Source organism: Emys orbicularis, chromosome 4 (genome assembly GCF_028017835.1).
Source record: "Emys orbicularis isolate rEmyOrb1 chromosome 4, rEmyOrb1.hap1, whole genome shotgun sequence".
Lineage (NCBI taxonomy): Eukaryota > Metazoa > Chordata > Testudines > Emydidae > Emys > Emys orbicularis.
Genome location: NC_088686.1, coordinates 132275363 through 132344815, shown reverse-complemented (window position 1 = coordinate 132344815; position 69453 = coordinate 132275363). Strand labels below are relative to the sequence as shown.

Sequence of the window (69453 nt, the reverse complement as noted above, 5' to 3'; positions counted from 1 at the left end):
TCCTGGCACCGAGTCCCCACCTATGTCCCTGCTGCTCCGGTGGGAGATGCGTGGCCGGATAGACACAATACACTGAGCCCCACGTGCCGCTGCGGGAGATGGAATCCAACCCTAGGAGGTTTCATTCGTCAGTTCCTGATCAGTGGACTTCCCAGCAGCTTGGGCCTGGGTGTGGGAACTCCAGGGCCTGCTCCTAATTTTTTATACCAGTTTATACCCTGACTCCTGGGTCCATGCACCGTAAATCCCATACTTTGCTTCTCCCCGAAACAGAGCTCAGAGGTTGTGGCTCCAACACACTCCGGCCAAGCCCCCAAGGCAATGAGATCCATGTGGCCTCTGAACGGCCTTCCCGAGGGAAGGGGTGGGAGCCCATAACTGGGGCTATGTTAAACCAGACACCGCCAAGCACTAGGAAACTCCCCTGCCCTGGGGAGTGGCCAGGCTGGGAACTTACAGGCACTTTCCACCACTAACCCCTCTGGAAAATACCAAAGCATTGACCAGTCCTGGTTCAGAGCACAGAGCCATTGGCACTCTTACTGTGCAATGCTCTAGGATTTTTAATCAGGGCAATTCCTGTGGCAGTCCCCTGGAAGGAGATTCCCTTCGGGTGCACTGAGGCCCCTCTCCTGCCCATGGCATTCTGGGATACCGGCTGGCTTTTATGTTACGTTCTTATGTTACAGTGAGCAAATCAGCAGGGAGGTTGCGTTTCCTTCTGCTAATGCAGGATCCATTAGCTATTTATGTGCCGGCTGCAGTGCTCTCTGGGAAATCTCCCACTGCTACCAGCACTGGTTTGACCCTACCTGTGGTCTCAGCAATAGTGCAGACAGGGCTCAGGAGGTGGCTGGATTTGTTACTGGACCACTCTCCATGCCTGCTGTGAAACTGAAGCCTTTTGGTCCAGGGGCTGTTAGCACGGCAAACCACCTCCCATCCTCGAGGCGTGCTCCCTGGGCACTGCAGAGGCAGGGTGCTTAGCCCCTGGTAAGGAAGGAGCAAACCTATGGCTGTGATGTCCACCTCTGCAGCTTCCATGTCCCTGTCTGGGTCTCCTGTAGTGTACCCAGTGCTTAATTTGTAATGAAAGAGGTGCTGGGGCTCAAGCCATTTTTTTTTATATTCATAACTGATGCAGCAAGCCCAGAGGTGCCTGGGCTCTGACCTGCCAGGCCCAGAGGTGCCGGAGCTCTGACCTGCCAGGCCCAGAGGTGCCGGAGCTCTGACCTGCCAGGCCCAGAGGTGCCGGAGCTCGGCCCTGGCACAAATCAAGCACTGCCTGTACCACAAAGATCCCATGAAGCAGCTCAAGTTTAGGACAGCGTGCATCCAGCTGCAGAGAAAGTGGGGAGTCGGCACCCCCCAGTGGCCATAGCGTTGTGGCGGTGGGGAGTGCATGCAGCCCCGCGACAGGCTGGCGGGAGCTGCAGCGAAACCACACGGCTCCTTTGATCTGTGAACCAAAGCGCTGGCAACTCCCATCCCAAGGCCAGTGACGCAGTACCTGCAGAGAGAGGTTCCGTGTGACTGACACGCAGCTCAGGAACAAATTACAGTGCAGACCCAGCACCCCCCGTCCCGAGGCCCTGGGGTGGGACTGGGAGAATGGGCCAGGCTGAGCAAGGGGCTGGGCAAGATCTGTCTGGTTCCAGCCTTTCACGACCCAACCTTCCCTGGGGGATGGTCCAACAAGCTGTTACTCCTGCTTTTAAAGAGCCCTCCCCAGAGCGGGTGAGGATCGTATGTCACCCACTCCCCACTTTCTCTCTCGACGGGTGCCATCTGGCCTGGCGCTCACAGCCTCAACCCGTGGCCGGAAACACCTTTTTCCTGTCCGCTGGGCTGCAGCGCAGGGCTGGAGCAGGAAAAACTTTGTATCTCAGCAGGTTATTTATAACCCATCTCCCAGCGATTGGGGCCTGATCCTCTGACACTGCCAGGCCAGAATTAGACACGCTGACCCAGCGAAACGCTGCTTTTGTCCCAGGCCAGGCCCCTCTAGCCAGGCGCAGCCGCTCCCTGACACAGCACTGAGACCGGCTGGGGCCAGGAATCACCTGTGTGTGCAGCGTCAGGGTAACAGAAGCCGTCTAACGCGCAGTCATATGCCCGTGGGCCCCATTCACCCCGGGAACGCCGGGGATTTCAGCAGGGTCACACCAGGGACACGTCGATCGCTGTGCTTGGGCTCCTCCTCCTCCTCTATTTCCAGGTATTCCTTCTGCTCTGGTCCCCCTGCGCTCCCTCTGCCCCCTTCTTCGATTTCCCCACCCCTTCTCTGCTCCGATCCCCTGGCCCCTCTCTGCTCTGATCCCCAGTTCCTCTGCACCCTATCCCCTTCCACCCTGTCCCGATCCTGCCTCCCCTCCTGCTCTGGTGCCCTCTGCCCTGGCCTGGCAGGTGCAGCTAGCGGCAGCGCCTTGGGGGCTAGGCCCACACAGAGATGCTGTTTGCCCCGCAGGGGCCTGCCTGGCTCATGGGAACCCCGTTTCCCCTCCAGGACAGGCTGAATGCCACGTCCCCCTTCCTGTTCCCAGGCCAGTGGAAACATCACTAACACCGCGGCTCCCACGCCCCTGCTTTGGCTGGATTGTGTCTTCTGAGGCTGCTGTTGAGCTCCTGGGCCTATCTCTAGGCTCAAGCTCTCAAGGCTTTAAGCTCCAGTGGTCCCAGGTTCGATCCCTGAGATGACTCAGCCAGGCACCCTTGTAGCTTTGCTACAGCCCTAGGCTGGGCCTGGCCTGGCAGCCACCACAACGGAGCAGACCCCGCACTACCTGCAGCCTTGAACCCCAAAGGCGGATCTCCTCACCCCCATACAGCCCCCCCCCACCTTTGCAAGTTCCTGCGTTGCCAGACCAACCCCCAGCAGCCCACGTGAGATCCCGCCACATCTTGCTTTTTGTTTCTGCCCATGTTGCCTCTGGCACGTCCTTTTCCAATCCTCCTCTGCACCCCCATCCCTACCCGATACCCTCCCCCACCTTCACACCCTGTCTTCCAGGTGCCTGAGCAATTCTGGCCATTTCTACACAGCACTGAACACCTGGGGCTGTTCAGGAGCAGAGGCGGCTCCCAGATGACCACATGATCAGTGCCTCTGTCCTCGTCCTGCCCCATCGCCTCCCACACCTCCTGTCGTTCTCGTGGCCTGTAAGCTCTCTGGGGCAGGGACTCCACGGGGCCGTGCACCTCTGCAGCACTACGTAGGGAGCAATAGCGGCGCTGTCTCCTATAGGGGCATCTGCTGCCCAATTTATGCAAGGAAATATTTATTTTATGCGGTGCATAACTGGCCTGAGGAACTCACTGCCACTGGATACCACTGAGGCCAAGAGCCCTGGAGGAGTCAAACAGGGATTGATAATGAGAACAGACCCAGCTACATTATGGGTTAAAAGATAGGGCTATAACCCTCCTGCTTCAGGGCCTGAGCCACCCTCTAACTGACGGGGTCAGGAAGAAACTCCTCTCTGAGCAGGTTGTTCCTTAATTGTCCATGGCGGGGCGAGTCCTTGCACCTTCCTTTGAAGCAGCTGGTGCCGGGCACTGTCAGAGCCAGGATACTGGCTTAGATGGCCTCTGGTCTGATCTGGGCTGGCCAGGCCTGAGTTCTGGGTCTGGTCTGCTCTGCTAGTAAAGTTTGCAGAGAACCAGGCCTGAAAATAAAGGCCTAGACCAACCAAGGAAAGTCTCCAGCTCAGACAGGACGTGTGGCACCAGAACATGGCCCACTGCATTCCGGGGCATCAGCCAGGAACAGAACCCACCCTTGTCCTGCCACCAGGCCGGGCATTAGCCACACGCCCAGCCTTCCTGCCCCCCAACACACTGTTCTGCTCCCACTCATGAGTAGCCCCGCTGTGGTGAGACGCAGCTGGAATGCACCGCAGGCCCCAGCCAGACGGGGCGGGAGGAGCCAAGCAGCTGGCTCAGCCCAGAGCTCTTCTGGCCGAGTCCTGAGCGGACTGGAGGCCTCCGAGGGCTTAGAGTGAGCTCTGCAGGAAGCTCAGACCCTCGTCTTCCGGGCGCCTTGGCACCTGCGTGGCAGTGCTGATCCCGGCAGCTGAGAGGCCTGCTCCTTCACCCAGCAATCAGGGTAAGGGTCTGTCCCCCTGGCCCTGCTCAGCTGGGCCTCTGGGGATGGGGGAGGGGGGAATTGAGGCACCTTGTAGCTTGGGTGTTCCCTTCCTTTGTCATGACTTGGTGCCCGGCCTCCTGCCCCTGCGCCCCACCCCGTCTGCTCCTGCTGCCCAGTGTGTCTGCCAGGCGGGCGGCAACACATCAGCAGCACAGCTGGAAGGGGAGCCCAGGTCTCTGCCTCCCTGGCTCGAGCCACTGGGCCAGGGCGCTGCACAGGTGGAAGCTGATCTCTCAAGATCTTGCAAAACACACAACCACCCCATGGTGCTGCTGCAGATCCAGGGCCTGGGCCTGACTCCGGGGGGCTGGGGGATCTCAGTGCAGGAGGAGGGGGCCAACAAGCTCTCCACTCCTTGAGAGGCTCTGTGGTCAGCTGGCTCTGGTGTCATCCCCTATAGTGTATCCAGTTACTCAGCATTCTGGTAAATGACTCAGCCCAGCAGAGCGCTGTAACCTGAGAGAGCCATTCCCAGCGTCCGCCCCAAAACAGCAGCTCCCCACCAGTCAGCGTCCCTGAGATCACCCAGAGTGACACACCGAGAGCAGCCGGGATTCCATGTGGGGGGGAAATGATTTCTTGCCTCAGTTTCCCCAGATGTAAGACGGGGTGATAATTTGGGCCGCACCCCAGCACGGGGGGAGAGGGGTGTATGGGCGAACATGGGTGGCAGTGAGGTGGCATTAAGAGTGCCCTTCTGGTGTGGAGGATGTCCTGTTAACCTAGGCATCAGCCAGCAGCAGGAGGGAGGATGGGCTTGTGGGCGAGGCACTAGGCAGGTATGGCTGAGCCCGTGTTATGGGGATGGAGCCGTGCAAAGACCTGGGTGGAGAGTATCAGTGCAGAGGCATTACAGGACAGGAAATGACATTGCTGGGGTTGGATGGGTGATGTGGTTCGGGTGTTTGGTCTCCGGGTATTGTCTAGCTCTGTCCCAGACAGTGCAAGAGAGGTGCAATCCCCACTGACATCCTCACCGCAACTCGTCTGGGGTCGGTGGCACGCCGGGACCTCCCTTGGTTTAACACCAGACAGCATTAAAGGAAGCTAAAGTCCACGTGCCCCTTTCCTGCTTAGCCACATGCAATCGCTGTGGCTGCCCGGGGGTGAATGGAAGGCGGAGGCATCCAGCATCCAGACAATCTCTGTATTCAAATGAGGGCCACACTATGAGAGGGTGTGAGCACCCCTGGCGCCCCACGTCTCTCCCGTCAGGCATGCCAGGGCGTTAATAATCCCACATCTGGAACTTACAGGGCATTTGGCCCGCAGGCCCTGCCTGGAGTCTCAGGGGTGGTGCACGGTGCAGACTAGACCTCCAGATCCAAATGCCCCAGGGGTACCAGAAATACGTCTCCAGAGCAAACATCCAAACAAAGCGCCTCGCCTTGGTAAGCACGGGGGGAACAAACGGTAACAAGCCGATGGGAATGTCCCCCAATGTTAACATCTGCAGACACGTGACAAGCAAACCACGACAGCAGCGATACAGATCACGTGCCGGATGGGCAGCAAAGGGCGCTCCCAGCAGGCCGAGCAGAGCGGGTGCCCACCCACGAGCTGGCGCTCAGTGAGCAGGAACAGCTTGTGCCCTGGCAGCGCTTTTCTCCCGAGACCTCCACGCGCTTTGCAAACACACAGGCGCTGAACCTCCCGACCCCTTCTGGCAGGAGGGCACGCCCCATAGCAGTGCCTGCATTTTACAGGTGGGGGAATTGGGCACGGAAAGGCTTGGGCCAACATTTTCAGAAGTGGCCAGTGATTTGGGGTGCCTCTATTTCTGCATAGCCAACCTGCAACACCTTCGGAGTGGCTAGGGTACTGGACTGCGATTTGGAAGAGCTGGGATCTTTACTGCTGTGACCGTGAGTCACTGCCTTCTCTGTGCCTCAGTTTCCCCTGGCCTGTCTTATCTATTTGGATTGTAAGCTCTTTGGGGCAGGGACCGTCTCTCTCTCGGGGCAGTGCCCAGCATGATGAGGCCCTGATCCCTGCCTTAGGGTGTGAGTCTAAGACAAATAATTAATAATTGAAAATTTTTGCCTAAAAGACTTGACCAAGGTCACAGAGCAGGTGAGTGGCAGAACCCAGGAGTCCTGCCTCTCCCAGTCTCCTGCTGAAGCACGCTGCCTCCCCGGTGATCACAACTAGCCTTGCTCTCCAATCTGCCTCAGCTTCCTCGGGACTAAGAACGCCACTTCCTGAGTCCAGTTCTCACTTCCTTCTGTGAAAATCCCCTTCCCTGCCTGCCAGGCTTACTCCCCAGCACATCCCTGCCCGTAGCGAATGATCGCCCGTGGCGTACCAGGGGCACGGCCGGCCCAGTCGGGAACACACACTGCAGAGTCCCATAGTGACACCGGGAACCTCCACAGTGAGCCAGGCTGTGGGGCTGCCTCCCTGTGCCACACCCTGCCAGCCTGAGCCCGGGAAACGCCCTGCCTGGAGAGACACTGGGAGCCGCAGGGCTTGGGAAGTTTCTCACTGCTCACGTCCCGTCGCGCGTTCACCCTGGGGATCCCCACGTCCCAGACACAGCATGTGCCTTGGGCAAGATCGTCCCCAGGCCCTGCCGGGAAGGCAGACGGGAGGGGCCAGGTCGAAGGGGGGAGAGGAGAGCTGCGTGGGCACGAGGCCTGCTCCGCCCTGGGGCAGGGGCTTCCCACCTGGTGACAGAACCACGTGGCTGGCTCTGCATCAGGGCACACGGGGGCTCTCGGTAGGGCTGGGCAGTCACTCAGAAAGACTCTACCCCCACTGACACCCGAGTGACTCCAATGGAGCTCTGCTGGATTCACACTGCATCCCCTGTGAACGGGCTGGCCCCTGGCCTTTCGCCACCGGGGTCCTGTGCTCCCCTCTGGGCCACCCCGCCTGCCGGAGGGGCAAGGTGTGGGCAGCGGGTGGCCCAGAGGGCAGTGCCAGCAGGAACATGCTGTACGGCACAGAGCTCCTCCCCTGTCACCTCCGGGCAGATGTAAACCCAGGCTGCAGGGGCTTCCCCCGACCCTCCCAACATCCCATCGGGACCTCCCTGCCCCCGCTTGCCCCCCAGTGCCGCCAGACCAGCAGCGGAAAATCAAACCCAGGCAACCTCCTGGCTTCGAAGGGCAGCCAGCGCCACGGCACTCACCGTGCGATGCCCCGGTCACCGTCGCATCCTCACGCCAACCGGAGACAGCCGTTCATCATCGGTCCCCCCCAAAAGCGCCTCCCGGGGCTCCCTGTCTCGCATGGAGGCCGTGGGGAGGGAGCCCCACGCGCTGTTCACAGCCTCTCAGCTCCAGCTGGTGACTAAGGAAACTGCCGGCTTTGGCTTTCACTTCACAATGGGAACAACAGCAGCATCCTGAACAAAGTGTCTGTCCCCCCGGGACCGTCGGCGGGGAGGGGGAGTCACGTGGGCCCGTGCCCCTCAGGCACACGCCAGCTCTTTATGCTGCTGGCTGAGGGGAGGGTGCCAGGTGGCTGTTGTGACGCCACACACACACACACACACACACACTGTCTATACACACACACACACACAGTCTATACACACACACGCGCACTCAGGATTTCTGATGCTGCTTGCTCGGTGCCAGCTTACCCCACACGTGGGTGTGGGCGGACGCGTCCGGTTCATTGCCAGACTCTCTCATTGCAGAGGTCTCCGCCAGCGCTCGCTAACCCTTTCCTTCCCAGGCCTGCCTCTGGAGAGAGCCGTTGCAGACGCTGACCCTGCCAAGCCTTGCTCCCGGCTCTGTCCAGAGCAGGCAGGAAATCTCTCCAGTTGTTCGCTTCCTTCAGTTAAGGGTGACCCCGCCAATTGTCTTTCAACGCAGGGTGTGTGGCCTAGTTAACAGGGCCTGGGGCCAGAGCAGCCAGGATGTCCTGGGTTCTGGGGCACTCTCTGAGACGGAAGCATGATCTAGTGCTTAGCGCTAGGGCTCTGGGAGGGGAGTGTTTAGAAGATGGTGGTGGGAAGCAGGACTCCTGGGGTCTGTTCCTGGCTCTGCCATCGACTCATTCAGTGGCCTTCGTCAAGTCCCTTCTCCTGGCATTGCCAGCTGCAAACAGTCCAACAAAAAAATCACGAGTGAAACACCCCAGAGAATCATGAGATGGAAATGTGCATTAGAGCTGTCTGTCTACAAAAAAAAGGGGGGGGGGAAGCGATAGCTCAATGGTTAGCACATTGGCCTGCTAAACCCAGGGCTGTGAGCTCAATCCTTGAGGGTGCCATTTAGGGATCTGGGGCAAAAATCTGTCTGGGGATTGGTCCTGCCCTGAGCAGGGGGTTAGACTTGGTGACCTCCTGAGGTCCCTTCCAACCCTGAGATTCTATGATCATTTTTAATAGCTGCCTGCTGATTTTGCACCACCCCATCCCCCATGCCTCACCAATGTGCAGGCGACAGTCACTCACGTGTCCCCGACTCACCTCCCCACTGTGGGTGTGACAGCCACAGCATCAGCAGCTCTCACAAATCCCTCAGGGGAGGGGATTTTGTGTCCCCTGCTGCAGGAGCACTCCCTAGTGAGCCCAACTGGGATCAAGACCCTATTGTGCTTGGTGCTGTACGGACACAGAGCAGGAGAAAGGGCCCTGCCCCGAAGAGCCAACAGCCTAGTGAAAACCTGGCACTGGGCCTGGGGCGAGGAAGCTGGAACTGAGACCCACCAAACTTATCCCATCTAGGAGCCTCCAAAGATCCATGAGACGGAAACAGCTTTAGTACCTGCTGCTTCACACGAGTGCCCTACAAGCCAAGGGCTCTGCAGCTCGCTAGTGACGCCCTGGGGCGACCAGTCCCCATCAGTGCCAAAACGACACCGATGCTTGTTTTATTAAAGCCAGCCCTGCCTGTCTTGTAGGGTAACCCTCTCTGCTCCATCTCAAACTCTCTCTCTCTCTCTCTCTCTCTCTCTCTCGCAGGCACACCCTCTTCTTAAAGGGCCAGCTCCCAGTAACTGAGCACACCAAGTAAAAATGCAGCTGTAATGGAAACAGTGGCACCAGAGCCCAATTCACTAGAAAATAATTTGCAACATGGAACCATTGCAACGACAGTCCCCGGGCCCGTACGCCAACCGGGCCTCAGGCTCACCTCGATGGCACGTCTCGGTTTGTCTGTCACACGATCGCTTTGGAACGCTGCATTCGATTGGGTCCAGATTTCCAGGGAATGTTCTGGGCTCCGATGGGCAGAACCCTGTCGATTCTGGAGACCATCGGAAAACGTGAAACGCCCGATTCTCGCCAAACCGGCCCAGGCAGGCGGAGCAATTGCTCTGGTGCCCCCTGCTGCCACCCAGGCATCTCACCAGCTGTTTAACAAGCTGCCCTTTCTCTCATCGCGCGTACGGCCCCGCTTGCATATGCAACCCCGTGTGCATCATTGCCAGCCCTGGGAATTTCTCCACCAGCGACGGGGTTTTGGCCACAGCTAGGCCTGTCCAGGAAGGAGGCCATAAGCCCTAGCAAATGTCAGCCCTGCCTGGGGGGAAAGGCCCCCCTGACTGGCTGCTTTCCCCACTACCCCACCCACCAAAGAAGAACAGCCAATCAGAGCACTCCCCCCCCCCCCCCCCCCGCTCCTCCAGGAGCCAACACAGTTCTCACAATAGCTCAACAGCCAAAGGTGGCTCCCCTCCCCTGCGCAATAGGCTGGTTCCTCTGCTCTGCCCCCTCCCTCCCTGCAACACCCAGCCGGGAGAAGGGGAGAGGAGACCCCTACAGCAGCCCTCCCGGGCCTGGGAGAGGGGGGTGAAGAGACCCAGGAGGAGCAGAGGTGAGGCTGGCAGAGGTGGGGGAAGAACAGATGGAGAGGCACAACTGATGGGGGGCTGGTGGGGGGCTGAATTAACTGCTGGGCAGGGGGGCAGGATGGGGGTGAGAGCTCCCACAGCAGGAGCCAAAGGTCACTTTACTGAATGATGGCAACACCAATTGTCAACCCCGTACAATCAGGGAGGCGGGGTTTCAAAAACCACAAGACAGACCCAATCCCCCCACATAATCTTTAAAAATAACCTCTCTTGATTTTTGGGCCACTCTCCTGATCTGGGGGGGGTCTGACGCCCGCGTTTTGAACCCCTGGGGTTGGCAGTGCTGCATATCGCACACAGATGACTGCAGGCAGAAAACACGCAGGTTGCAAAGTCAAGCCCTGGGAAGCTAGGACATGCCAGAATGAAATCCGTGCCTGTGCATTGTGATACAGTCTTCAATTACATCATCACTGACTCGTTTGTCCCCAGATCTGACCTCATTCAGGGCAGAGGATGGACGCAGTGTTCGGGGAAAGAATCAAGGGGACAAAGGAACCGGTTGTCTGTAGGGACCCCTTCTCTCCAACTTGATCCCCTCCCCGCACCCTCAGAGACCATCTCCTCCCCTCCCTGCAAAGAGGGCCCCCTCCGGGGCCAACAGCGCCACTCCGGGAAGGGTTAGTCCCGCAGCACGCCCAGGCCCTAGCAGCCTGGGACAGAGCCCAGCTCTGAACGCCAATCTGCTCCGGGGCAGCAGGCAGATCTCTGCCTGTGTTCGTTGCCATACGCTCTATTTCCCAGGGCTCCTGCCATTGGAGTAGCTGGCAGGAGGGTTTGCCTGGACCAGGATCCCAGGCATACTGTTAGCCACCCGGGACCATCCAACTAGCAGCCCTGGACCTGCAGCATAGACAGGCCATGCTGGCCTCCCCGGGGTTCCCTGCTCATCCTTACTCCCAAGACACATCCCAGATGGCTCAGCAGCTGCCGCAGAGCACTGGGGGCAGGGAGCTGGGGTACTCAGGGGTTGAGGGAGGAACACTCCTCCAGCGTGCAGACCAGGAGACGCACCTAGCAGTCGCTAGCCCAGCTTGTAGGGCTCCCCATGGTGGGAAACTGGCCACCTCCAGGAGCAGGGCAGGCCAAGGGGCTGCTTGGTCTCTGCCCAGCCCACAGTCATTGCCATGACACTGGCTGGGCAAATCTCGCCTACCTGCCCAGATGCGTCCTGACTTTCTGTGCAAGACATAGCCAGATTCCTCCCACCTGCCCCCGCTCCAAGCCCCACTGCTAATGGGGTAGGTGAGCAGGAGTTTCAGGGGGCAGCGGGGCAGTGCTGGGGCAGGGCAGAGTGGGCTCCGGCCCTCTTTGGCCAGAGGAGCAGCAGTGATGGAAAAGCAGGAGGAAAATGGGGGGGAACCCAGGAAGCCCTGGAGAGAGTCCCCCATAAAGCGCAGGCATCCTGGTCTGGCTTTGCCAGCAAGCTTCTGGTTTGGGAGTGGAGTGTGCGTATGGGGATGTGTTTGCATATCGGCATGGGTGTCTTTGTGTGTGTGCACACACGTGTGTATGCGTGCATACATGTGCGTGCATGTGCATCTATGTATGGGTGTGTTTAAATGTGTGTGCACATGTATATGCATGCATTGTGCCTGTGTGCATCTCTGTATGGGTGTGTTTAAATGTGTTTGCATGTGTGTCCGTGTGCTTGCCTGAGCATGTGTCCATGCATACATGTGAGTCTGCATGTTTATGTGTGTGTGCATTAATCCATAGATGTGTGTGTGTGCATATGCGTGCATACTTCTCTGTGTGTGTCCCGTGGCTCTGAGCATCCCCATTGCAATCAGCCCATGGGGCTGCGGGGGCTGGGCCTGGGCCTGCTGAGTCATGGAGCGATGGTGACTCATGGAAAGAGTGAGGGCCAGTGCTGGGCCAGACAGCCCTTGGCAGGAGACGGGGGAGTGCCTGCCAGTGACTGCTCCTCCCCATCTGGCTATTAACCCTCGCCCCTCCACTTCCAAGCCACCCCATGGAGCCAGGGCAGCAAAGTCCCATGCTCCTGCCCAGTTGGCTGCAGGATTTGGGGGGATCTGAGTGGAGTTTCCCTCCTCCCCCCAAAACCTCCCACTCTGGGGAGGGATTGATAGGGCTGGCCTGAACCTGGGGGATCTCAGGGCTGTCACTGGAGTTCTCATTCTGGGTTCACTCCAGCCAGGCAGCAGCAGCAACCCTGACAAACAGATGCACAAAACTACTCCTGCCGAGGGACTGGCCGAGTGCCTGCACCCCAGAGATACAGCCAGCGTTCTGGGCATCGCTGGGCTTTGACATCTACTTCCCTCCTCTGGGAGTGCTTGTGATTGTGAAAATAAAACGGACGGTACCAGGCCTAAGACAGGGGCCCCATGCAAACTTCCAAAGACCCCCCCTTCCGGCCCCACCATCGCCCCTCCATCCTACGTCCCCGCTATTCTAGTCCTGAGCTTCCCTCCCACACAGCTCTGCTCCTATGCCTCCGTCCCCACTCACAGCATCCTGCTAATCCGGCCCTGTCCTCCCCATACCAGATCTACTGATGACCCTCAATCCTGACCTATAGCCTCCCTGCTATTCCTGCCCTGAGCTCCCCACCCACCCCAGCTCTGCTGACGCCCCTCCGTCCTGACTGCAGCTCCCCCCACTGCTACCTTCATCCTTGTCCCCTTCGCTGGTACCAATGTGCCAATGGGAGCTGTGTGACATGGGCCAGCGCCTGCAAACTCATATACGGCGTGTGACACCACCACCCAGATTCTCTTTCCCCCAAGATTTCCAGGGGTCCAGGGCTGCAACCTGACCCCACCCAGTCATTGCCAGTCTGAACACCCTGGGCTCAGCCATTCTCCTGCCTTCCAGCTCCAGGGAAGGGCCTGAGTGACACCTCCCCACCCCTTCCTCTGCTCCACTATGCTCCATCGCTGAGCTCACATGTCACGGATCACCTGACAGCGTGAAAAGGAAGAGCTCTCTCGTGGTTTCCCGTCATGCCAGCCCGCAGAGGCTCAGCTAAGGGGAAGTGGATGCCGGATATGGAAGCCACGTCTTAGGGAACAAGGCTGCACAGCGTCAGCTGAGGGGCTGGTGACATTCCAGCGGGGCTATGTGCAGCCTCTCTTTCACCCCGGGAAATGTCCTCAGATCCCCTGGGGCCTTGCAAAAAGGAAGCCCTTAAAAGGCAAATCAAAAGCCCAGCACCCCTTGAAGGACCCTGTTTCCTCTTGGGAAGCTGAGACCCGTGGCAGCACTCTGGAAGGCTAGTCACGTCCCCAGCGGGGCCCAGAGCCAACCTTTCACCCCTCGCACTCGAAGTACAATGGTCCCTTTGTGTGAAAGCGCCAGGCGCCCATATGGGCCCCTTTGTGCAACTCAAATGCTCGGACGGCTACCCACGTGGACACTTGTGGTTCATCTGGCTTGCCCACCATCAAGCATGGCTGCTGCGGAGCCAGTGCTCAGAGAGTTAAATCCCCCCCGGAGCAGAACCCTGCAGATAGATCTAAAGGCACCCGGTTTCCTGGGAATCCCAGGGGCGCAGCCAGAATCCATCCTAAACATTCCAGTCCAGGACTTACCTGCTACAGACCCCTGGAGATGGAGTCACCCCATCTGCGACTGCTGTCGAAATGAGATGCAGACCGCCTGGGTGAGGTGGTGCCCATGTGAGGCAGGTGGGGTGTGCTCTGTACCCAGAGGAACTGGCACGGAGGGGAGCACCAGGCCCATGAGGGAGTGGCAGTCTGGGGCCACCCCTCCCAGGACTGTGCCAGACCATGGGGCGAGCGGCTGAAAAGCCGGGAAAACCATTTAACAAACTGTTGGCATTTCCCACTTTGCATGGTTGGAACCGGGCCCATTTGTTGTTTTCCACCATTTTGTAATTGAATTGTTCACCAAAACCTTTTAATTTTCAAGTTCCCCCAGACCCCATTTTTCGGTAGGAAAATGAAACATTAGGGTGACCGTTTTGGTCAAGAGGGCAGTGCAGTACCATACATTGTGGGCAATTCCGATAAATGTCAGCGACTTTTGGGGCCAATTTTTTGAAAGAACAGCCCCCTTTTTCCAGGAAAACCCCTTTTTGTGTGAACACCTCTGAGCAGCTGCAAATGGGGTGTTCAGCATATGGGTGGCTGCCCCATGGACTCTCTGCTGAGACCCCCGGCCCAGCCTCATGGCCCCTGGGCCCTCCCGGTGGACATGGACACTGGCACAGAGCTGGAGAGAGCCTGAAGATCTCAGCTGCCAGGTCGGGTCTGTTCAGATGGGATCAGGCTCACTCACAGGTGGGGATTTGATGTTTCACCCTCAGCACGATTCTCTTTTTGCTACAGGGGAGGGGAAAGTGGGCAGTGTCCTTAATCCAGCCAGAACTGGTGGGCACAGAGCGTGTGGGTTGGGGGGAGGGGAAGGTACTTATCACGATGCTCAGGTGCAGATAGGGAACCCAAGACAAAGAACAGTTCAAGAAACTTAAAGCATACCAGGACATGGTTCTTCAGCATCAACAACGCCCTCTGCGTAAGATCCATTCCCTCCACGGAGATCCAAACACATCACAGGCACAAGTAAGAAGGGACCATCACTTTGATTCTACACATGGGGAAACTGAGGCACGGGGTGACTTGCCCAAGATCCCACAGCAAGTCAGTGTCAGAGCTGGGAAGAGAACCCAGGAGTCCTTATTCTCATACCCCTGCTCTGGCCACTAGACTCACTCCCCTCCCAGAGCTGGGGTTTTACAGTCTGAGCAGCATCAGGTTGGCTAGTCAGTGTGAGATGGGGGAAGTCGGCTTTAAAAGTTTATAGCATTGGCCGCCTGCTCCCTCCCCCCATTAGCCAGGGGGGAGCCCAGGCTCCTCCCAAGACGCAGCCGCTCCCCCAGCTCCACTTCAGAGAAAGCAGGCCGCTGCCAAGAGCAAGAGGTGGGGTTGCAGTGCCACCTGCTGGACGCCTCTGCTGCAGCAACAGCTGCATCACTGGCATAGTGTGGAAAGAAGGATAGGAAAGAGCTGGGCTGGGGAAACGTGAGCTCGGTCTATGCTCAGTGCAGGAGCAGCTCTGCAGGGACAGGCTAGGAGGCTGCTTTCTGAAACTGAGGGTATGTCTACACTACGAAATTAGGTCGAATTTATAGAAGTCGATTGTGTAGAAATCATTTTTATACAGTCGATTGTGTGTGTCCCCACATAAAATGCTCTAAGTGCATTAAGTCAGCGGACTGCGTCCACAGTACCGAGGCTAGCGTCGACTTCCGGAGCGTTGCACTGTGGGTAGCTATCCCACAGTTCCCGCAGTCTCCGCCGCCCATTGGAATTCTGGGTTGAGATCCCAATGCCTGATGAGGCAAAAACAGTGTCGCGGGGGATTCTGGGTACATGTCGTCAGGGCCCCCCCCCCGTGAGAGCAACGGCAGACAATCGTTTCGCGCCTTTTTTCCTGGGTTACCTGTGCAGGCGACATACCACGGCAAGCATGGACCCGCTCAGCTCAGCTCACCGTCACCATATGTCATCTGGGTGCCGGCAGACGTGGTACTGCATTGCTACACAGCAACAGCTAATTGCCTTTTGGCAGTAGATGGTGCAGTATGACTGGTAGCCGTCATCGGCTATCTGGGTGCTGGCAGATGTGGGACTGCATTGCTATACAGCAGCAGCTCCTTGCCTTTTGGCAGTAGATGGTGTATTACGACTGGTATCCGTCGTCGTCGTACTCCTCAGTGAGTTTGGTCAGAGGCACCTGGGCAGACATGTTTTGTCTCCCGGAGACTCAGTCCTGCCGGCAGTCCTATTGCATCGTCTTGACGATGATGGCTAGCAGTCGTAATGCAGCATTTTCTGCCAAGCACCCAGAAGATGCCGATGGCTATCAGTCATGCTGCACCGTCTGCTGCCAGCCTAAGATGTAAAAGATAGATGGACCAGATTTGTTCTGTATTCATTTGCTTCCCCCTTCCTCCGTGAAATCAACGGCCTGCTAAACCTAGGGTTTTGAGTTCAATCTTTGGGGGAGGTCATTCTGTGTGACAGTTGTTTGTGTTTGTGTATGTGTTTGTGTTTCTCCCTGATGCACAGCTACCTTTGTTTATTTTAATTTCCTGTAAGCCATGTCGTCAGTCACCCCTCCCTCCCTTTTGCGGCTTTTTTGAGCCCAAACGCCATAGCACTGGGATCATGGAGCCTGCTCAGATCACCGTGGCAATTATGAGCACTATGAACACCACGCGCATTATCCTGGAGTATATGCAGAGCCAGAGCAAAACCAGGCGAGGAGGCGACTGCAGCGCGGCGACAAGAATGATGAAGAAATAGACATGGACATAGACCTCTCACAAAGTACGGGCCCCAGCAATGTGCAAATCATGGTGTTAATGGGGCAGGTTCATGCCGTGGAACGCCGATTCTGGGCCCAGGAAACAAGCACAGACTGGTGGGACCGCATCGTGTTGCAGGTGTGGGACGATTCCCAGTGGCTGCGAAACTTTCGCATGCGTAAGGGCACTTTCATGGAACTTTGTGAGTTGCTTTCCCCTGCCCTGAAGCGCCAGAATACCAGGATGAGAGCAGCCCTCACCGTTGAGAAGCGAGTGGCGATAGCCCTGTGGAAGCTTGCAACGCCAGACAGCTACCGGTCAGTCGGGAATCAATTTGGAGTGGGCAAATCTACTGTGGGGGCTGCTGTGATCCAAGTAGCCAACGCAATCAAAGAGCTGCTGATATCAAGGGTAGTGACTCTGGGAAACGTGCAGGTCATAGTGGATGGCTTTGCTGCAATGGGATTCCCTAACTGTGGTGGGGCGATAGACGGAACCCATATCCCTATCTTGTCACCGGAGCACCAAGCTAGCGAGTACATAAACCGAAAAGGGTACTTTTCAATGCGTCTGCAAGCCCTGGTGGATCACAAGGGACGTTTCACTAACATCAACGTGGGATGGCCGGGAAAGGTACATGATGCTCGCGTCTTCAGGAACTCTGGTCTGTTTCAAAAGTTGGAGGAAGGGACTTTCTTCCCAGACCAGAAAATAACCATTGGGGATGTTGAAATGCCTATAGTTATCCTTGGGGATCCAGCCTACCCCTTAATGCCATGGCTCATGAAGCCGTACACAGGCAGCCTGGACAGTAGTCAGGACCTGTTCAACTATAGGCTGAGCAAGTGCAGAATGGTGGTAGAATGTGCATTTGGACATTTAAAAGCGCGCTGGCGCAGTTTACAGACTCGGATAGACCTCAGCGAAACCAATATCCCCATTTTTATTGCTGCTTGCTGTGCACTCCACAATATCTGTGAGAGTAAGGGGGAGACATTTATGGTGGGGTGGGAGGTTGAGGCAAATCGCCTGGCTGCTGATTACACGCAGCCAGACCCAGGGCGGTTAGAAGAGTACAGCAGGGCGCGGTGCGCATCAGAGAAGCTTTGAAAACCAGTTTTGTGACTGGCCAGGCTACGGTGTGAAACTTCTGTTTGTTTCTCCTTGATGAACACCCCTCCCCCCCCGCCCGGTTCACTCTACTTCCCTGTAAGCTAACTACCCTCCCCTCCCCACTTCGAGCACCGCTTGCAGAGGCAATAAAGTCATTGTTACTTCAAATTCATGCATTCTTTATTAATTCATCACACAAATAGGGGGATAACTGCCAAGGTAGCCCGGGAGGGGTGGGGGAGGAGGGAAGGACAAGGACACACTACAGTTTAAAACTTTAAAACTTTAACTCTTATTGAAGGCCAGCCTTCTGATGCTTGGGCAATCCTCTGGGGTGGAGTGGCTGGGTGGCCGGAGGCCCCCCCACCGCATTCTTGGGCGTCTGGGTGAGGAGGCTGCGGAACTTGGGGAGGAGGGCTGTTGGTTACACAGGGGCTGTAGCGGCGGTCTCTGCTCCTGCTGCCTTTCCTGCAGCTCAACCATACGCTGGAGCATATCAGTTCGATGCTCCAGCAGCCAGAGCATCGACTCTTGCCTTCTGTCTGCAAGCTGACGCCACCTATCCTCTTCAGCCCGTCACTTGCTCTCTTCAGCCCGCGATTCAGCCTGCCACCTCTCCTCTCGTTCATATTGTGCTTTTCTGCACTCTGACATTGTCTGCCTCCACGCATTCTGCTGTGCTCTGTCAGCGTGGGAGGACATCTGGAGCTCCGAGAACATATCATCCCGAGTCCGCCGTTTTCTCCTTCTAATCTTCACTAGCCTCTGCGAAGGAGAAACATTTGCAGCTGGTGGAGGAAAAGGGAGAGGTGGTTAAAAAGACACATTTTAGAGAACAATGGCTTTTTTAAACCTTCATAACATGTGGGAATGGTTTCAAACAGCAGCGCCCTCATTTCCCATACCAAGCACCTGTTGGGTTGGCCATTTAAAATGGGTTTGCAATGTAAAAGGAGGGGCTGCACAAACTCAACTAACCCCCCCCCCACCCAATTCTATGGGATGATCACTTCACCCCTCCCCACCACTGCGTGGCTAACAGCGGGGAATATTTCTGTTCAGCTGAGCAGGAACAGGCACCTCTGAATGTCCCCTTAATAAAATCACCCCATTTCAACCAGGTGACCGTGAATGATATCACTCTCCTGGGGATAACAAAGAGAGATAAGGAATGGATGTTGTCTGCATGCCAGCAAACACCGGGACCATACGCTGCCATGCTTTGTTATGCAATGATTCCAGACTACGTGCTACTGGCCTGGCGTGGTAAAGTGTCCTACCATGGCGGATGGGATAAGACAGCCCTCCCCAGAAACCTTTTGCAAAGGCTTTGGGAGTACATGAAGGAGAGCTTTCTGGAGATGTCCCTGGAGGATTTCCGCTCCATCCCCATACACATTAACAGACTTTTCCAGTAGCTGTACTGGCCGCGATTGCCAGGGCAAATTAATCATTAAACACGCTTGCTTTTAAACCATGTGTAATATTTACAAAGGTACACTCACCAGAGGTCCCTTGTGTGCCCTCAGGGTCTGGGAGCACGCCTTGGGTGAGTTCGGGGGTTACTGGTTCCAGATCCAGGGTGATAAACATATCCTGGCTGTTGGGGAAACCGGTTTCTCCGCTTCCTTGCTGTGAGCTATCTTCATTGTCTTCATCATCATCATCTTCCTCGTCCCCCAAACCTGCTTCCGTGTTGCATGATTCTCCATAGATGGCGTCAAAGCACAGGGTTGGGGTAGTGGTGGCTGCACCCCCTAGCATGGCATGCAGCTCCGCGTAGAAGAGGCACGTCTGTGACTCTGCCCCGCACCTTCCGTTTGCCTCTCTGGCTTTGTGGTAGGCTTGCCTTAGCTCCTTAATTTTCACGCGGCACTTCTGTGCGTCCCTGTTATGGTCTCTGTCCTTCATGGCCTTTGAGACTTTTTCTAATGTTTTGGCATTTCGTTTACTGCAACGGAGTTCAGCTAGCACTGATTCGTCTCCCCATATGGTGAGCAGATCCCGTACCTCCCGTTCGGTCCATGCTGGAGCTCTTTTGCGATCCTGGGACTCCATCATGGTTACCAGTGCTGATGAGCTCTGCGTGGTCATCACCTGTGCTCTCCATGCTGGGCAAACAGGAAATGAAATTCAAAAGTTCGCGGGGCTTTTCCTGTCTACCTGGTCAGTGCATCTGAGTTGAGAGTGCTGTCCAGAGCGGTCACAATGAAGCACTCTGGGATAGCTCCCGGAGGCCAATACCGTCGAATTCCATCCACACTACCCCAAATCCGACCCGGAAAGGCCGATTTCAGTGCTAATCCCCTCGTCGGAGGTGGAGTAAAGAAATCGGTTTAAAGGGCCCTTTAAGTCGAAAAAAAGGGCTTCATCGTGTGGACGTGTCCAGGCTTAATTTGATTTAACGCTGCTAAATTGGACCTAAACTCGTAGTGTAGACCAGGCCTCAGAGAGGCAAGGGGGCTAGGATCAGCAGGCCCAGGGGGTAAGGACGAGGTTGTTCTTGTAGCCGACCTGCCTGGCCCCCCATGGAATTGCCCAGGAATGCGCTCACCCCACACCAGCAACTGAGCCTGGAGTTGCAGGAGCTCAGCACCCATCTATGGAGAACTCCACCTTCTTCCCCCACTGAGAATGGGGGCTCCTGGGTGCTGAGCTCCCTCGATGGTGGCGCGCAGGCTGGCCAGACAGTCCTAAAGCACTGTCCAGATGTTCCTGACCCATGTGGAATCCCAGAGAGCCACAGTCTGGCTGCCCAACAGGCTCTGATGTCTGTGTTCATTGCCGCTGAAACTTGTCTCCCCCTCAACAAGGCAGATTGGGTAAGATCCCAACCCCCCGGCACACTCAGGAATGGGTGGGCAGGGGGCACTTCCCATTCAGCATCCCCTCTTTAGCGCGAGCATGGACTGATATTTACCAGACAGCGAGGGATCTGCGGGAATCCTTGAGGCCAACCCTGGGGATCCCCGACCAGTCCTCGCTCAGGCAGCGCTTTCGGGGAGGGAGTAGAGGCAGCTGTGCAGAAGGAGTGGGGGGGGAGGTGTCCTCTTTGCACATGCCACCATCAGCTCTCCCTGGCTTCCCCTTCCTGTGCCGTGGCAGGGGATCTGCAGGGATGGCTCTCCCCCCTCCCCCCGGAAGGGCAGGGGTCTGCTCCGAGATCTTGTGTCAGTACAGCGTGACAGTCAGGGCCGGCTTTAGGAAGTGCGGGGCCCAATTCGAACATTTTCGGCGGGGCCCCGGCAGGGATGACTAAAAAAAATAAAACACGTAAAAAAAACCCTTTCATTTCTTCCATGTATTATTTACTTTCCATAACTATATAAATAATAACAAAATTATATATTACGTACATTGCTGGCTGGAGGCTGACTGGCGGTAGGGTCTGGCTAGAGGCAGGGCAGGGGGTGTGGGGCTGGCTGGAGACAGGGGCTGGTGCGGGCAGGGCAGGGGGTGCAGCAGGGGCTGGCTGCGGGCAGGGGCTGCGGGGCTGGCTGGAGACGGGGGCTGGCTGCAGGCAGGCGGGCAGGGCACGGGGCTGGCTGCAGGCAGGGCAGGGGGTGCGGGGCTGGCTGAGGGCAGGGCAGGGGCTCCCCTGCTTCTACCGCCCCGGCCCTTTAAATAGCTGCCGGAGCCCTGGGGAAGCAGCGGGGCTCCCGCGGCTATTTAAAGGGCCGGGGCGGTAGAAGCAAGGGGAGCCCCGGACTTTTTAAATAGCCCCCAGAGCCCCGCAGCCCTACCCCAGGGCTCCAGAAGTGGGGCTCTGGTGGCAATTTAAAGGGCCTGGGGCTCCAGCCCCGCTGGGAGCCCTAGGCCCTTTAAATTGCCCCCTGGGGAAGCTGGCTGCCCCCGTACGGCGTACCGGTGGTGGCAAGGACGCAGGGCCCTCTTAGGCGCGGGGCCCGATTCAGGGGAATCGCCTGAATTGGCCTAAAGCCAGCCCTGGTAACAGTGTTACAGGCAATAAGCAGTTCTCCTAGCCCTCACCTGCCTTCACCACAAACACCCTCTACAGATAGGGTGACCAGATGTCCCGACTTTATAGGGACAATCCCGATATTTGGGGTTTTGTCTTATATGGGTCCCTATTACCGCCCACGCCCGTCCCAATTTTTCACACTTGCTATCTGGTCACCCTATCTACAGAGCTCAGCACAAGTTGGCACGACTAAACTGCTCAGGACCTGGACGGTACGGGGCTGCAGGTCAGGACGGAGTGCCCAGCTTGGAATGCCAGAGGGGCAGTGATAGATCAGGACTGAGGGGCGTTGCCAGGGCTGGCTGGGAGCTGCAGGCCATGGCGAGACCTGGTTGGATAATCCAAACACAGGAGAAACATCTCTGTGGGTCACCAGGCTCAGGGACGTCATTGCAGAGAAGTTGGGGGGGGGGGGGGCAGGGGGCACACCGTTGTGTCTGCATCATCCCCACCCTGATGAGTCTGGGACTGCTCGTGAGGCCGGTCCCATCCTGGAAGGGTTCAGGAAGGTGGCAGGCAGGTCCTGTCCCGGGAGGGGGAAGAGTGGTAGGCTGGGGGTCCGGGGAGGCTGTGGCTGGCCCTGGACAGTGATCAGGGCCCAGCTTGCTCTGTACTCAGCTCTGGGCCAGGCTGCTGCTCCCTGTCTGGCCGGCAGGCAGGCAGAGGGGGGCAGAGTCAGAGGCTGCTCAAGACAATCTACTGCCTCCTTCCTCATAGGCATAGGGCATGATGGAGGGGGAGCTGGGCCAAATCTGAGCGAGTGGCGTTGCAACCTGGCTCACATCACCACTCAAATTTGGCCCAGCTGCCCTTCCAGCATGATGGCGGGACAGCCAGGCCAAATCTGCCACCCCAGGCAGCTGGCCAGAAATCTGCTGCCCTAGGCAGCAGCCTCAAAGTTGTGTGTGTGTGAGGGAGCCAAGGTTGGGGGGGGGGGGCAATTGCCCCACCTGCCCCATAACAAATGACACCCCCCCTGGGAGCAGTACCAGGCTGTGGTTATGGTGACACTACTGCTTGCAGAAGAGCTCCTGTCTACTTGTTATTAGCCTCCCTGGCACAAGTGTCTGAGACTTTGCTCTGATGGCTCGGCAGGTGAGAGGCTAGGGCAGATTTCAGAGCAGCCAGGAGCAGAGGGGACCCTTTAACACAGACGGTTCCCCACTGGCCATCCCATAACTCCATCCCCCCAGTTAGGATCACCCCAGGGAAGTTAACCTGGAGTGAGGGAACTTGTTAAATACAAATCCTGCTAAGGTGCAAACAGTGATTCTCATACGGGGAGGGGCAGGGGAGAGGAGTGCTTGGAAGGGGTTAATCCCAGCTGGTTGCTGGAGCAGGTGGCATTAGGAGGCTCTGCCAGTGGCTGGGCGTGTATCCAGTATCAGGGAAGATGCGGGCAGCAGGCAGCTGTGTTCTGCAGGGGCCACAGCTCTGAGTCGTCCAAGATAACAAAGCCCAGCTCAGCCTGCAGGACGAAATGAGAGTCAGAAAAAGTTGGAGACCAGTAGACTGGGGCTCCCAGGCTCAAGCCCTGCACTAAGGGGTCTGCACGGCTCCTGGCACAGTCCCTGGCTGGCAGGGCAACGAGCCAAAAGGTTCTAGAAGTGGGAGGGACTTGACGTGTTGGCTTGGAGAGTGTGAGTGGGATGAGGCTGCCCCCCCACCCTTCTTGGACCTTATTGATCTGGGGATCACATGGGAGAAGTGGGGACGGACAGGAATGAACTTCACCATCATGGCTGCCACCCCCACTGGCTCCTGGGACCCCAGGATTCACCATAACACTGCTGGGCCTGCATTGTCCTGATCCCGCAAGGCCCCCCAAGTCCTGGAACTGATCACACTGCAACTGCTACCAGCTTTGGTTAAAATCTGAACAACGCCTGGTAGAAGAGACCGGGGTCTGTGCTGTCAGCTTCTCCCGTGAGTGTCCTTTTCCTCCCCTGCCGCCTTCTCCTCTCACCTCTGTCCAATACATGTCTGGCTGAGCTGCCAAGACAGCATCCCATTTGCACCAGCGCTGTGCGCCTGTGCCCAGAGAGGCAGCTAAAAGCAAGGCCTTACCCAGCCCCTGGCGGGTACAAGTCCCCCAGGTCACAGCGGCTGAGCAGACCATGGGCTGGGCCTGTCTTTCTCCAGCAGAGAGGCTGCAATGGAGAGACAGCACCAGAGACAGAAACTGCATCTTCTCTGCTGCTCTCTTCTCCCTTGTGCGGGTCTGGCTTAAGGACGGCAGGATCAGACTTCAACATGTGCAGCTCCAGCCCACCTCAGCGAACTGCTTCTCTTTTCCCACAAAGGGGGCTAGAACCCTCTTTAATACGATCAGATTGTCACAGAGCAGTTTCCCCTACGCAGGCCAAGGGACAGTGCAGAAGGGATATGGTTTAAATGAGAATCGTAGTTAGTACTTTACGGGTCAAATACTTGAACTGTTTTTCCATCTTTTTCTGCCTCTTTGTGGTTGTAAAGATCTTTCATGGCAGCTGTTGCAATGGGTGTTGCTAGCGATAGCTTGACATGAAACCCTGGCGCACACTCAACTGTCCTGGGTAACAGTGACCAAGGGGTTCACTAACCTCTTCTCTCTCCTTGGGCCTGAGACCCCTTAGTAACACACCAGTTCACACACTTCCTTTTCGCAGCCGGCTACTGGGAGCTGTTCACCCCTATCCGGGGCCTCTGCTCCAGGCTCCACGCCTAGCAGGGACAAAGGGCTCATTAGTAGAGCCCTGCACGGATACAAAATTTGTATCCGCATCGCGATCCCCAAACATGGTCCGTGGATATAAAGCGGACATCTGTGGGTTTGCGGGGCTCTGCTCATTTGCTCTTCTACCCATACGTTCCACCCCCGAACTCAAAGTGCTTTACGAAGGCAGGAGAGTGCCAGTGACCCCACTTTACAGAGGGTGACCCCGAGACACCAAGAGACAACCAGGATCACACAGCCATCGGCAGCAGGAGCAGAACATACATGAGGAGGGGGCGTCTGCCACGTGGATCTGCTCTCCTCAGCCACCTATTGCTGGGCTTTGCAGGAATCCTCCATCCCCACCCATTGCTCCCCAATGCCCTATCCCCGCCCCATCCCCCTAGCCTCACCTACTGCTCCCCAATGCCCTATCCCCACCCCATACCCCATCCCCTAGCCTCACCTACTGCTCCCCAATGCCCTATCCCTGCCCCATACCCCATCCCCTAGCCTCACCTACTGCTCCCCAATGCCCTATCCTCATCCCCAGTCTCACCCACGGCTCCCCAATGCCCTATCCCTGCCCCCTACCCCATCCCCTAATCTCCCCTACTGCTTCCCAATGCCCTATCCCCGCCCCATACCCCAACCCCCTAGCCTCATCCACTGCTCCCCTATGCTGCTCCACCCATACCGTCATCCCTTATCCTCCCCCACTGCCCTAACCCCATTCCATATCCCCACCCACTGCTCCCCATACTGCTCCCCAGTGCCCTAACCCACCCCATATTCCCAGTCCCCACCCACTGCTCCCCAATGCCCTATCCCTGCCCCATATCCCCAATCCCAACCCACTGCTCCCCTATGCTGCTCCACCCATACCGTCATCCCTTATCCTCCCCCACTGCCCTAACCCCATTCCATATCCCCACCCACTGCTCCCCATACTGCTCCCCAGTGCCCTAACCCACCCCATATTCCCAGTCCCCACCCACTGCTCCCCAATGCCCTATCCCCACCCCATATCCCCGGCCACTGCTCTCCAATACCCTATCCCCGCCCCAAACCCCCGGTCCTAACCCTCCCCTCATACTCCCTTTCCCCTCTTTGTAGCGAGTTTTACGCTATTCACCCCGCCTCCGGCTCTGCCCCACGTGCGAGGGGCCGGGGCTCCCGCCGCACGGTCCCGCCCATCACTCGCACCCGGGCCGCCCCTTCCCCTTCCCGGCCCCACCCCGGGCCGCCCCCAGTAGCGATGGCGGCGGCGGTGGGGCAGCGGGTGCCGGACGTGGCTTCCGCCTGCAGCGCGGAGAGCTTCGAGCTGCGGCACCTGCACCTGGAGCTGCGTGTGGCCTTCGGGCCGCCGGGCCCCGGGCAGCTGGAGGGTGCGGCCCGGCTGGAGCTGCGCTGCCTGCGGGACGGCGCGGCCGAGCTGAGCCTGGACTCGCACCCCAGCCTGGCCGTGCGCAGCGTGGGGCTGGCGGCGCCGGGCGGGGACCCGCGGCCGCTGCGCTTCGAGAGCCGCCCCTTCGCCAGCTACGGCTCGGCGCTACGCGTCTTCCTGCCCGAGCCGCTGCGCGCCGGGGAGCGCCTGGCGCTGGACATCGCCTACCGCACGGGCGAGGGGCCGGGGGTGAGCGGGCTGCGCCGGGAGCCGGGCTGCTGAGTCCTCGCTGGGCCCCGGGGTCCCTGCTCCCGAGTTCCCTGGCTGCCCCCCAATCCTGCCCCTTGGCTCCCTGCCCCCAATCCCCTTGTTGCCCCCCTGCCGGGCCCCGGGATCCCTGTCCCCTTGCTGCCCCCCCACCCTGCTCCCTGCCCCCAATCCCCTTACTGCCCCCCAATCCCTTGCTGGGCCCTGGGATCCCTGTCCCCTTGCTGCCCCCCCCCATCTTGACCCCTCACTGCCTCCCTGAGCTTCTGACTTCCTGATTTCCTTGCTGACCTCCACTGTGACCCTTTGCTGCTCCCCTAGGCTCCTGATCCCACAGTTCCCTTGTTGCCTCTCTGGGTCTTCCTACTCCCCTAGTTCCCTTGTTACCCCCGCTCCCGCACTCCCTATCCTCTAATCCACTTGCAGCCCTGCACCCTGACCCTGGGCCCCCTCCATCCTAATTTCTCTGCCCTGCCTTTCCTCCCTGGGGCAAGATCTCTAATCTGTCAGTCTCCCCAGTCCCTAACGTGCTGCCCACCTTTTTTGTCTCAAACTTTCTTGCTGAGTTTGAGGCTACCCACCCCTATCAGCTCCTGGCTTGCAGGTGGCAGGTGCTTCAGAGGGGAAAGCTCCTGCACCACCAGCAGCTGGCTCGTGGCAGAGCAGAGGGGATGTAGATACCAAGGGCTGAATTCATAGCTACCTGCACCGAGCGTCCCTGTTTACAGCAGTGCAAAGTGGGTGCAAAACACGTCCCAGGCAGGGTGGCAGTGTTTGGCCCGTAGTTTGCACTGGAGTAAATGACACAGGGTGTGAGGCAGTGACCAGTCTGGGTTGAAAGAGGAGTAGAGGAGGGATCTGGAGCAAGTCCACAGTGTGATTTAGCCTGGCTACTAAATCGACTGGGGGAGTATGGGGTTGTTGGAGGAGAGAGATCTGGAAAGCAAGGAGCTGCAGTGAGAAAAGGGAGAGATGGAGGCCTGAAGGAGTAGTGGGGAGGGGAGGCACCAGGGTAGCCATATTTAAAGGTGTGACTTGCAAACATATGCCTGAAAGGTCAGAGTGACAGCAAGATTATGTAAAGTGGCAGGTAGGTGGGAGAGAAGGAATTGTGCGTAAAGCGGGAGGTGCGCCCTTTCTCCAGTGTAGCCTCCTTGGACATATTTAGCTGCAGGGTGGCGAGTTTGCTTGGTCAGGACAGGCAGGAGGATGGAAGTTCTGTATTATCCGAGGTTGAAACTAGAGATCAGAGAAAGCAAAGCAGAGGAGGAGGAAACTACCCTTCCCCATCCCCTTGTGCTCTCCTCAGGTCCCCAGCTCGGGCTCCAGTGATGCTAACCCTGATTACAACTAATCACCCCCTTTTGGTAAATCTAGGCAGCGGCAGGTTCTCAAAGAATGGAGTGTGGTTGAGTTCCAGCCCATGAACTCGATCCCCCGCTAGGAAGCACTAATTGATAGTAACCCTCAGCAAGAACATCAGTTTTGGTTTCTCTTGAGCTTCTGATTCCTCCTGGGACCAGGCCCAAACTGGTCCCAGCTGAAGGGTCCAGTTTCTTTCTGTGCATTTGCAGTCTGGGATCACTGACAAGCTTTCTGGTTCCAGCCTTGTCTAGCGAGTTTAATTTCCCGGTAGCAATCTCATAACCTTTTTTCCAAACCCCACCCCATCCTTGGGCAGGAAGGGAATGGGGTGTTACCTGCCTCCAGAAGGCCGGGTCTGCTCAAGGAAATGTGCTGCAATGATCTGCCTGTTAGAGAATAGAAGTGCCAGAGTCTTGCATTTGCCAAGAGTTAAAGTGAAAGTGTCTCTGTCCCTGCAAAGAACAGGACTCAGGGTTATTTTGTTGGCTTATTTATCCCAGCCCTGCCCAGCACCCTGGCTCCTTTCAACAGTTAAATGAAGGCCTTCAAGGTGTTCATGAGAGAAGAGCTAATACAAATGGATGAGCTGTAGTAATTCTGAATTATAAATGCTGAGAATAAAAACTTCACGGCTAGGAATGGGCAGCCCAGCTGGAACGAGAGAGGAGCAGATCCAAACCTGTGTTTATGCTTGGAGGGCCAGCAAACACGGCTGATTTATTCGTTTTTTTGCATCTCGTCGCTTCCTAGTTTGGGGCAGGAAGTGGAAATACTATGGCAGTGTGTGTGAGCCCGAGGGTAACTGCCTGTTTCCAGCTTGGTCAAAAGCAAGAGGCTTGCAAATGTTGAGCCCCTGCCTTAGTGGTCAGCGTTCAGAGAAGCATCTGATTTCTTAGGATTCGTAGCCAATTTTTTTTTATAGATTTTTCACTTCAATTGTCTAATTTCTGCCCATCTGGATTCAAAGGGGGATTTCAGTCTCATTGAAGCAGGCTCTTGATCACACCGGCCTAAATTTGGGGGAACCTCTCTGACTTCAGTAGAGTTAGTCTAGGTTTACACAAGAGTAAATGAAATCAGAAGTCAGCCCAGAATAACACCCCTTACTAAGCTTAGTTCTTGTTTTCTTTTTTAAAGCATTTTGTGCACCTGACGGGGTTTGCTGGTATAACAAACTAGCTGTCCGCCCTAGGGGAGACGTACCTTATGCCAGTTCCCCAAACAAAATAAGTATACTGGAAAAAGGATTCTTTTGCTAGTGTAACTTGCGCCTACCTTAGGACTTTTGCCGGTAGAGCTGTGTCGTTTGGGAGGGGATGATTTTTTTGCACACTCTTGCCAGTAAAACTTTCTAGTGTAGATCAGGCCTAGCGCCTCACTGAAAATCACTGATGTGCCTAAGTCCTTTTGCTGCTATAGCTCGTTTCATTTCAGGAACTGGGAGAAGTTAAACCAACAAAAGAACTCTTGCTGGTGTGAGCTGTCTCACCACTAGGGAAGTTTGCCAGTGTGGCTATATATGTATATTTGTGTTGCCAAACCCTTTCTAGTGGAGACAAAGGCCTGGGTGTGGGCTGTACATCCCGGGGAAAGCTTGATCAATTTACAGCGGTCTTAAACTACTTAGTGGGGTTTGGCTACACAGGGAAATGGAGTATAATTATATGGCTGTAGTGATGCTGGTAGAACGAGTGAGTGTAACTTACTCTTGTTTGATTTTTACTGACTTCCCTCTCCTTGTTATGCCTGCTGCTCCAGATGTCCTGGCTGGACTCTTTCCAAACAGCCCAGAAGGAGAAGCCTTTCCTTTATACCTCTGGCTTTCCTGTGCTCAACAGGTCCTTTTCCCCCGGCTTTCACACTCCAGCAATAAAAAGCACCTGTTCTGCAAAAATCCAGGTAAAGTCTCCCATCCCTCACATGAAGCTGTCTCTCATCTCTCATCAGGTTTGTTGGCTCACTCCAGAGCAGACGGCAGGGAAGCAGAAGCCTTATATGTACACACAAGGCCAGGCTGTCCTCAATAGAAGTTTTTTCCCTGGCTTTGACACCCCTGCAGTTAAAAGTACATATTCAGCCACTATAAAGGTAAGCAGGAAAGGCATAAGTGTGCGAATTGGATCATTTGTGCAAACTGTATTTAGGATAGAAAATTCATTTATCAAGAGGGCATCCGTTTCTAGGCATTGGAAGGAGAAATCTTAGTAAGCTGTCTCTTCAGACAGCTCACCTTATTAAAACAGAGCTTTGGGAAGTGCTGTGACCATTTGTCACCTATGTCTGAGATTCAGGACAGCCGAAAGGCCCTGATCCTCATGCAGAGCCCATTGGTCAGAGTCCTCCAGGTGGACTCTGTCATGTCATGCTGCTCCCAGCATGTGCTGCCAAGCATAACACAGTTACCTTCAGATCCCTCCTTAAAAGTGACCTGCAAAGGACACTTGAATAAAACGATTGTGCTTTGAGTCTCTCTTGCTTTTTAAATGATGAATAAAGAAGGGCCTGAAAGGGTTTTTTGGGGTGGGGGTGGGGAAGGTGTCTTTTCTGGGGGTGGAGGCAGTGTTTTTTCTCTTTAACTTTAGAAATAACCAGCATGTCAAGTCTGGTCTTCCTTGGTTTTGCTAGAGCACCTCTGGGTGGGAGTGGGTTTGGAGTCAGCGTATTGCAAGCTCTTACATCTTAAAGAGGGGAGGGTGCTGAATCTTTTACACAGAGGTACTCGATCCAAAATCTGTATTGGCAGATGCAGTTAAGGTAGTGTTAACAAATCTCTCACTGGCCCTTCATGATAGGACGAGCGCCTTCCAAATACTTACAAAATAGAAACAACAAGCTGGCTTCCTCCCAGCACATAGAGAAGTAGCTTGATTGGTTTATAGGGGATTTTGAGATTTGTTCATGTGCGTTATTGAGAGAAAGTGAACTCAAAGTGCCGATTTTTGTGTGTGCTGAAGCCTATGCATGGTTCCTGTGGGGGATAGCTGTTTCGGGGTGGTCGTGATTGTAGTGAGAGAGATGGTTCTCTCTGGTACCCAGGGCTGATCTCACAGAAGTCTTGGAATAGCAGGGCAGTGTCCTGTATCCAGGGAGGAGCCAGAATGGAGTCTGGTAGAGGGGCAGGGATGGTATGATATTTACCAGAAGTGGTTTTTACCCGGTAAAATGATGTTTTTTACTACCCTGGGAAGAACTCGTTATTTTAGAAACCGTTTCATTAATGCACACCACATATTACATATTCAAATTGTGGTTCCATTGGGCAGTAGGTTTGGAGATGAATTCAGGGTTGTACGAATACTAATATTCGTACAATAATTCACAATATTATTATGTATAATTACATAATATATATGTAATTATAATACTGGATGTTGGAATGGCTCTGTATATTTTGGTTTGGTATTTTCTCAATGAAGTAATACATATTTCAGTTTTCACTGTCATACAAACAAAAGTCAAAAACATTCAATGATATGAGAACAACAATAATGCAGAGTAGGCTCGAAGCATTAAGCAATCAGAAGCATTGAGAATTGCGGATTACCAGTCCTGGTCCATTTTGTCATGCCGCAGTCTGTCGCAGAAGACCAACTTTGATGCAGTGGTTCGACCGAGCCTATTCCTCAGTTCTGAATGGATGTATCCGAAGCTGGAAAAAATTTGTTCTATGCTTGTTGAACTTGCAGGACACTGATGCAATTGCCCCACCAGTTCTATGAAGTCAGATGGGATATCAGCCTTCTTTAGATTTTTTCCACTCTGTTAGAGGAAACTTTTTCCTTGACAGCATCTGAAAATATTGATTTTTGGATAAGGAGTTTTTACTTTAAATATAAGTAAATATGGCAGAAACTTGGGATTTTTGCTGAGCAACCACTGCCTTGCAAATTTTTTTTTTCAGCTGACAATTTCTTCTCTGCATGTTTTGGATGAAGAAGGTTGGCCAGTGTGTACATGAGTAAGTGCCTCCTGAAATCTCTTTGTGCACCACACAAAGCAGAAGTACAAATCTTCATTTATCAGTAGAGCCACCATATTTCACATGCAACATCAGTTCTTAAAGTGTCCCTTTGGAATGTGTCAAGTGCCACAGCAGCTGGGTTCAACTGACTGATCAAGTTCTTTGCTTCTCGGTAAATCTCTTAATTATTAATTATACTGGTGACTCGGTCTTCAAGTTCTGCATCAAGATCGCTCGCAATCCTGAGATGTGACCGATTTTTAACATATGTTTCCATCCATGTTGGTTGACTCTTCCATTGTACGTCCCCGGGGACTTGGGGTTTTACAGATCCTTGGCATTCTTTTAACCAGGTGATTATGAAAGTACTTTTGTAAATCTGCAACATGTGTCATCAAAGCATATGGTTTAAGGTCTTGTCCAAGTGGATTTAGCCAATGTCCTACACATCCATACGTAACCAAGGTTTCATCATCTTGTTCCAAATCACTTCTTGTATTTTGCATCTTTTTCTCATTGTCAGGCTGCTCTTAACAACACAGCCGTACCGTTCATTTGTAAATGCCTTGGCGTCTCTTGCCAGTATAGTACAGTACTTTCCAGTTTTCTCATTGCTTCCAGTGTGAACTGCTGATACATAACCACATGCGTGATACGTACCTACATGCCTCCAGCTTCCATCCAAGACACATCACACGATCCATTGTCTACAGCCAAGCCCTAAGATACAACCGAATTTGCTCCAACCCCTCAGACAGAGACAAACACCTACAAGTTCTTTATCAAGCATTCGTAAAACTACAATACCCACTTGGGGAAGTGAGGAAACAGATTGACAGAGCAAGACAGGTACCCAGAAATCACCTACTACAGGACAGGCCCAACAAGGACAATAACAGAACACCACTGGCCATCACATACAGCCCCCAGCTAAAACCTCTCCAGTGCATTATCCACGATCTACAACCTATCCTGGAAAATGATCCCTCACTCTCACAGACCTTGGGAGGCAGGTCAGTCCTCGCTTACAGACAACCCCCCAACCTGAAGCAAATACTCACCAGCAACTACACACCACACCACAGAAACACCAACCCAGGAACCAATCCCTGTAGCAAACCTCGTTGCCTACTCTGTCCCCATATCTACTCTGGCGACACCATCAGAGGACCCAACCACATCAGCCACACCATCAAGGGCTCATTCACCTGCATATCCACTAATGTTATATATGCCATCATGTGCCAGCAATGCCCCTCTGCCATGTACTTTGGCCAAACCGGACAGTCCCTCCGCAAAAGAATAAATGGACACAAATCGGACATCAGGAATGGTAACATACATAAGCCAGTAAGTGAACACTTCAATCTCCCTGGTTATTCTATTACAGATTTAAAAGTCACTATCATTGAACAAAAAAACTTCAGAAACAGACTTCAAAGAGAAACAGCAGAACTAAAATTCATTTGCAAATTTAACACCATTAATCTGGGCTTGAATAGGGACTGGGAGTGGCTGGCTCATTACAGAAGCAGCTTTTCCTCTCCTGGAATTGACACCTCCTGATCTATTATTGGGAGTGGACTATATCCATCCTGATTGAATTGGCCCTGTCAACACTGGTTCTCCACTTGCAAAGTAACTCCCTGCTCTCCATGTGTCAGTAGATAATGCCTGCATCTGTAACTTTCACTCTATGCATCCGAAGAAGTGAGGTTTTTACCCACGAAAGCTTATGCCCAAATAAATCTGTTAGTCTTTAAGGTGCCACCAGACTCCTTGTTGTTTTTGTACATAACCACAGTTTTCCCTATCTGCACCCAGTTTGCTATCACTGTGCACATTACTCCATCCAGCTTATATTAATGTAACTGCTTCTCCATGCAATTCGTTGTGTGCTTCCACCTTCAAGCCAGCATCAGTAACTGTGGGTAAGAGTTCACCTGCTGCCTGCTTTTGACTGGGTGCTTTGTAGCCTGGCCTTAGCTAGCTTCCTGGAAAAGTTGGATGTTCAATAACAGAAAAGGGAATGCGACAGCCATAAAAACTTGTGCAATCTTCAAGGCTATTTTTTGTTTCAGTTCTGGAGTTGTTTTTGTTACAGACACATCTCTTCGCGGTTGAAAAACTGTGATACTTCCTCCTCGTCTTTGCCCGACCTGGAGCTAGCTGGCTTGTGTTGTACTTGGCAGTGGTAATGCAGTATTATCAGTACCTTTTATCCTCCGAGTGTGATTCTAATACTCTCACACGTTTAACCAGTCTGTGATTCTCGCGTCTTTGTTACTGAAAGGTGGTAGCTGAGAGGTTAACTTGGGATGCAAAGTGATGGTTTCCAATAACTCAGCCAGCATTGCTAATATATCAGGATAGAGGTTAACTCCTCAGCCTGAAATACTGCATTCAGCACACACCAGGAGGCCAGCGGCTATGGCTGCTGCTGGGTCCATCACTCTGAGTTCACTTTTGATCACTGCCACACTTAGTTACATACAGAAGGGATGGAGAAGAACTTTGATCACACATTTAAATGCAGCTCACTGCAAGGCAGGTGCTTCTCTGCCTGCTGCTCAGTTATCGCCTGCCTGCATGGCACCCACCTAAGTGGAAATTGGAGCAACAAATCTTATTTATGTAGGGTCTTATGCAGCACTGCAAGTGCATGAGGCACTTCACAAAACAGCACAAGAGAGTCTCTGCTCTGACGGGCTTACGATATAACACAGGAGACAGGACAGCAGCACAGGTAGAGGAGACAGTGATAAGATTACTGGGGATGAAACAAACCCACAGAGGATTGAAGGTAGAAGGGTGTGTTTTAAAAGTGGCCTGAAAAGTAAATAAAAGAACAAAAGCCCTGGGCTGTGCCCTTTTCCCCCAAGGTATGTTACACTCAGGATTTTGGGTGGGGAAGGGCGGACTGTTATGAATGGGCACGTTAAAATGGGTCAGGATATGTCTATGTGATAGCACAGCGGCTCAACGTGGTAAAGCTTGCGCTGTGTGTGGAGCTGGATAGGTTCTCTGGACCCTCGTGTTCGGAGTTCTGTAAATTACCCCCCTTTGTGGTGGTGATCCTAAGGGAGCCACCGCCTTCACCTCCCCCTGTCTGTCAGGAGAAGCCTGAATGCTTTCCCCTGCCTTGAAAGGGGTGGTGGGGTTTGAGATCCAGGTGGTAGGAGCATTGTTGGCGGGAGCTTGACTCTGGGAATGCTCATCATGGTCACAGAGCAGTCAGGATAGCTCAGATCCACCCCTAATGTGTGCAGTGTGACCCCCCTCCCCGATGGAGGCTGTTTACAGGTGTCTCTGTTGCTAGGTCCCTGAAGGCTTCACAGCTGTGATGAGTGCCACCACCTGGGAGAAGCAGGAGAAGGACAACACGTTCACCTTCAAGATGTCCCAGCCGATCCCATCCTACCTGATCGCCTTGGCTGTCGGCGACATAGTTTCTGCTGAAGTCGGACCTCGGTAAGAGGCTGCCCTCTTATTCACAGGAGGGGGATCATGCATTCAGTTATAACACAGCCTGTTGCCTTGGTTGTAGCTTAGGTCTGAAGGGTTTGCTTCTCTAACGAGCATATCTACTACCCATTCCCTTGTTTGAGGGGAGCTCTTCCCCCAGCTCAACTCTTCACGTGAACACTGGGTAAAACTTGCCACTCTAGGCTCCCATGCGCTGTGGTGTTCCCCTGAGAGCTGCCTTTTCCACACTATCTGTCTTGCAGCATGTCTGTGTTCTGTCCTGCCAGCCACTCGTGAGCCCAGGGGGTCTTACGTGGGAATAGAATTAACCGTGGGTTCTTTGTTACTATAAATCTGGGTCAAAACCAACCCAGTCATCTAAAACTTGCTTGCAGCTCTGCCAGTCGTTAGCGGGTTATCAATTCTCATGCTCAGCAGGAGATTACATAACCCCTAAAATCAAAGGACAGTAGCAAATTATACCCCTCCTGTCTGAGTAGTGCATCTGTGGCTTTTAGCACGCCCCAGATTATCTGGTTACGGATCACCTCTCGTTCCTTGTCCTGGGCGAGTTTTCCCCCCCCGCCCCTTTCTGGGCAGAGGGGAATGCAGCTTCAAAGTGGTGCTGCAGAATTGCACTCCTGTTGTCCAGCTCTGTACCTTGCTTTGAATGTGTTTCCCAAAGTCACCTATGCAGAGGGCTCTTAAAACATATTTACTGTTGGGTCCTGGCACATGGGAGTCTGGCCACTCCTGCTTAAGGGGAACAAGTCCCCCATTTTTTTTCAGCTCCTTTAATTCATAGATTCATGGATCTTTTAGGGCCAGAAAAGATCATTGAGTGTGACCTCAACTTGCTTGATCCTTGTTATTAAGGACTAAAGATTAAATTAACAACATCTGCAGTAAACGTCTCATTAGCCTCGTTTATGGCCAGACCTTTATTCTTCTTTGGTTTAAAGTCCATTAACTGTTAAAACTTCCCAGTTCTACACACTCAGCGAAATGTCTTAACTTTTTTTTGTAGCAAATGGCCACTCTCCATCCTCCAAATTCCCCTCCTCCATGCGGAGATAGTAGCCACTAGACCATGCAGGCGTGCAGAGGAGAGGGACGTTAAGGACAGCAGACTGGAGAAGATGACTCTTTGTGTGTCGTTGTGTAGGGAGTGATGGGGGCCGGGCCTAGTCAGGCATTTTTCAAATGAAATTTGGGAAGGTATCCTTAACACGCAAGGAAGTTAGAAAGCAAGCTGCTGTAAATCACTGGCGTCAGACCGCGTTGTCTAAGGCTTCTGAAGGAAAGAATCATAGAATACCAGGGTTGGACGGGACCTCATGAGGTCATCTAGTCCAACCCCCTGCTCAAAGCAGGACCAATCCCCAACTAAATCATCCAATTTTTTTGCCCCAGATCCCTAAATGGCCCCCTCAAGGATTGAACTCCCAACCCTGGGTTTAGCAGGCCAATGCTCAAACCACTAGCTATCCCTAGCTTAAGCTTTGACAAAGCTCTGTTACAAATCCCCAGACTGTGGCTACTCACTGAGAAAAGAGAAGTGTGTGTGTGTGTGTCTGTCTGTCTGTCTGTCTGTCCTTCTTACAAAACCCGGTGCTGGTGGCTAGGCTGGTGAGTCTAACCTGGGTTCCCAGGCAAAGGAGCGTAAACAAAGATTTGAACAATACACTGGGATAAGGGTAACCTGATACAGTCAAACCAGCAGCCATGCCACTGTCCCCATCGGAGCCCTATGAGTCAGTGGCAGCGTAGATCAAAATGATAACTTGTGTGCCTTTTCCAAAAGGTCCTTTGTTAGGCTGGGAAAACAAATGACCAGAGGGTGCGGTGACTGAGATAAGTGGTTACAGGAAAGGCTTTCCCCTAAGGCTGGTTTCTGCTCAGATTTTGTGATGGTGTAACTGTTACGGAGTTCCCGGGCGATGCTCTGGAGCTGCTCCCCACAAAGCCAGTCAGGACTTTGGGGAGCCTCCTCTCCCTCTGAGCAGACTGTCTTCAGGGCAAGAAGCCTACACGGCTTCACCTCCTGGGTCTCAGCATATGCCCCTCCGTGCGCTTCCCACAGCGAGTCCGCCCAGCCGGGGTCTTGGGGAAGCCAGAGGTCCTGCACACACCCCCACTTCGCAGTCAGACGTGACTCTTGGCCAGCCAGTAAAACAGAGGTTTATTAGATGACAGGAACTCGGTCTAAAACAGAGCTTGTAGGTACAAAGAACTGGACCCCTCAGCCGGATCCATCCTGGGGTCCCGCGAGCCTAGGGTGACCAGATCACCCAAGTCAAATATCGGGACGCGGGGGGCGTGGCGGGAGGGGGCAGGGCAAAAAAAACCCCCCCCCCCTTCCTCCACAAGCGCTGGAGGGAGGCCTGGGAGACGCAGGGGAAGCGCGGGGTCGGGGTGAGTGAGAGTCCGGCCTGGCCCCGAGTGCAGGCAGGACTCAGTCGGGCGGTAGGGAGAGTAGGGGGGCAGCCCGCGGGGCCAGGCGGCGGCTGTTCTCCCCCCCCCGGGCAGCAGGACTTGGGAGCAGCCGCTGCTGCAGCTCCCACTGTCGTGGGGGGAGGAAGCGGCCGATGGCCAAGCTCGGCGGCTGCGGCTCTGGTGCCCGGGCCCGAACCCCCCGAGCCCGGGCCTGGTGCGGGGACCCAGCAGCGTGCACGCTGCGCCCAGCCCCTGGCCAGTCGCATCTGGGCTGCTGCCCAGCTGGTGCAATCCCGCAGCGGCGCCGGAGTGGGGGCAGCAGGCCCCAGCCCCCCCGTCCCGCTCGGGTCCTGCAGGGGAACGAACGGGGCTGGGCTGCCGATGCCTCCGCCCTGGGGCCGCTCCGGGATAGCACCAGCTGGGCAGCAGCCCAGACGCAACTGGCCAGGGGCTGGGCGCAGCGTGCGCGCTTCTGGGTCCCCGCAGCAGGCCCGGGCTCGGGGGGTTCGGGCCCGGGCGCCAGAGCCGCAGCCGCCGAGCGCCCACATGCTTGGCCGCTTCCCCCTGCGGCAGTGGGAGCTGCAGCAGCGGCTGCTCCCGAGTCCCGCTGCTCAGGGGGGGAGAACAGCCGCCGCCTGGCCCCGCAGGCCGCCCCCCTACTCTCCCTACCGCCTGACCGAGTCCTGCCTGCACTCGGGGCCAGGCCGGACTCTCACTCACCCTGGCCCCGCGCTTCCCCTGCGTCTCTGGGGCCTCCCTCCAGCGCTTGTGAAGGAAGGAGGAATGGTGAGCCTGGGGAAGAGGCGGGGATTCGGGGAGGGAGCCAATGGGGGAAGGAGAGGGCGGAGTCGGGGCGGCGGGGGCACGAGCACTTACGGGCTCCGGAGTATTTGCTTGTTTGTCCAGTGTCCCGACCTAACATTGGTCGGGACGCGGGACAAACAAGGAAATATCGGGACAGTCCCGATAAAATCGGGACGTCTGGTCACTCTATGCGAGCCAGACACCCCCGTCTGCCCTCACTCCTAGTCCCCAGCCAGCTCCAAACTGAAACGACCTCCAGCCCCTCCTTCTCTGCTGAGTTCCTTTCCTGGGCCAGGAGGTCACCTGACCTCTTTGTTCTCCCACACCTTTAGCATCCCCTTGCAGGGGGGAAGGGCCTGGCCATTAGTTGCCAGGAAGACAGAGTGTCAGTGATTTATGCACACTGGCCTTTATCCCACCACCTAGAGACTTACTTCATCAGAAATAACTCTGTTGGTTAGGGCATGATTTTACTGACATTTATACAGATATAGCTTATTTCCCTTCCCGTACGGGAATAAGCTACCCCAGGATAAACACTTAACATTGGTATGATTGTGCCCACACAAGGGGAGATTGTACCGATGTAGCTAGATCAGTATAGAGAAAGCTGGACGACTTGTGGGCAAGGACAAGGCCTTGGAATGGGGCGAGTTCGTGCGGCTCTGGAGCTTCGGGGTGGGGACTGTTACATCTATTAATGTCCTGGAGGAGGTAGTGGGCAGGGAGATGAGGACAGAGCTGTTCTGGTTATTGGGGGATTGAGTCCCCCGGGGCTTTGGGGAGCTTGACAGCAAGTGAAATGTCTTTAAAACATAGCTTTGATTTTTTTCCATCCTCTCCCTACCATGCATCACGTCCATCCTAGGTGGCTAAAGACCTGTGGACAATGTGGAGGCTGCAGGAAGCCTTATGAATTCTAGAAGTTACAAAGCAAGCTGCTGTAAATCACCGGCGTCAGAGCGCATTGTCTAAGGCTTCTGAAGGAAAGAATCATAGAAGATCAGGGTTGGAAGGGACCTCAGGAGGTCATCTAGTCCAACCCCCTGCTCAAAGCAGGACCAACCCCAACTAAATCATCCCAGCCAGGGCTTTGTCAAGCCGGGCCTTAAAAACCAGTAAGGATGGAGATTCCACCACCTCCCTAGGTAACCCATTCCAGTGCTTCACCACCCTCCTAGTGAAATAGTGTTTCCTAATATCCAACTTAGACCTCCCCCAATAACCATTTCTCATAACAGCACGAAGACTGCAAGCTTCAGACCCAGGAGCCTCGTCAACTTGAATGTCACGCTTCCATCTAGAAGCCATGTGCTTCCAAGACTCTGATTGTGGACAGCTTGGAGGGAACATGTTTCCTAGCGTTAGGCTTTTCCTTTCCCTTGTGTATTCGGCAGCGTGTTGTATAGAGTCCATTTGCCAAGTTGTAGATCTCCCTGCAGAAAAGGGTCACGAACAGCAGCAGTAGGCGTGGAACTGAGCAGGCAGAAATGTGCAGACGTTAGGGGCTGAGGAGGAGGAGTGAGGCTGAGCCGGTTCCAAGGCTGGGTTTAGGGTGCCAGCCTTCCACACAGGTTCGAATCAGACCGGCTCTCCTAACCAAGTTACCATGCGTCACGCTTGGTAAGGACAAGGCTCAGTCTGCCCCGTGTTTGTTGCAATCAGGATTGTGTCTTCGCTCTCCCTAGGAGTCGTGTGTGGGCTGAGCCCTGTCTGATTGAGGCAGCCAAGAAGGAGTATGATGGTGTGATTGAAGAGTTCCTGGCGGTGGGGGAGAAGCTCTTTGGACCATATGTTTGGGGCAGGTATGGCTCACCTGTTTGGAAGGCACTGGGGTGCTCTGGACGGCTTTGGTTCCTTCAGTTGCCTTGCTCGGTCTTCACACGTTACGGCTGGGGAGGGAGAGTCACCTGGGCGCTCTCCTGGCGGGGGTGGGGGGGGAGGCGGTTCCTTACTGACCGCTCTGCCTGCCTTCCCCAGATATGACGTTCTCTTCATGCCGCCCTCTTTCCCCTTCGGTGGGATGGAGAACCCCTGCATCACCTTCGTGACCCCCTGCCTGTTGGCTGGAGACCGCTCCCTGGTGGACGTCGTCATCCACGAGATCTCCCACAGCTGGTTTGGCAATCTGGTCACCAACGCCAACTGGGGCGAGTTCTGGCTGAACGAGGGCTTCACCATGTACGCGCAGAGGAGGATCTCCACCGTCGTCTATGGTGAGGGCCCAGCCCCTGGCTTCTGCTCAAGGACCCAGTCCTGCCATCCAACCTCTGCAAGCAGAACCGTGCCCTGGCTGGAGGCCCATTGATGTCACTAGTGCTCAGTGCCGATATCCGGGTCCAGCCGCACAGATCAGAGGACTGGGCCGGGCCTACGTTCTGTAGCTTAACTCCTTTCCTGGCAGCATCTGGGAATCTGCACCAGCTCCTAAAATATCTGAGATGTGATAGGGTCGTGTAGGGTGACTGGGGTAGGAAAGGGGTTGGACTGTCTGTTGCTTTTTTTTAAAGAGGCTTTTTCTACCTTTTTATAGATTAGAAATTCCAGTCTTGTCTTCTGTGGGATGCTGGAGCATGGTGGGGGATAGCCAGGCATGAAGGAAGTAAAACCTGGCTGAGATGGGGTGTGATTTTTATTCAGATTCTTTAAGAGTCTTTAGTTAACACCTGCTTAGCTCAAATGCCATGGAAATTAGCTACTTACGAGCTAGGTGGTATTTTTATTTATGCATCAAAAGACCTAAACCACTTTGGCACAAACACACTTTTTCCTGGTCACATTGGAAGAGATTAGACCTTCTAACTTAAGATGTTTCCATAATTCCGTCAGGTGGCAGCTGTAAACTTAACGAGTGATGGGGGCAAACTCGCTTTTCCAAACTTTTGTTTCAGAATGCTTTGTTTGAAGCATAAGAAAATTCTTTCTGCTCAGTTTACTCTGTCCGTGCCCTCAGTAAAACACATGTCGGTAGATTCTACAGGTCAGCATTTCGGTGTAGTTGTCCAGTGACTTTTAAAAGTCGTTTTCAAACAGGTGGGGGAGGCTGGCTTGTGGCTGAGTCTTGGGAAGGCCGGGGCTCTCAAGAGATTCTCTGTGAAGGACTCGCTCCTGGGTCTTCACTCCAAAGCACAAGGCGGGCAGGGCAGAACTCCTCTAGTTTGTAAGGTTGCTTGACCCTGGCAGGCAGCACATGAGCTGTGCCCCGAAAAGCCACGGTACGCCCCCTCCCTGCATTGATTTCTTCTCCTTCCTCTAGTCTCTCTCTGAACTAGCTACGCTTCTGCTCCAGGAGCAGTGACTGTTTTGCCCTGTTACTGGCCCTTGAAGTAGGGGTAGCCCCAAAGGAACCTTAGAGGGGAGTTTGCCTTCCTCCCCGGCTCTGATGGGAAAGTGCAGTGTCTCAATACCAAGTCCCTGTCTTCTTCTCATCAGGTGCTGCTTACACCTGCCTTGAAGCAGCCACGGGAAGGGCCCTGCTGCGCCAGCACATGGACAACACGGGAGAAGATCACCCTCTAAACAAGCTCAGGGTGAAAATCGAGCAAGGTCTGTGCTATCTCCAATGTCCCACTGCAGAGTACCTGGCGGGGGGGTATGGGTCTCTGGGGCCGTCAGCGATATCCTTATCGCCAGTGCGTTGAACTCAGTAATGGCTTGGAATAAAACTGCATCTGCAGTAATAATGCTTGAGGATTGCAATAATTAGGGTGTGTTGAGAATAGATCATAAAGCTGCATATGGATTGTGTACAGTGCAGCTATCAGACGTGCATTGGTAGTCCAATCATCTTACTACTGTTTAACATGAAGGCTACTTATTAGTAACAGTGTTATTTATAGAGTACCGTAGGTATGATCAAAGTCCCAAGCCTTAGTTAGTTTATTTACTGAAGGCAGGTTTAAAGGAACGGGCTATAGATGGGCCAGAACTTACACAGTGGATGCCTCAGGTTAGACACCGCAAGAAGTGCCCTGGGTTTTCTGAAGGCCCTGAAAACCCTCAGCTCCCATTGACGTCCGTCAGAGCTGTGAGCGCTCAGCGATTCTGAAAATCAGGCCACTCTTATACGGGTGCCTTAAACATGGGTTTGTATGCTATCCCTTTACTCTTGTTTTAGATAAAAGCTTTGAGTAGCCCTGACATTCGTAGCACTAAATGACAGTGTGTTTGATGACAGGCAGCTGTTGCTAGAAGAACATGCAGTTAGCAAAACAACCTCAGTATTTTTACCTTCCCTTTGCAAGGCGATGTGCTAGTTTTCATGAAGTTAAAGCATCATGAAAACGTTGAGTGTCCACAAAGCCTGAGGTTTTGGAGCTCAACCACTTCAGAGTTCCAGATAAACAAGACGCTCTTGTTAACATTTGAAATAAGGGTGAATTTTTATTCCGTTCTGAGAACCAGTGTGATCAATTTCCTTCAAACTTTGCCCACCCCCACCCTCCCCACCCCCCCAAAAAATCTCAGCTGGCTTGAGAGTGATCTGCCAGTCTCCAGGCCAAGAAGAGATTTCTGGAAAGGCCTGAAAAGCACATTTATAATAGCAGTCTGGCTGCATCCTCAGCTTTCTCCGTAATCACATGTGACTGAGTAAATTTCTGTGTCCTCTTGGATGGCATCGCTAGAGCAAAGAAGGTGGCTGGTCTCTAGGAGGAATGTGGCTGGGTGAGAGGCAGTGGATGAGCAGGGGGAAAGTCCACTGTGCATAGCATTCCCTGGGATCTGAGCCAGGGTGGTGCTGGGTGGAGGGGCCAGAGGCCACTGCCCTTTTGTGCTTCATGTTGGAGGTGCGGGGGTGGGGGGGGCAGCTTCTGGGGTTGAAAAATGGGAATCTAAGGCAATTGGAACAGTTTGTTTTAAATGGTGGTTTATTTCGTAAAGCTCAGGCCCCTGTCATGTCTTTGACCCATTAGGCGTTAACCCTGATGACACGTACAATGAGACCCCCTATGAGAAGGGCTACTGCTTCGTGTCCTACCTGGCGCACCTCGTGGGAGACCAGAGCAAGTTTGATGCTTTCTTGCAGGTACGGGGTGTGGGTTCACTGGCTTCCGCCTGGGGAGCTCTGTGTGCAGGGATGCACAGGGCCTGGAGGCAGGGAAACTCCCTCCCTCTAGCATGTTTGTTAGCAAGGTTTCTTTCCTGCCTGTTGGTACATAAGTGACAGCATCGCAGGTTCTTGGTACTTTCTGAGCTTGCAAATAATGCCACCATCCCGAAGACCAAAGCTGTTCCTTCTGCCTCGGGCTGGGACTCTCCTGGGGTACCCGAAGCCTTGAACAGATCAGAATTGCAGGCTGCAAACCTAGCATTAATGTTCAGTTTGAGAACCCAAGCGCTTGAAGTGAGGAAACATAGTTAAGACTGAAGGCCAGTTTAGACTTTAATGCCTTGACTTATGGAGTCTCTTCATACCTTCCCCACATTGTACTAGCTTATACCGTAAGCAGCACTTGTTAAGTGTGGGTTGATTAGATCTTGAGGAGATGTACAAAGCAAGCCAAGCTTGAAGAAAATTCCTTTAGTACCGTTTGAAGTTGTGGGTGCTTAAAGCTGAGCAGTCTGGAGCAGGAGGGTCTCAAGTCTGGGACTTTTCCCTGCGTTAGATGCTCTCATCCCTCCAGATCCACACACTAGCCTGGAATATATCTGGAAAACTGAATGAGAGCTTCAGCTGGTAGCTCTATTCAGAGAATGAAAACCCAGGCCTTGTGCAGCACGGGCCTCCAGCAATGGGACTAGTGCCACTGGGCAGCTGCGTCAGCACCTTTCCTGAGCAGTCAGTGCAGCCTCTGGCCTCAGTAGTAAAGGGCTCTATAGCTCTGTCACCTTATGATTTTGACAGGTTTCCAGGCTCTCTCTCTGCTTTGTGTCCTGCCCTGCAGTGTCATTTTTGGACACGTACACTTTTGCTGTGGCAGCCATTTCAATTTTTTTAAAAAAAAGTTTAGGGGGAGTATTAGGATTGCTTGTGTTTCACATTTAGAAACATTTTAAAAGCTTTAAGGTTAGAGGGGAAAAAAAGAGAAGTCTCTTTAGAACAAAATAGGCTTTACGCACATTAAGGCCCTTTTGCATAAAGTTTAGTAAACAAGAATAAAGTGTTAAGACAATTTTTTCTTTTAGGAGAAAAATATTTGTATGCGTTTAGGTTATTTTGAAATAGTCTGAATGCCAGATGTTTTTAGAGAAAAATAATTGTAAGACATGTTAAATAAAGGCATTAAATATTAGTAATAGAACATACGGTTTTAGAGAAAATGGGGGGTAAACAAGACACAAAGTGAGATAGAAGCTGTAGAACAGCCAAGAAAAGCAAAAACCTGTCAGTTGGTTACAGAAAGAGAGTGAGAAGCTGCAGAGAAAGTTTTAAAACAGGAGGAGGAGAAAGCCTGGGTCACTGACCAAGTGGCAGAGAGAAGCCTGCGACTGCCACTAGTCAAATGTCAGTAATTCCAGGACAGTCAGCCTTGGACAAGCCACACCTCTTGGCTGTGCCAATCAGAAGCTATTCTTTAGACATGTCACAGAATTGCATTTTCCTAAGCCAATCATAATGTGCCAAGAGGCATGGTCTCAAAGGCCACTCAGGGCATGGGGAAGCATGTTCTTGTGGGCTAAGTATGGGGGCAGTGCAGGGCAAAGAGTATAGGGCGGCTGTATTCTAATTCCAGCTCCTGTGTCATGTCTTGTTTCCCCCTGTACAATGTGGATAAAAGGCCATCCCCGCACATGGGGCTTAGGGGCCTGGTGAGCTGATGTCTGGGAAGCACTCTAGGGATGGTGAGTAGGATTTAGAGAGGATGGGAAGAACTCGGCAAGAGAATGGGATACAGGAGGGAAGAAAGGGGACAGAACAGAAGATTGGGAGCCAGTGGCCAAGCATATGGGGGATTGGTGGGAGGGGGCAGGTACTTGAGAAAAGACTGGATGTGGGGAAGAAACCATGAGACTGAGCTGGAAGGAAGAGGAGGGGGAACAAGATGACCAGCCGGGCATCTTTCAGCCGTAGTTGCCAACACGTGTGCAAGCAGTCGGGGGGAGCAGGCTTCCATGCCAAACAGCTGGCCCCGTTGCTCCCAGCACGGGGGCTGCTGGTGACCTTCACCCAGGGTTGAAAGTAACTTAAAGGACTTACTGGCACGCTGGAGTGCTGAGCGGGGGCGTGGCCTCAACTGGAAGAGGCAGGGCCTCAGCCGGAAGAGGCGGGGCCTTTCACGATTTAAAGGGCCCGGGGCTCCCCGCAGCGGCCGGAGCACCAGGCCCTTTAAATCACCGCCGCGGAAGCCGGTCCAGTCCGGCACGGCGTACCTGCTCTTGCCGGTACCCCGTACTGGCTTACTTTCACCTCTGCCTTCGCCCCATGAAACAAAAGGAATTGGCCAAGGTTAGGATGTGGAGGTCAGAGAACCCTGTCACATGCCTGTGTGCGCCAGGGCCGTCAGAATGGGCAGGAATTGGCTAAACGTGAGGGGGAGAGAGGCTGGGGATCCAATTAACAACTGGAAGTGGAAACAGAATTGTTTAAAGTAGATTGACTTAAGCCCTGTGGGTCTGTGCTGGTCCTGCCTGCGTGGAGCGTAAGTACGAGCACCCTGCCCCCGCAGGCCTACGTGAACCAGTTCAAGTTCCAGAGCATCATGGCTGACGACGCCCTGGAGTTCTTTCTGGAGTACTTCCCGGAGCTGAAGAAGAAAGGCGTGGCCACCATTCCAGGTCAGTATTGCTGTCGAGTCTCAGATCTCCTTCCAGGCACTTAGGAGCCGCAGCCTCCTTGTCCCAAGTGCCGGGGACTCACCAAAACCAGAGAGAAATCTTTGTACGGGACTCAGTAGTAACCAGCAACTGCAGCTTGTCCCGATTGCCCCTTCTCCAGGGCTCGAATTGGGCCAGGTCGGTGACCCAGCACTGCCTGAGGCTGCCCCCGCCTTCTCCAGAGTCTCAGCTTCACTTTTATTTTTAAAAAAAGTTAGTTTCTTATCTAGCGCCTGTAGCTGTATCTCTAGCTATGGATTTCAGCCCCTTTTCCTTATCTGTATTCCCTCACCCTACTAATGTTGGGGTGCCCTTCGCCCATAGGTTACTGGGACTTTTCCCTCAAGCTTATTAGCATGTACAACAATTAGTTACCATGACATTCTTGTGATTGGACATCTGCAGATGTTCCTAACTTAAAATATCTAAGGCTGGTATAAACTGGCATCTTGTGGTTACCTACATATTTATAACACCACTCTATCATGTGACGTCTTGTGATATAGGGTCATTTTGGGTTACTTATGGCCCATCTTTAGTTTAGCCAAACAAACTAGGGCCAATGGCCTATTGTCTTTACGGGCTTGAAACGTGTAGGCTTTTGCCTTAGTGCCTTAATCCACACCTATACCTTATTTAGCGTAAGCCCCTATATCTTTAGCAGCATAGCTGGCTACAAACCCATGGTGCCAAAGAAACCTTCAAAATGGAAATGGCGTGTAGCCAAAGCAGAAATGCTAGCCTGAGTTTGCAGAGAGCCTGAAACAATCAATCCGACATGAGAGCTGCCCCTTCATCTCAATGGGATGTTAACTCAGATGCCCATTGATGGGTTGTGGGCGGAGCTAAGGACAGGACCGTTATTACTTTTCCCACTCCTTAAAGTTGAGCCCTGCTGCTCTGGCCCTACCAGTCAGTCTGTTACTCTGTTTATTTACATGCTAATTGCTGTGTACTCTTGCATTTATTTGCCAGATGCTAATGCACTGCCTCAGCTTTCCCCACAGAGGGCTGATTCCAGGGATAAGTCCACATGCTCCCTGCCCTCCTCCCCCTCGCCCTTCCGATTAGAACTGGGGTAATAAGACATCATCCACAGAACTAATAACTAACTAGGGTTTCAGTAACGCCTGTGGCAGATCCCCCTGAAAGCAATGGGAATGCGCAGGTGACAGAGGATAGAACCTGTTACATGGGATGATGCATTAGATGGAGAGAACCCAGCTTGACTCTCAGATCCCAGGCTGTGAACACAATCACTTGTAAGCTCAGCACAGTTGAGTCAATGAGAGACGACAACTGTGGAGCTCCCATGATGCAGTTTATTAAGGGGATGGAGCTTAGAAACCAATCTCTCCATTCTCAGCTTCTCCTGCTTTTGCTATTGCTCTGTGTGACCGCTTGGGCACACTGGCATGCGGCAGAATCCGGCTCCACTGCAGCTCCTGCCTGCTCTGAGCATGCTTATTCTGGGAGGTGGCTTCAGTGGTGAGTCCAGAGAATGTGACCCAGCTTCTTCTCTCCTCTTCTCCGCTGCAGGCTTTGAGTTTGATCGGTGGCTGAACACGCCCGGCTGGCCCCCTTACCTGCCTGACCTTTCCCCGGGAGAGACGCTCATGAAGCCAGCGGAGGAGCTGGCAGAGCTCTGGGCAGCCAGCAGTTTGAACATGGAGGCGATCAAAGCTGTGGACATCTCTGCCTGGAAAACCTACCAGCTCATCTTCTTCCTTGATAAGATCTTGCAGAAATCCCCTTTGCCAGACAGTAAGGACCAGTAACCTCCCCTGGGCAGGGCATGAGTTGGGTTCAACCGGTGGGCTCTGTAAAGCAGTGAAGCCTTAATGCAAACCCTACCGCGGTGTAGAGGCAGCGACTTCCGGTACAGTCAGCTAGGTGGGGAGACGTGCGCCAGGCAACATGCCTCCAACCTCGCTGCAACCAGGGGTGCATGCGCCAAGGGCCCGTTCAGCCGACCTGTCCCACGATGGGAGTCCAGTGGCTGGGCTCTCGTTTTGCTTTTGGGGGGGAAGCCTCCGTCTCTCCAGTAACCGAGTGGGGAGGGAAGAGCAGGGCTGTGTGTTGGGGCCATGCCGCCTGCCTAGGATCAAAGAGAGAAATGACTGATTGCAAGTCAGGATAGCAGAACTTCACGCCCAAGCAAGCGCCCTGCGTTCACTGCTGTGTAGTGGTCTCCATCTCTCCAGAGCTCTGGTCCCTCTGGCTGCCAGAGCCGGGCGTAAAGTGCATGCACTCACTGCCTCCTTTGCGTGTGAGCCTTTTCCCCCCCGGGTGCTGAGTCTGAATGCCTGATGTAACCTGCTGAGTGCCTCTTGCTTTGGCTTAGCGATGATTACACCAGGCCCGCTGGCTGCAAGGCTCGTGTCTCTGGTCTGGGGTGTGGAGGAAATCTCTCTGTCCAATGACTCATTAGTGACATGTCCTGACTTTGTGTGCCGTGGACATGTGCAAGTAAAACTGCTGCCATCTCTTTGAAGGCACATGACGCCTGGACTACGTATGTGCAGCTTTGCTAAGTTGCCGCCAGTGGCGTTTTCAGCTGGTTCTTGCTGACCGTACCCAAGTAAGCGCTAATGATGCTCGTTTCCGCGTGTCTGAGTCTGGCTGGGCTGACACGCCTGCTGTTCACTTCCCAGCGAACGTGGCGAAGCTGAGTGAGACGTACTCGAAGATCTCCAAAGCGCAGAACGCCGAGCTGCGCCTCCGCTGGTGCCAGATTGTCCTCAAGAACAACCACGAGCCCGAGTTTGGCAAAGTCAAGGACTTCCTCCACAGCCAGGTTTGTGGGTAATGCCATTGCCAGCTCCGTGGGGCAGGGAGTGCGGCAACCAAAGAATAAGCCCTGCTTTAGCACCGCAGGCAGCGTTACAGGGAACGCCATGTTCCACCTGGAGTCCTGTTGCACATTCTCTTTGGTTTTTGGCGTACATTTAAGGCCACAAGCGCTTCCCTAAAGCCCTTTGCAGTCAGTGGGATTTAAGCACATGCTTAAAGCTCGGCACATGCTTAATTTCTTTGCTGAATTGAGGCCAGAAACAGGCATCTATTAGAGAGCACATTGAAGAAGAGAGCAGCAGCAATAGGCGGTGGGGTGTATATGCAGCATGGACGAGTGCCATTGGAACCGTAACTGCATTTTCCTGATTCCAGTGCTTATGTGCAACCAGGTGTTTTTATAAGTGTGGGAAGGGCTGAGAGGCCCAGAGAATTTCATGGGGTTTAGGACCTGCCTGAGAGAGGGGGCTGTAGGTTCTTGTACAAACAGGTGCTGCCCTCTCTATCTGCTCTCACTCTTCTAACCTGTTTGCAAGCCTTGCAAAGGTGCTAGGCCTGAATGAGGACTGTCCAGATCACTTGCTCTTGTAATCTTGCCATTTTCTCTGTTGCCCACTTCTAAAAGAGGGTGGGTTAGAGTTTCTGTTACATGGGGAAAGTTGGTTCTGCATGAGCACACCCAGGTGTGTTTGCACACCTATGTGTATGCTTTCCGGACGTTACACACTTGGATTTGGCTAACGCTCTCTGCGTGCAGCATTTTCGGCTGAGACCAAGCCTGAGGGATGTCTGCTGGAAGGGGGACTGTCTCAGGGAGCGGTGGGCGTGTTAACGCAGAGGTTCTATGGGAAACTGTTCTTCAGCCTTAGTGACAGAGTGGCCCCTGTGCAGAGCTCTGTAATTCATGGCTCCAGTCGTGTCTTCTAGATCCTAACCTCCTCGTGGCCTTTGCAATTTGTGCCTTGCAGGGGAAGCAGAAATACACCCTCCCCATCTACCGTGCCATGTGGAGCGGCTCCGAGTCCGCCCGAGCGCTGGCCGTGGAGACTTTCTCGGCCACGGCCCCTCAGCTGCACGTCAACGTCCAGAACTATGTCAAGAAGATCCTGGCTTCGGAGCCAGGGGGGACCTAGTGGCTTGTCCCAGAGAGAAGCAGGCAGCAGGGCCTCGTGCCGCTGCCTCAGCTCTGCTGCATCCGTCCCAGTGACCCAGGGGGCCTCTCCCCATTGGAGCTGCGCTTCCGGGCCTGTCTGAGGCTCCGTCCCCCGGCTGGTGCGAAACCTCGTGGCCCCCTCGCTCGCTGGCACAGATTTGGTTTTATTAAACACTTTGTCATTTGTATTCTGCCTGGTGGTGCTCGGAGGGGGCTTCTCAAGGGACTCGGGGTCCGTGTTAAAAGCAACCCCCCTGGCTGAACCTGAGCTAGACCCAGTCCCCATGCTACAGGTGGCTTTATCCCTCGTGCTAAGCACTAGCAGGTGTTTCCCTGCGGGGGGTGAGAGCCCACGGGCTGCAGAGAACAGGGGTCCTAACCAGGCAGGGACCTTGGTGGTCCTTGCTGTGCTCTGGTAGCCACTGATGGCCCTCTGTCTCTCAGGGCTGTAGAGACCTGGGTCCTGCGCATGCCTGCTCCCTGCCCCCAGGTGCTGGGGAGCATAGCGTGGGCTGTGTCAGCCCAGGGGCCCCTGCTCCTCGCCTCCCGCTAAGAGCCCAGGTGCTGTCTGACGGCTTGGGGAGGGGATTCACCCATTGACACCTGGGTATCTTCTTTCAGTTCCAGGGGGGAATAAATGGTGATGCATCCTGCACAAGGGGGGGCCCTCTGACTCCTCACCCACCAGATTGGGTCCCATCTCCCTCATTCCCCCCAGCCCTGCTGCACCCGTCCATCTTCCAGCACAGCGTCCCCTCCTCTCCAACTCACCTTTTTCCCCCCCACTCCCTACCCTGCCACAGCCCAGCCTTTGCCCAGGAAAGCCAGGCCTGCATTCTGGTTGGGGGCACGCTCCCGCGTGGGGGTCTGAACAGCTCTAGGCCCCAGGCCTTAGGGCCCCCATTTGGGAAGTGGCAGCAGCTCTGCCAAAGCTGGGCAGTTTGCCTCCTTTCGTGTGGGGACGGGGGAGCAGGGTTATTTCTCTGGGGGGGGCTCTGCTATGTCCTTGAGACATCGGCTGTTCCCTCTGTTCCCTCCCTGCCCTGGGCGGCTCTGCATTTGCCAGAGGCCGGCAAAGCCCATCAGTGTCACTCAGTTGCTCCTTTTATTGCAGCTGGTGATCAGGCCCTGAGGTTCGAGGTGCTTGCGTCAGGGGAAGGAGCCCCAGACTGACGGGCCCGAGGGGAGCTGGTGTTCTCTGGTCAGGGCAGTTTCAGGCCTGCACCCAGCACCGCGGGGGAAACGCTGGGATGCGCTGAGCATCCACCACGATGCAGGGCTCAGCTGTGCGGGGATACGGATTCAGACCATCTGCCCGTTTACCATTAGTACAGCTAGAAGGAAGGATCACCCATTTCTGGCAACGCCACACTCCAGTAGGGAAACATTTCCCCCCAAACACTCAGCGAGGGGGTGGGGGACTTGTTCTTACTGTGATCCCTGGCCCAGCGCGCTGCCTGGTGTGCCCAGAGAAGCCAGGCTCCGTCTTGGCCTTGCGGTTTCGTGGCTGATTGAGTGAGGGGCTGTGCAGCAGCGATGGGCCGTGCCCTGGGTGTAGCTGCCAGTGCTCAGCCAAGCAAACGAGTGAGTCCCCATACAGCGGGATGTTCCCCCGCACCACGGCCAGTTCATGAGCCTGGTGCAAAGCTGAGGGGAGATCAGGCAGGGACGGACGGGACTTCAGCAGCCCTGGCTTATTAAACTGACCTGGCTACCAAGCTGTTTTCTCTTCACTGAGCTTTTCCAAGGCCACCGGAGGAGTTCGCCCCCCTCTTCCCCAAGGCTCTCAGGCTGCGTGCGCAGGCTCCAACCTCCCTCCCCGCCTGGCTCCGGGAAGGCTGACCAGGTGCCTGGGGCAGAAGGGGCCCAGCCTGCACAGTGGTGATGCTTGGGACGGGAGAAGAGCGCCCCGCAGCTGGGGCGCCTGCTCTGGGACTGTGACACCAGCAGGGCGTGCCAGCCTGCCCAGTGCCTGCCTCTGAGCAGGGTCAGCTGAGGTTTGCAGCATCTTTGCTCTCCCAGGGCATTTGGGCCTGGCCGTACCAGAGCTGGGAGTTCTGTTCCCCTTGCCCAGTGCCCTTTGCTCCGTGCCTTGCCAGCAGTCCCCAGCCAGCCTGGTGCAGGCAGGGCCCGGCCCGGCACAGCCAGCTCGCCATGCCTGTGCCCAGGTGCACACAGCAGCGTAGGTTATTGCTGTGCTCTGTTGTGGCCAGCAGGTGGTGCCCACAGCCTGGCATGATGTGTCCAGTGCTGCTCAGTCATGGGCCTAGCCCTGTGGGTTCAGATGCAGTCAGTGGTTCTCCCTGGGGTGGGGCTAAGCCCCTAACTGGATCTTTTATTAGTCTCTCCCTCCTCACAGGCTTGTGGCCTGCGTGGAGCGAGAGGATGGTGGCAGAGAGCCGTGGCTTGGCACGGTGCCTCGGCCCTCAGGGCCCCATGCTTTGCTAACTGTTCCATGGGGCAATAGCGTTGCCACCTCTGAGGCACAGAGAAACCAGCCATTGGCTATGACCCCCTGCCACAGCCTGACCCTTTACCTGTGAGTGCCTATATCCACCCCATTCCAGGAGCCTGAGCCCTTGAGGGAGCCCCCTCCCAGGAGCCCCTCCCTTCCCCACCTTGTTCCTTACCCTATCCTCCCTGCTGGGGAGCCTTCCCCTCAGCTGATGGGTCTGTCCCGCTTCTCGGCCGGTCCCTGGTGCCGAGAGGAGCCACATGGCTTCAGCAGCTGGCAAGCTGCCTGTATGCGGAGTGGGACCCGGGTGCCAGCCAGGCTGCGACGGGCTCCCAGCCGCGATGGGCACAGCCAGTAGTTAAGATCACTGCATGTGCAGCCGAGTGCACGAAGCGAAAAGCCGAGCACATTACATCCGGTGACCAGCAAGGCAGTAGAAAAACTGGCCGGGGGCAACCCTAAGAAGCTGCCATAAATCCCCCTCTGCCCCCTCCTGACTCTGGTGTCTTCGGTGCCATGGGGTGGGGGGAGCTGGAGTGGTTGGGCTGGGTGGTTAGTTATGATGGCTGGTTTATTAGGGGAAATGGAGGTGTCTGGGGGCCCTGGCATTGATTTCCTAGTCCCCAGCATAGTCCAGTGCTACTAATCCTGACAGAACTGCCACGAGCAACATCTAACCTGTCCCCTTTGGGCTGGGGAGTCCAGCTGAGTTCTGCCCAAGGCTGGGCTCTAGCTCACCCGCCAGCAAGCTGGAAGGACTTGATTGAGCTAAACAGCCCTGTATGGAGGTAGTCGCAGATTCATAAACCTCTCTACTTCCTGTAGTCACTAGGGGGTGCCAGAGAGCCACGCTGTGTTAGTGTGGGTTGCACAAGCACATAGTTTGGCATGCTCCTCCTGAAAGGTGGTGTGGCTGAGGTTTGGCTGCCTTAGATCAGGTCTCTGGGCTCTGTCCCAAGCTCTGCCTGGTGTGATCCTGTGCGAGCTCTGAGGTGAGTGATAGTTGCCTCCCCTAGGGTAGCAGTATATGGCCTTGGTTAATGTGAAGGGCTCAGAGCAGTTTGCAGAAGAGCTGGGACAAGAGCTGATGTTCCCTTGGGTGTCGGTAGCTCAGGGCATCATTCCCTCAGCTACAGGGCATTGTGTAGAGGGGGTGCCCTCTTTCCACCCCAAATTGCGTGAAGCATGTTGCTCATGGTGCTCTGACAGGAGCTCCTGCAGCAGGGGCTGGTGAGAGCTAGCAGGACTGCATCAGCACCCGGGGGCTGCTGGCCCAGCCAACTGCCTAGGTGGGGTTTCATAGAATCATAGAATATCAGGGTTGGAAGGGACCTCAGGAGGTCATCTAGTCCAACCCCCTGCTCAAAGCAGGGCCAACCCCAACTAAATCATCCCAGCCAGGGCTTTGTCAAGCCTGACCTTAAAAACCTCTAAGGAAGGAGATTCCACCACCTCCTTAGGTAACCCATTCCAGTGCTTCACCACCCTTCTAGTGAAAAAGTTTTTCCTAATATCCAACCTAAACCACCCCCACTGCAACTTGAGACCATTACTCCTTGTTCTGTCATCTGGTACCATTGAGAACAGTCTAGATCCATCCTCTTTGGAACCTCCTTTCAGGTAGTTGAAAGCAGCTATCAAATCCCCCCTCATTCTTCTAGTCTGCAGACTAAACAATCCCAGGTCCCTTAGCCTCTCCTCATAAGTCATGTGCTCCAGCCCCCTAATCATTTTTGTTGCCCTCCACTGGACTCTTTCCAATTTTTCCACATCCTTGTAGTGTGGGGCCCAAAACTGGACACAGTACTCCAGATGAGGCCTCACCAATGCCAAATAGAGGGGAATGATCACGTCCCTCGATCTGCTGGCAATGCCCCTACTAATGCAGCCCAAAATCCCGTTAGCCTTCTTGGCAACAAGGGCACACTGCTGACTCATATCCAGCTTCTCGTCCACTGTAACCCCTAGGTCCTTTTCTGCAGAACTGCCATTTAGCCGCTCTGTCCCTAGTCTGTAGCAGTGCATGGGATTCTTCTGTCCTAAGTGCAGGACTCTGCACTTGTCCTTGTTGAACCTCATCAGATTTCTTTTGGCCCAATCCTCTAATTTGTCTAGGTCCCCCTGTATCCTATCCCTACCCTCCAGCATCTCTACCACTCCTCCCAGTTTAGTGTCATCTGCAAACTTGCTGAGAGTGTAGTCCACGCCATCCTCCGGATCATTAATGAAGATATTGAACAAAACCGGCCCCAGGACCGACCCTTGGGGCACTCCGCTTGATACCGGCTGCCAACTAGACATGGAGCCATTCATCAGTACCCGTTGAGCCTGACGATCTAGCCAGCTTTCTATCCACCTTATAGTCCATTCATCCAATCCATACTTCTTTAACTTGCTGGCAAGAATACTGTGGGAGACCGTATCAAAAGCTTTGCTAAAGTAAAGCCAGAAGCTACTCCAGTCACCTCTGCCATAGCAGGGATGCGGCAAAGGCAAGGGCCAGCAGAGGTGGCCCCGGGACATCTTTAAAAGCGCAGGGCAGGCAGCACTGGTATCCCTATCAAATGCTGCCCCTGCTCTGCTGGGTACTGTGCTGAAAGGGCTGCGAGCAGCACCAGCCTACCTATCGGGCTAGCAAGGGGCAGCCAAGTGACCCCTGCTTTGAGTCTCCACTGGCCCGTGCCCCCAGGCCTGTCCCTGACACCCTGGCAGAGGCGTGGGGTGAGGGGCAGGGCCACGTGGCAGATGGTGGCTGACACAGCACTCGCTGTGAGCAAAGATTTCTTTGGATCCAGGCATGAGAAGCTTCATTCGTCTAATCACTGAGCCCCGTCCCGCTGAACGCCCCCACCCGGCGCGGTACAATGACAGAGAAGCATCTGTACACAGCGCGCCCAACCCCCCATCCCTGGGCACCGTCCGGCCTGGCCCATCAGCTTTGCTGCGCTGTGGGCAGCAGCAGGATCTGCCTCCTTGCAGGGCTGTGTCCAGGTCCTGTCCCCAAGTAGCTGCCCCTGGTTCACCAACGCTGGACCTCCACGCTGGGAATGTCTGTGGGGAGCCGTGTGTACGATGGGTGTGCAGTCTGGCTCTGCATCCACCCTTGTCAGTTTCAGTGTCAAGGTTATTTCAGCACCTAGCCTTTGCTCTGTGATCTCTGGGACTCGGGATCCCTGGCCCCGGGGCTGGGGATGGGCTCAGGTTGGCTGGAGAGCTCCTGGGGGGCTGTGCTGGCCCCTTTCCAGTGCCAACAGCCTGAATCCCAGCTGAGCAGCTCCAGAGGCAGAAATCTCTCCTGGGAAAGGCCTTCAGGTGTGCACTGCCATGGGAATGGGGGATGGGAACTGCAGGCCGATCAAGGATCTCAAAGCGCGTGCCATGCAGTGAGTTAAGCAGCTTTCCAAGCCACAGCAAGATAGGTGATACAGATGGGGAAACTGAGTCACGGAGAAGGGACAGGACTTGCCCAAGGTTGCCTAAAATAGGCCTCTTGGCACCCCATCACCTGCTCTAAGCACTAGACATGCCGTCCCAAGGGGGGCCGCTGAAAGATGGGGCTTTAGTGATGGGAGGTGCCTGGTGCCACCCTCTGAGCTACACTAGATTAACCCAGAGAAGGGCATTTCCTCGGGTAGCACCATCAGGAAGGGTGAAGGGCAGGGGCGGCCGCTATGGGCAGCTTGTGTTGCGCTGAATCCCTGACCAGCAGCAGCACCTGACCCTGGGCCACTGAAACCTCTGCTCAGGCAGTTACGCTCTGGTCTGGGCTCATCCCAGCGGATGGTGAGTCACACAGTGGTTCTCAACCTATTTATCATTGTGGGCTGTGGCCTACAATGTGATACCTGGGCTGCAGGTTGAGAACCACAGCGCTACCCTCTCCCCCCCTCCCCCGAACCTCCCCACAAACCCCTATGCCCAGCGCCTCCCGCCCAAAGACCCCTCCACAGAATGGGGCCAGGAGCAGAGCCCTGGGTGGGGGGGGGCCAGGCAGCAGGGACCCTGGACCCAGTCGCATGGGGCTGGGTGGCAGCCCCGACCCCAGCCCCCCACCGCCGCTGACCAGAGGCCGCATGTGTTGGGGTGTCGGATTCTGGGTGCATTTCCTCAGTAGCCTGCCCTCTTCCCAGCAGGACGTTGTTTGGGAGGGCAAGGGCAGTTCCCCACGCGGGCGTGCGACTTGGCTGGTTGGGGAGGAGCAGTGAGCGCATGCATGGGGCTGGTTCTCCTGCATTCCAGGGAGCCAGTGGCTCTGCCGAGGGGGTGTGGCTGATCTCCCCAGCATGGAAATTCCCACTCAGCCCTGGATGCAGCTGGGCCCACGAGCAGCACAGCAGGTATCCCCTAGCTGGCAGGTCTGTGCTGAATTCAGTGGCCCAGCAGGGGATGCTCCCTAGGCCCATCCTGCCTGGAGCAAGTTAGCAGCAGCCAACTAGCTAGAGTCAGCATCTGTAACAAACCACCTCTGCACAAAGATAGGCCCTAGCAGGACTCGAACCCTGGCCCTTCAGGACCAGAAACACAGGCCTCTCCTCACAAGCTAGAGAGAAGCTTGCCAGGGTGTGCCTGAGTGAGCAGCTGGCTGTCCTAGTCGCTGGGACCAGCCATTAGACAGACGGTGAGCTGGGTGTGATGCCCACACACCCACGGTATCCTGAGCTGACTGGTCTCGCGACATTCTGTAGCCTATGCTCCCATCTCCCGTGCCCGTGGCTGCGCCCACATCGATACTGGCACAGCCTCTGGTGTGCCCAGCCTGGAGTGGCTCTGCTAGGGTGACCAGACAGCAAATGTGAAAAATCGGGACGGGGGTGGGGGGCAATAGGAGCCTATATAAGAAAAAGACCCCAAAATCGGGACTGTCCGTATAAAATCGGGACATCTGGTCACCCTAGGCTCTGCTCAGCATGCCTGGTCTCTCAGCCACACCAAAGGCTGTGGGCAGAGAGGGTGCTTTCCGCTGAGTCTGTCCCCACGCCCAGGAGCCCGGTGCCCACCACAGGCAATGTCTGCGCAGTGCTGTGACTTCCAGCTCACGGACCGTCTGGCTCCTCTCTCCCAATCTGGGTTGATTACCAGCCTGTGGAACTCACTGCCACAAGCTGTTATGGGGGAGGTGAGCTCAGCGGGATTTGGGAAAGACTTTAGCGAAGGGATTGAGTGAACTGAGGGACATGCCGGGGTCACACAGGCCTCCTGAGTGCCAGCCTCGATGGCAGAGCCAACCCATGCCTTAGAAAGCCTGGCACGTCCTGCTTCGAGCAGCTGCCAGGTCCGCGCACAGGCTCCAGTATTGCCCTGCGAGAGTGGCACACAGGAAAGATGGTCCAGCCAGAGCGAGAGCCAACAGCACCATTGGCTGGCAGGAGGTGGGATGCCCGGGAGAGCTGCTCTCCCAGAGAGCTCCCAGGAGAGAGGGGCCGGGACACTCCCTCACCACAATCGGGCAGTGGGAGTGATGGGCGGCTTGCAGCACGGCCCAGCGACAGCCCATTGCTCAGGGACGAGGCTTCCCGGCAGCATGCACAGTGCTGGGACGTCACTGCCCTCACCGGCCGCCCCAGGGAACAATTAGCACCAGCCTCGCACAGGCCACTGCGGGACGTTCTCGAGGACAAAGTGCCGGAGGCCACCACATCTCTCTCTCTCTCTCGTGCGCGCACACATACACACACAAGCCCCACTGAGTCGCACACACCTGCCCTATCAGGTCAAACACATATACGACCGCCTTTCTGTGTCACACACACACACACAAACAAACACACACAACTGTGTTGCTGGGTCACACATACACCCCTCCAGGTTACACACACACATACACACCCCCACCAGGTCTCTCTCTCACACACACACACATACACACGCGGTCAGGTCTAACGCACAGCGCTGCTCTCAGCAGCCTCCTGGCTGGATCCATCCTGTCGGCACCAAGCTCAGCCCGGCTAGGTGAGAACACGAAATGTTCCAAGTAAACCTGCCAATCGATCAGCTCGTCCTGGGCACCCCCCCATCTCCCCACCCCCCATCTCACCCGCTCCTCCCCTTCCCCCACCCTCCACCAATAAACCCCAGCTATGCTAAAAGCCGTGAGTCAGCATGCGTATCTTGCACTGCAGTGACCTCACTCTGACAGACTGCAGACAGCACTGCGCTGCAGAGTTGGGGAACATTGCCCAGGAGGGCTCAGCTATCACCCCCCAAGTTTGGGGAGAGCGAGAGCAGTCCAGCCTTGCTTTGTATCATGAGCCTTGTGCTATTTGGGGGACGGGGGTCCTTCAAGGTCCAGCTCCTGGAGTCCTGTGATTTCATGAGATACTCAACTTGCATTTTTCAAATAAAAGTCCCATTTCTAGCCCTCGTGGTTACAAGGAAAAGCTTGAAAACGTGGGCCCAGCGCCTCCTAACGGTCTTCTGTAGCAAACAGCCATGAGTGGGGGAAAGGTATGGGAACAGGGGCCCTGCTCCTACCAGGCATCCTAGGGACTGTGCAGGGAGGGGCTTAGTCCTGTGGCTAAAAGTTCAATTACACACAGGCCAATTGGAGCTAGAACTCCAGAGCAAGGTCCAGAGCAGGGCTACCCCAGCAGCGCCCTCACCACTCGGCTCTGGCCACGTACCCCTCTCCCCTGACGCAATTCCTCGGAAAGCTTTCATTGTTGTTCCACAGCAGACTGGAAACACATTTCGAAACCCACTGACAGGCATCGGTACCCTCCAGCTCGAACATACAGTCAGCAGCCTCTGCAAACCGGCCCCTGCCTGCACAAACAGCCCTTTGCAGCGGCAATGCCTCTTGGGGTGCTCGGCTGCCTCATCCGGGGGCACATTTTCCACACTCCCTTTAAGTCCAGGTGGCTGCTGAGGGTGCCCCCAAAAGGACGCTATGCCAGACTTGCCCACCAGAGGGCAATGAGGCCCAGGGCTTGTGTGTCAGATGCACCTGTTGTCCTGCAGGTGTACAGGTGTGAGTGGGACAGAGATAACAGCATGGGCAGTATCAGCACATCTGGCCACTGCTGCTCCCTGAGTCAACCCCAGGGGAACTTTGGAGCTCAGCCCAGCTCTGCGGCTGCTCAGTTCCTGGGCAGGCTCCAGGCTATGCTGGGACAAAAGCGGCTTCTCCAGCTCGGACCTGTGGGACAAGTTGGATTTGGGGCAGGGGAGTGCAGGGATTGTACAATGGGGCATGTTTCCCGCCGGGTTGCATTATGGGAGCAGGGCCGTGAGAAAGTCCTGCGATTTCAACTCCCCACCCCGTGCTGCCTGGGGCTGGTGTTCCGCCCCGAGGGGGCTGCATTTCAGCGGCAGAGGGGAGTGATCTCGGGGGGGGGGGGGTTATAAGCTGGTTTTGGACTCTTGGGTGAAAGGGTAGGAAGGGTGGTCTAGAAGCTAGTTACTGGGTTAGCTGATCCTCAGTTGGAAGAGAGGGATACTGAGGGTCCTGCTTTGAGCAGGGGGTTGGACTAGATGCCCTCCTGAGGTCCCTTCCAACCCGGATATTCTATGAGTCTATGACACAGGGGCTGGGGCAGTTGAAATGCCATGGAAGAGGGATAACATCTAACCCTAATTGTGCCGTCAGCCTCCTCAGCCAAAACTGTCTCGCTTTCAGATGCAGGCAAATGGCGCGAAGCCTGCAGCTGAGCCTCCAGGAGAGGCGTGAGGGTGGGGGGCGCACAGCGGGAGCCTCCGTGCGTTAAGGTGTAGTGCCCAGAAAGCAAAAGGCCGGGCGGCATCCCCATTGCACATAACGCACTAATGACTGTCCTGAAGAACAATGAAATGAGGCTGGGTCATTAGCCAGTTTGACCTGCTGCCTCTTGGATGGCGTCACAGGCCCTGGTAACACCGAGGCCATGGCAACTTTCCCAGAAGTGGGGTAACCAGGTGTGATGTCACTGGGCGGAGGTGTGAAACGCCTGTGACTGGAGCGGCCGGTTAGGTGGGCTGTTCACAGCCACAGCGGGGGCTAAACTCGGGCCACCTGGAAACATTGACTTTTCAGGGTTACAAATGTTGCAGCGCTCGGTGTGAGAGTGCATGTGTGCGTGTGTGTGTGCGCACATTGTGCCGCATCTGTGTGTATACGTATGTGTTGTCGCACACTCAGCCGTCCCTTCCAGGCCAGGATTCAGCCTGTGTGTGGTGACACCAGGCAGTGCAGGCTGGGAGCTGGAGAGCAGGAGAGAACCACGGGATCCGTCCGTGACCCGCAGCCTCAGTAAAGAATCCCCCGCATGTCCACTCCAGCCCGGTCGTGTGTGAGTGTGAGCAAGATGCCACTGACTTTGGCAGGGCTGGGACAAACAGCCCTCTCCAGCACCTGGGAAGTGGAGGGGCGGGAATGGGTAGGAGGGACCCCACCCCAGCTTGAGCTGGTCAGAAATAAATCCATGCGTACATCGGAAACAGCAGAATAAGGAAAATCCTCTCTTCCCATCGCCCGATTTACACCATTCTCTGGTCAAACCAGCTGCCCCCCAGGACCCAGCCAGCTCTGGGCCTGGCTGGGGGAGGCTTAGGGCCTGTCTCGCCCAGTGGCGCTGCCCTGGCTCTGGAGGCGCTGTCGCTGCATCAGGCTGGCCAAGCGGCGAACAGGCCCCTCCTCTAACGGCCCGGCGTGGTTCCACTCCAGACGGTGCAGTGCCCATTTTAGAGGGGTCACTTACGAGGGCCGGGCTGAACCCGAACTCTAGCCTTTTGGGGGATCCGGAGCTGCTGCTGAGGTTCTTAGCTCAGCCAATGGGAGCCGCATATTGGTGGGGGCCAGAGTACAGGTTTGTCTGGCCAGCTGCCCCCTTCACCCCGTGCTGGGCTCCTGGCAGGGAGAGGCCCGGCTGGCATGCCAGCCCCTTACATGGCTGCTATTCCTGGCAGGGAGGAGGCAGCCGATTAACCTGCTTTTGTGAGCAAACAAACATGTAAGATTAGAAAAAGAGAAAAACATGGTGAGAGGGGTGAGACGCTGGCACAGGCCGGGCGAGGGCTTTGACAATCATTAAACTGGCCAGCCCTGATTTCCCGGCAAGAAAGCGCTGGCATGGGGCCAGTGGCACCTATTATGCAAATCTGATGGAGCTGGGAGCTTGAATACTTGGGCTAGGAATTCCCCTAGAGCCGTGAGATCATGTTACCGCAGACACGCTATATAAGGCGAGACACCCGGGAGGGGCCGCCTATAGGGATAGGCGCTAAGGGCTCAGGCACAGATGAGTAGTGGTTAGAAGCCAGTGGTGCACCTGGAGTATTTACAAGCTCCCTTTGCTGCCTGTGGATTAACTGCTGCTGCTGGGGGGACTGTGGTAGGTATCAAAGCCTTTGTGCTCCGTGCTTTAAAGGTGCTGTTACCTTTCCCCGAGGGTGGAGGTGTTTGTGCCCCCTGCGCTAGCTGGGGGATGCTGCTCCTTATTCGCCAGCCACCTGTTGGCCAAACGTGCCACAAGCCCTTTGGGCACTAGGGGTAGAAAGCACCAGCACAGACCTCCGCCGCCCTGGGCTGAGCCAGGTGAGTGTCAGCATTCCTGCTTGCCGGCTTTCCTCACCCGGGCAGGCCTGTCCATGCCGGGACAGTCGCTTCTCTGGCTCATTTAAGGCTGGGTTCGAGGACTGGGCTCCGGGGAGCCGGTGGGAGGGAGCGAGTGTGGCTGGCCGGGCGCCCCTGGGCTGCACGGGGGCTGGGGTGCTTTGGGAGATGGGGCCATGGGGTGAGTGGTGACGACCGATTTTTCACATGGCCTCTTTCCCGGCGGAGCAGCCAAACCCGCAGCTCTCTGCAAATGACAGCGTGATTAACCTGCTAAGCAGGAGACTCTGAGTCCCATCCACCCTGGCCCCACTGCGCATCCCCTTCCTCCTGGCCAGGTGCTATCAGATTTACAGCCTGGATGGAAGGAGGCCTTGGAACCAATGACAGCTGCTTGTTCTCGTCCTGGTGCTCAACCAGCGGCTTGCTGAAAGCGCTAAGCTGGTTGGGACGCAGTCTCCAGCCCAGGGGAAGTCTGTCTCTGTTCCCTTTTACAGTGGAAGGTCAGCAATGGGCCCCAGGAACATAGGGTGCTTGATAATGGTCCGGTGAGGGCTTGACCTTTTTTGATGTGGTGACCCCGGCTAGAAATCTGCAGGCTGGGCTCTGATCTCGGCTGTCCCGGATCGCAGAGGACCCTGGGCCTGAGGCCCCAGAAGGGGCAATCGGGGTGCTGCTCTAGGGCAGTGTTTTTCAACCTTTTTTTGGGCAAAGGCACACTTGTTTCATGAAAAAAATCACAAGGCACACCACCATTAGAAAATGTTAAAAAATTTAACTCTGTGCCTATATTGACTATATATAAAGTAATTCTCTTGAATAGGAATCAAATAAACACAAAGAAAGTATTTTATAATTACTTTATTATGAAATAGTAAGTAAACAGAAATATGAAAAATTATAAAATACTTTATTCAGTGCGCAACCTGGGTTTAATATTTTTTCCCCACGGCACACCAGGCAACATCTCGCGGCACACTAGTGTGCCGCGGAACAGTGGTTGAAAAACACTGCTCTAGGGAACCGTGGAGATGCACAGACTGCTCGCTGTAACCCCGTCCCCTCCGCGGGGCTGGGGCGGGCTCCGTGCTCCCAGGCTGTACCCAGCCCAGGGTTCAGGTGCCGGCTCGGGAAGGTCTGTATCCCGCAGGCAGCGCTGCCTGGAGTCATGCTGACAGATGCAATCTCTTGGCAGAGAGCTTTATGGCGGGATCCTGCGAGATCAGCAACATCTTCTCTAACTACATCAGCGCCATGTACCAGCCGGAGGAGGCTCAGCCCCCCATGGAACTGCTGGCCCACCTGGGGAAGGAGGACAACCTCGCGTTGCCTGCAGAGACCACAGGTGGGGCCGGAGCCTGCGTGCCACGGGGCAGAGCTGGGCATGAGACCTGCAGTGACAATGAGTCAAGGCATAAGCTAATCACCAGATGGAATCCCGCCCCTGGACTAGAAGGCAGACAGAGTTGCCTAGTAGTTAGCACACAGGACTGGGCTTTAGGAGACCTGGGTTCTCTTCCCACCTCTGCTACTGGGTGACCTGGGGAAGTCCCTGTCCCTCTCTGTGCCTCAGTTTCCTTCTCTAAATGCTACTTTCAATAGCTCTCCTAGAGCAGTGCCTGCCAGGCTTATCCTATTAACGTGTGGGTCCCATGGGAGGCTGGACGGAAGATGTTTTAAAGGTTCAAAGTGTTATCGTTATAGTTTGTGTACCCCATTGCCCAGGTGCATTATGGGGGGCTGTGGGAGCAGGTGGGGAGTTCAGCGTCCTTCCTCGGCAGCATCAGGGTTTAGTCTGCTGCCAGAGACAGGGGACTGGGTCGGATGGGCCACCGGCCAGCTGGGGCTAGCGGAAGGGGAAGATCACTCTCGGGCGGTTGGGATTGGTGTGTGGGGGGGTCCCTCATGCCCTCTGGCAGGGCTGCAGTGCCCTTTGGGGAACGACTGGGCTGTGAGCTGAGAGCTGCCATCGGCCATTCCCTCGGGCCCTGCCGTCAGGCAGGATCCAAGATAAAGGAGCAGGAGACAGGTGTACAACGGTGACTAAGCAAGATAACCCCCCCGCCTGTCTGACTCTCTGTGCCCAGGAGAGCCAACCCTGCCCCTTGTGACATGGGCTCATTGAGAGCCCCGCCCAGCCAGCCGGTGCCGGGTGCCCCATCGGGTGAGCAGCTCCCCTGAGCCCTGCTCCTTTCTCCCCAGCAGAGAAGCCGGCGTGGTTCGGTGAGCTCCCGTACTTCTGGAGCAAGGCACAGGTGCTGGAGTGGATCGGCTACCACGTGGAGAAGAACAAGTACGACGCCAGCGCCATCAACTTCTCCTGCTGCAACATGGACGGCTACACGCTCTGCCACTGCACGCAGGAGCAGCTGCGGCTCATTTTCGGGCCGCTTGGGGACGAGCTCTACACCCGCCTCCATGAGATCGGTGAGTGCCAGTGCCCCAGCACAGATCTTCCTCTGCCCCACATCAGCAGGGCCCACAGCGAACCAGCCCTGCCTAGCCAGCCAGAGCTGGGGACGGGCACCTCCCTGGAGCTTCCAGATTGGCATGTCCCCTGTCACTGCTGCCCTATAACCCGGGGCAAGGCCCATTCCTATCCCGAGACTCCGGTTAGAAGGGAGGTTTGGGTGGCATATTGGGGAGCGTAGCAGGGCTTGCACCAGAAAAGTTGGGGGAACAGCTGGAACCCATGAAGGGGCCCACAGGAAGAGCATGGGGAGGTGCCTTTGCCCTTCATACTGGTCAAATACAATTAATTCCTATCCGCCCCCCTCCCGCAGTCTCAGTCTCGGATGAGCTGACCTGGATCATTGACCTGCTAGAGAAAGAGGACATGTCTTCCCAAGAGATCTTCCAGGACTCCGGTAAGAGAAGCACCCTGGCCACACCTTGTCCCTCGAGGCCCCTGCCGTGTGCATGTCCGTTACCTGGACGGGGCTCACCCTTTCCTGCCCTCTCCTCCACTCTTTCTAGAGCTGGGAAACTTGTGCACGAAGGAATCCCTGGAGGAGATGAAATCCACAAACCCTTTCTACCAGGCAGACTTCAGCTACGTTTCCGGTGCCCTGTCTCCAGGCAGCTCTGACATCTCTGTCTCAGGTAAAGCCCTTGTTGCTCACACTCAGTGTCGGGGCATCCTTGGCCATGGTGCGGGCGTGGGCTCGGGCTCTCCCATCAGTCCTGGATGGCCCTGCGTCTGCTCGCATCTCGTGGGTGGTTTTCTGGGGTGGGGACACAGTTGGAGACCCTGCCCTGTTTCGTGCGAGAGTTCCCCAAAAACCCATACCAGGGCAGACCACCTGCTGGGGAGCGTTTGGTGTGTCTGGTTGGAAGAACTGCTTTCTGCTGATTGGAAGTGTTTCTGGAGGGGAATAATGGGAAATCCAACCTATCCGCTTTTCCCCCCCCAGGGACCGGGATGTCCCACAGCCCCAACTCCCAAGACTCCGGTGGAAGTGACATAGATCCCGACCCGACAGAAGTGAAGTTGTTCTCCTCTGACGGTGAGTTGCCTCCTTCCTGACTGGCCGGGACAGAGATGAGTTTGTGGCTGGGCGAGGCTGGAACAAAACCCGGGTCAGAGAGGGAAAGGAAAGGCCCCTTGCCCCTGGAGAGAGCTTGGTTGGGTCCCCTGGGCTGGGGAGGAGGCTGTGAGAACTGACCTCTGCTAAAGATGGCCTGCCTTAGCTTTCTGTCACGGAAACTTCCCAGGCACTCATTGCCATGGTATCCAGGCAGGATGGGTCAAACCCAGAAACTTTTATCCAGATCTCCCGCACTCCAGTGGGCTGGACGAAATGGAACCAGGACAGGAAGTCACCTTGGCTTTGGCTCTAGGTTTTGCATGGGCTCCTCCATCTGCCCCTGCTTTGTGCACAGGGAGGGGATGTGATCTGCCTTTGAGATCCTCTGCCTCAGCAGCTGCTGGCAGAACCTTGGTGCCGTGGTGACCTGGGAAGAGATGGGCAATGGGATGGATGCCAGCAGCACCGCGGGCTGCGATGGGGGTTGGGGACTTGGCCAAGGTGCACCTCGCTCCCGCAGGCAGTGGTCAGAAACCCCCTGGAATGGGGAGCTTCTTTGACTGCGTGTCTGTGCCACGTTCAGCGTAACAGGGCACGATGCAGTCCATAGCGACCATTCGAACTAGTGTCCAGGCCTTCTCCCCAGGGCATACTGGGGAACCCGAGGTTTAGGAGATGGGGGAAGGGGCCCTGTCGCTGGATGGCTAAATAGGGACCAGCTGGTTAGGTCAGGCAGACTGGCAGTTCCCTGAGCTTGCAGAGGGGACCTGTCCCTAGGGAACTACAATGGGCATCCCCCCTTGTATTTCTAAAGAAGGAGGAGCCAGGAGCTGAGGCTGCTCAGACCCCACGGGGCAGGGTGGGCCCACTATAAAACCCAGACAGGCCCAGTAACGTGTCCCACCTCCTCCTGTCCAGATGGCTTTGCCGACTATGACAAAGAGGACATCAAGCATGGGAAGCGGAAAAGAGGCAGGCCCCGGAAATTCAGCAAGGAGAACAGAGACTGCCTGGAGACCAAGAAGAGCAAGCACTGTACGTGAGAGGCCAGTGGGACTCCTGTGGGCTAGGGTTGCTATGCCCTGGCTTGTCCGGGGGCTGAAGTTAATGGCCAGCCCTGGAATTGACCAGGACAGTTGTCTCGGCCGCGTTTGGGGAGGGGAGGTGGGAGGAAGGATGGAGGTTCATAGCCCATAGTACGTTGAGGGCCAGCACCTTGCACGGTGCAGCCTTTAGGCACTGATCCTCAAAGGTGTTTGGGCGCCTAACTGCCATTGATTTCAAGGGAATCAGGGCCATAGTGACTAACTGGGAGCCCCCAGTGCTTTCCGATTGGTTGCTGATGGTCCGGTAATTCCTAAGGGCCAATCCCTGGTCCCAGTACACAGCCCCAGTAGGTGGGCCGGGAGCCAGGGAGTGCCACCACGAGGCTGGGGCCGTGGGGGAGATGGACTGGGCCTCCGACCCATGGCGCAGCCAGCGCCGTGGACTATTGCTCAGTGGCTGTTACAGCGCTGCTGTTGCCTCCTGAGCTGCTGTGACCCCTGCCTCACCTGTACGGGGGCCGGCGTGGGGCCAGCGGATCTGTGTAACTGCACCACCCACAGATTCTCCCCTGGGGGCTGGGGCCCAGGTGCCTCAGTGGGTCACAGCTGCCTAGCCTGTCTGGGCTGCAGCCCCCCAAGTGAGCTCCCATGTGGAGGAACAACACAGGCTCTGCTGCCTATTGGACCGTCTGTACCCACGGAGTGGGGGGCTGATTTGTTCCCAGGGTGCAGGGAGCTGCCGCTGTTACCATGGAGCTCCCAGCCCTGGGCAGCACTATCCGCAGAGCCTCCTCCAGCCTGCTGGGGTCCCGGCTCTGCAGAGCCCCGCATTGAACTGGACCATCCCTCCTCTCTCTGTTCCAGCCCCGAGAGGGACTCACCTGTGGGAGTTTATCCGGGACATCCTGCTCCACCCCGAGCTGAACGAGGGGCTGATGAAGTGGGAGGACCGACGCGAGGGCGTCTTCAAGTTCCTCCGCTCCGAGGCGGTGGCTCAGCTCTGGGGGCAGAAGAAGAAGAACAGCAGCATGACCTACGAGAAGCTGAGCCGGGCCATGAGGTGGGTGTCAGGGGATTCCCCCGTCCCGCCCAAGAGCTGCAGGGCAGTGGAGCCCCAGCCTGTCTCCAAGGCTCAAGGGCCTACCTCCACCCAAAGCTCCGTGCTTTGCCTCCTCTGCTTCCCTACCCTGCCCTGACAGCTCCTCTCCCAGCCTCCGTCCCCCAGCGCCCCCGGCCTCTGGCTCTTCCCTTCCCAGATGGCCTCCACACTGGCTCACTTGGCTGCCTTGCATCTGGTGCTGATGTCCCCTCCTTCCCTTCCAGGTACTACTACAAGCGGGAAATCCTGGAGCGGGTCGACGGGAGGCGGCTGGTTTACAAGTTTGGGAAGAACTCCAGCGGCTGGAAGGAGGAGGAAGTATTGAACCGAAAGTAAGGAGCCGGGGGAGCCCTACGAGGACTCGGGCTCTGCCTGTCTGGCCCAGGGGTGAGACCCAAGGCATAATGCACTGAACCATGCTCCCTAGACAAGAGTTTTTGTCACATGTTGGAACCCAAAGCTGCTGGCCTGGGCAGTGTGTTAGCCTCCAGCCCCTTCCTAGGGGCACAAGTGTATGTGCTGGTTACCCGCCGGCACCTAGCTAACTACAGCTGATATTTTGGCTCAAGTAGGTTATTGTAAACCATTATTTCTGTTGTTGCATTGCTGGACTCTTCTTTCCAAGTGGAATTACAGTGACTCTGGCTGTCCCCAAAGCCTGGAAGAGTGGAAGGGACATGCTCCATTCTTCATGATCGAATTTGGGGGACTTCAAACGTGCGAGCAGAGCAGGGGGCCCTGGCTACTGTTGCAGTCAGCCATGGTCCAGGAAGTGGGATGCACCGGTGTGCCAGCTACAGGGGCACTGGCCGCCCCACGCAATAGATGGAATGAAGAGAACGGGCACTGAACGCTGTGTCTTTGCCAAGCATGCCCTCTCCGTGCTGCCTGCCGTGGGTCTGCTGCCAGCCACGCGGGCTGTGCGCTGGCATGAGTAGCCTGCTGCTCTGTGAATGGCCCAAGCAGAGAATTTCAAGCAGCACTGGTCCAAGGGGAGTCGGAGAGAACTGTGAATTTCAGACGGCTCCGGAGGGACCGTGACAGTAGCCGGGGCATCAGGCAGAACCTCCCTCCTTGTTCCTGGGGTGTTCGCCTCCATGCCCCCCAAATCCCATCCCCTCAGTGTGATAACATCCCCTTTCCCCATGAGACGCTCTCCTCCTGCTTCTAATTTATGTAACATAAACAGAGGGTATATAATGTATATAGAGATCTATTTTTTCATAAATAAGCTTGTTCTTGTGTGATTGTGACTGTCCTGGAAGCACTTGGCCTCTTCGAACCAATGACGGTTCTCAATATTCAGCTGGACTGAAATAAGGTTCTTCTGGCCTTTGAAGGTCTCTGTACAGAACGCGGCATTAGCGTGTCCCGGCACTGAGGGGTCTGGCGGACGCACGAGGTCTTTTCCTGTTTTGATAATGAGTATATCAGAAATAAATTGTTGCTTTTTTTACGAACGGCGTGCATGCCTCCTCCTTGTGGCTTCTGTAATGGTTGGGAGTAAAGTGGGGCCAGGCTGCTCACGGGGGGAGAGGGGGCACAGATTCCATGGTCACAAGAGACTGTACTCACCCCCGCTAGTCTGACCTCCTCCATAGGGCTGCTTGTGTGAACTGGAGCACATCCTTTAGGGAAACAGTCAGGCTCGATTTAAAGATGGCCAGTGTTGGAGAACCCACTGCTGCCCTGGGTAAAGTTGTTCCAGGGGTTAAGTACCCTCACTATTAAAAAATGTACACTGTATTTCCAGCCTGAATTTGTCTAGCTTCAACTTCCAGCCATTGGGTCGTGTCAGACCTTTGTCTGCTAGACTGAAGAACCCGTTGCCAAAGATTTGTTCCCCATGTAGGTATTTATGGGCTTTGATCAAGTCACCCCTCAACCTTCTGTTGGTTAAGCTAAATAGATTGAGTGCCTTGAGTCTGTTCCTGAAGGACCCATGTCTGTCCCCCCATATTTGCTCTGGGGCCATCGGTCCCTGCCTGAAGTCCAGAGCTCCTCAGTTCTACTCGAGAAGGCTCCCTGGTAGAGAACCCTGGAGGAAGAAATGTCTCTGCAGCTGAGCTGCCTTTTCCTCCCAAAGCAGTGACCTGAGGGGAGAGAGCTGTTGGGTTCTTAGCTCTGCTGGGGAATCGCCGAGTGACCCTGTGCCTCAGGTGTGAAGGGGGGATGCTCCCAGGCTGTGGTGAGAATAAGCTTATGCAGAGGGGGAGGGGGCTGTGGAAGGGCCTAGGTAGGCAGGATGAGCAGGCCCTGCAGCCCGCATGGATGCACACACAGGTCCCTGCTGTTGCTGGGGCTGGGTGTTGAAAGCACCTGCCATGTTCTCTTCTCTTCAGGTTCTTCCATCTGAGCACTTTCCAGT

General features: G+C 55.3%; 2 protein-coding genes across 2 annotated transcripts; both read left to right on the top strand.

Moving 5' to 3' along the window:
- The first annotated feature begins 25304 nt into the window (after positions 1 to 25304).
- Positions 25305 to 49505, top strand: RNPEP (arginyl aminopeptidase). The gene is made up of 11 exons (XM_065403017.1): positions 25305 to 25682; positions 29013 to 29153; positions 34346 to 34497; positions 39420 to 39536; positions 39712 to 39947; positions 41164 to 41277; positions 42645 to 42757; positions 45339 to 45447; positions 47026 to 47250; positions 48141 to 48283; positions 49248 to 49505. Exons 1-11 carry the CDS (start codon positions 25305 to 25307, stop codon positions 49410 to 49412), a joined length of 1893 nt encoding a protein of 630 aa, XP_065259089.1. The 3' UTR covers positions 49413 to 49505.
- Positions 49506 to 62616: 13111 nt separating this feature from the next.
- ELF3 (E74 like ETS transcription factor 3) lies at positions 62617 to 67421 on the top strand. The gene is made up of 8 exons (XM_065403710.1): positions 62617 to 62758; positions 63616 to 63840; positions 64197 to 64280; positions 64390 to 64515; positions 64827 to 64919; positions 65859 to 65975; positions 66851 to 67046; positions 67310 to 67421. The coding sequence occupies exons 1-8, from the start codon at positions 62617 to 62619 to the stop codon at positions 67419 to 67421; spliced, it is 1095 nt and encodes a 364-aa protein (XP_065259782.1).
- The last annotated feature ends 2032 nt before the right edge of the window (positions 67422 to 69453 follow it).

What these genes read in the sequence shown, in the direction of transcription:
- RNPEP (XM_065403017.1), top strand. Translation starts at nt 25,305, where the DNA reads ATGGCGGCGGCGGTGGGGCAGCGGGTGCCGGACGTGGCTTCCGCCTGC. An exon ending in GGACCATATGTTTGGGGCAG is followed by an intron (nt 39,537 to 39,711) that starts GTATGGCTCACC and finishes TGCCTTCCCCAG; the next exon opens with ATATGACGTTCTCTTCATGC. An exon ending in GATCTCCACCGTCGTCTATG is followed by an intron (nt 39,948 to 41,163) that starts GTGAGGGCCCAG and finishes TCTTCTCATCAG; the next exon opens with GTGCTGCTTACACCTGCCTT.
- ELF3 (XM_065403710.1), top strand. Translation starts at nt 62,617, where the DNA reads ATGGCGGGATCCTGCGAGATCAGCAACATCTTCTCTAACTACATCAGC. An exon ending in GAAGTTGTTCTCCTCTGACG is followed by an intron (nt 64,920 to 65,858) that starts GTGAGTTGCCTC and finishes CCTCCTGTCCAG; the next exon opens with ATGGCTTTGCCGACTATGAC. An exon ending in GACCAAGAAGAGCAAGCACT is followed by an intron (nt 65,976 to 66,850) that starts GTACGTGAGAGG and finishes TCTCTGTTCCAG; the next exon opens with CCCCGAGAGGGACTCACCTG.